Genomic DNA, 60,948 nt, shown 5'->3' with positions numbered 1-60,948 from the left:
TACATAACAATACTTTTAAATTGGGTGATGACTATAGAATTTAATTAATTATTAAAAATATTTATATCTTTTATCTTTTCGTTTGGAGTGCATTGGGTATAACCCAACAAGAGGTACAAATGTAGTTGAAGACACAATGGACCATTAAGCAAACTCATAGATTGTCTTATGAGCATAGATATTGATTCATGATAAAAATTGTGATTCATAGATTATTTTATGAGCATAGGTTAATTTTTTTTTTTAAAAAAAATTGTGATGCATCTGCACTTACCTAGAAAGCGAATCAGGGGAGAAGACCACTCTTTCCCAGAGCTAGTCGGGCAAATCCCAAAATCTAGATCATTAAAAAAAAAAAATTAATCACTGATCATGTTCTACAACAACCCACCCATGTGGAAAGGTTGAGAAACAAACAATAATTATGTCACTACATTATGATTTGTATCATTTTTCTTACTTTAATATATAAATTGTATACTTTGAAGTCACTCGTCCCTTAACAAGACTACAAGATTAAAGTATTAATGAAACCCACCCACAATCCCAAATTTGCAAAAAAAAAAAAAAAAACAAAATATGTTTCCAAACCCGCCATTCGTTATCACGAAATACCACTTTTAAGTGGTTGGTAAAAGCATTCATCAGTGCCTTTATCTATGTTTTTTGGGATACATTGGGGACCAAGCCCAATAAGGTGGACTGATGAAAGGAGGCCTCAATGGACCACAAATTGTCATCCACAAGCCTTCCAAGAAGACCCATCATTCAATCTTTGAATTTTTTGGTCCCAATTTCTAGTTTTGGTACAAGAATGCTATGCCATTAAGATCATAGGAACTTCTTAAGAATCATCATACTTGGCCTTAGTCTAATAAGGTGGCCAATTAAAGGGGTGTTCTAAACCTTTTTAGGGGTGATTGAGCAAGGACTTTGAATTTTAGTTTTTTTTTTTTTTTGGGTACCTAAAAGATCACGAGCTTCTTAGAAATCGTCATACTTAGTTTAACAAGAATATTTATTAAAGAGGTGTTCTAAACCTTTTTAGGAGGACTTCAAATTTTAGTATTTTCACGTAAAAGATCATAGGAGATTCCTATAAATAATCATACTTAGTCTAATAAGAATATCAATTAAAGGGGTGTTCTAAACCTTTTTAGGGGTGGTTGGGAACATGGTTGTTAAACTCTCGATTTTACGGGTATGATTTTATGATTTTTTGCACCGAAAACCCTTACGATTTTACGATTTTAAAGTTGAATTGCACTCTATTTTACGATTTTACATGTTGAAAACTCTCTTACGATTTTACGATTTTAACAACCTTGGTTGGAAAGAGACTTCGAATTTTAATTTTTTTTATGTAAAAGTATATAAGGAATGACATTTGGTTACTTGTTTTCGATCAATTTTGAAAAAAATTTTAGGGCTCGTTTTAGTTTGTTTTTATATTTCGCTTGTTTGTTTTGAATATCAAAATTTTGAATTTTTTGTGGTTTTCATCTATTAATTCTTTTGCTATATATATTTTTTTTCATTTTTACATGGAATTGGTTTTCCTTTCAAGTTTTGACTTTGCTTCGCAACTCTGCCTTAGAGTTTCCTTGAAACTGAAGTCTATTTTTTAATTAGCGATTTGAGAAATTATGTTAGATAACATTTGTTAAAATGAATAAAATAAAATTGTATTCCTTGTTAAGGAACTTATAAGAATTGGACAAACATGCCTAACTAGCTTTATACCTTGTCAAGGCCCTATTTTTAGTGTTATAAATTTTGTCGCCCACTTCATTTTACACATTGAATGGTGTGAACCTCTCACACGTTAGTAGGTCAAGCAAATCGAATCCATAACCTTAACTTTACATGACAATACTTTTAAATCGGGTGATGACTATAGAATTCAATTCATAGTTAAAAGTATTTATATCTTTTATCTTCCCGTTTGAAGTACATTGGGTATAACTAAACAAGAGCTATAAATGTAGTTGAAGGCACAATGTACCATTACCTTAAACTTGAAGGCAAGCTACTAACTACTAAATTTGAAAGAAGCATTGAAGGAGACCACAAAGTGTTGAATTGGTGGCCTCCAAGATCAACTATCATTTGATTTGTATCATGTATATGGTCCCAATTTCTAGGTTTAGTGAAGGAATACCTACCTATGATGAAATGTAGTTGCTTCAATTACTATAGAGTTGTTATCGACGTTATTACCTTTGAATTTATGAATTATATAGTAGGTGACTGCCTAAACAATCTTTGGACTCTAAATTCAAACTTGAGATCTCAAATTCTCGTTTGGGAGTAGTATTGACAGAACTACCGCCTTAGGTGACAAAATAATAATAATAATTATTATTTTTTGTAACATAAGATATCCAAATTTTTGACTCAATTAATTCTCATCCGTTTGTGCAAAACTGTTATGTCCAAATGAAACAGACATAACTCCAACACAAAGCAGACGAAGCCTCATAATAATCACAAGAGAGATAAAGTGTCTGCACATACCCCACCACACAAAATGGTGAATGAAGTGTCGCATCAACCACATGCGACACACAAGGTCACATAGACCCAACCATTCATCTATTTAGTTATAAAATGTCTTTTCCTCGCAACCAAAGTAGTCAAGTTTTGTTGATTCTATTAGCAGTAATAGCAAGGAGTAGTAAAAATAAAAAATGGAAATTCTACAAACATTTTCTTTGTGTTGTTTTCATTTTTTTAAAAATTTTAAAAAGCGCACTACCTTTATATTTTGTTTTCAAAGTAATAACATTAAAAAGTGAAAATGATAGCCTTCACATGGCCTTAATTTGTTTGAACCATTCAATAATTGGTGTTGGGCTCTGCTAATCAGCCTAACCCATCAAGATTAGTTCGAGCCTTAGTGCTCTCAGAGCAGGCCCAACCCACAGTGACAAAGCCTTGGTTAGGTGAGTTCATGGGCACTTGAAAATAAAGTTTACTTGTTTTCATGGAAAATCTTTTATCTAAGTTATAGAAAGTTGCTGAATTTACTCTGTGTTTAATTTCAATTTTTTTAATTGTCTAATAAACTTTATATTTAATTCCAATTTTTTAAATAATACTTTGGGTAAATTGCCCTAGATCTTGTAGTTTAAAAGTAACTTTAGATGTCAATGATTTTAGGTTTTTTTTTTGGCTCGAACATTTGATCCGTCAAAAATGTCATTACTCAAACAGTAATTATGTTAAATTTAACTAAATAAAAATAAAAATATAATCCTAAGTAGAAACCATTATTTCTGGTAATTGAAATAATTATTTTCAAATAAAGAAATCAATCATTTTTTATAACCTAAGTTCATTCCCCAAGTTAATTCGACTTTTTTTTGGTGGGCCGAGCCAAGTTAGGCCCCTTGTTTTCGAAATACGTTTTGTCAACCCGACCCTTATTACAAAAGGTAGGTGCGACACGACCCCAAGCCCTTAATGAAAAGACCTTGTTGTGTTTGTTGTGGGGTAATGGGTCGTGCTAACCTTGGTCCTAATAGACAAAGATTTGGGAATGAGTCGACTCATGTCAAATTAAAAAATATATATACTTTTTTCGGGAATGTCACCAACCCCTGAGAATTAGTCAAGTGAAGCTCGGACACCCTAGGATAATCAATAAATATATATATACTTTTTTAAAAAAATATTTTACAAGTATTTTAAAATATAAATAAAAATATTTCAAACATATTTTTATTTGTTTACAAAAATTTAAATAAACTTCCAACATTTTAGTAGTTCATATTTTTTAGTTTTAAAATTTAAATTGTAATCTCAAAATTATTTTTTTATTTTGTTTATAACAATTTTTACTTACAATTAATTGCCACATTTATTAATTTTGCATGGTCCAACTTCTATAACATCTCTAATACTAAAAGTGTTTACAAATCACATGAAAGAAAAATAAACCAATTCGCAATCTCTTTCCAATGCTAAAAGTGTCTAAAAAGAATTGGCCTCAAGGTTGCCTCTAGCGCACTTCGATACTCAAGTTAGTATAAGTTCAATATATATATATATATATATAATTTAAGTGGAGAGAATGATAAATCATTAAATGATATAAAATAAAAATAAATTGATGCTTAAGTGATGTTCAATCTTCTCCAAATACTAAAAGTACCTACAAAAAATTGTCCTAGAGATTATCCCCAAAGGTACTTTGATGCTTGAGTTACTATAGTTTGACAAGGAAATAATAATTTAAGTGAAAACTGACAATTGACTACTAAAATATATAAAATAAATTCAAACAGATCGTTAAAAAGTGTTCGACCTCCCTCCAAGATTGAAAGATGACTATTTTATAGATGGTCATCTAGCATCTTTATGTTTGGACTCGCTAGATTCATCAATCACTTCTATCCCCTAATGATAGAATTCGGCATGTAGCTAATTCTTAAACTATATGCACATTTATAGGATTGGATGTGATAACATATATTTCTTTGAGTTCAACATCCTGTTTTCTATAGAAAAAATAAACTTGATGGCGCTGTAGATATCAGATATCCCTTAATGATCGAGTAAAATAGGATATGCATCTTTGTTTTGACACTAACGTGACAAAATATCAAAACTATTAAGAATTTCATTGAAAAAAAAAACTCCTATTTAAATAGAATTCATGTTCATTAAATTTGCTTAGATGTCTATGGTGTGTCATTTGGTTTCTTAGATTTCAAGTATTTAGATTACACCCACTTTAATAATCCCTTAGACTTTCCTTTTGAAGAAAAAATCATTCACGAAGATAATACTCATATAGATTATACATATAAAATATTAAATTCTGAATCTTTATTTTTATTTTTGTGTGTTAATCCTCATAGTTGCTTCATAAAACTTCAAAATATATATTCTACCCCTTTCCCACTTTTGCATGGGATGCAATACAACTGTCTTAAGATATAACATCAGAATATCAATACAATATTTTCTAAATTTTATTTTCATTGGGGTTATAAATTGTTCATACATCTTTATGCCCTATATTTTGTAAAATAATTGATAATTGAAAATATTTAATGAATAAAAATATGTGTTGTAGAATATTTTGAGCAAAAAATATTTTCGTTCCACTATAAAATCTTCCTAACATATGCATAATAATATCAACTTGTTCCCAATCACGATCTTGTACGTGTCATGTATCTAAGGTCTTCCTAATCCATAATAGCGACTTGTTATCATAAGGTGTTATTTTTTGTAATAATAAAAATGTGGTGTTCGACCTAGTTTGAACATTTATCAAAAATCGTCTATTAGGTAGGTCAAATGCACGCACAAACTTAAGATTGGCATACACATCTATTATTAAAATAATTGTCTACCTAAAATTAGTAGAAGATTGCATTTTAAATGCTCAATACCAGAACCATTGTTATTAGCACTGTTAATTAAACAATATTCACTACAAGAAAAAAAAATTGATTTTAGAGATGGATTTTTTTTTTTTTTTTGTCTTTAACATTTGAGACGAAATACCAAAATCAGCCAAAAAAAACTTTTAGAGGTGGATTTAGAGACAGATCTATTCTCTCTCTAAATCAGAGATGAAAAAATTTCATCTCTAATTTTAGAGATGGAAATAATCCATCTCCGATACTTTTTTTCATCATGAAAATGGAAAAATATAGATTTAGAGATGGAAAAATTCTTGTCTCTATTTTTAATTTCCTTCTTTGAGTCAAAAAATTTTCCATCTCTATATTCAAAGACATAAATGTTTCCGTCTTTGTTCTTAATTTCTTCACAGAGATATATAGAATTTTTCCATCTTTGATCCAATGTTCATTTTCGTCAAAGACGAAAAAATTCATCTATGATTTAAATTTAAATAGAGATGGAAGAAATTTTGTTTCTAAGCTTGATATTTATTCTGATTCGAGGGGGTTATCGTACGTGGACCCCTATCTCTCTCAGGTTTACCTTTGTCATAGAAGCTCCTCCTTGCTGCCCGGTTGCTCGGTGCTCAATGCTGTCGTCGATTGACAGCAATTCGATTGCTTGATGCTGTTGTTTCCGTGCTTGATGCAGCATAAGAACCCTAATTTAATTACTTGCCTTTTTTGCAGCTCTTTTCTTGTTGAATCGTATTGGTACATTCATTTTTTTTTTTCCCATTTAGCAACTATAGGTCATGTATAGACAATTAGTCAAGATTAGCTGTGACCTATCTTTCTAATAATCCATTTACAATTTGACACACTTATAGCTTCTCGAAACAATGGTAAATAACTGTGGTGATTATGTTCATTTTCAAATTGCTGAGAGGAACATTCTTCAGGAGATGGTCAAAATTGTGAAAAAGAAGGTAAGGTTCCCTTCTCTATTTGTTTAGGAAAATTAGCTAAATACAAGGTGTCTGGTGTTCTCAATTTGATTCACTTTTGGAAGGTTTAACTGCACACATGTCTATCTCTTCTTAAGAGTATTTCAAGATGCAGCGACGGTCAACAAGGCGGCGAAGATAAGGCGAGGGTAGCAAGGCAATGGGGGCGAGGCGGCGAGGTGCGATGGCGAGACGAGGGCGGCAACCATGGAAGGGAGACGAGCGAGCAGGGAGAGAGCAGCAGTGGCTCACTTTATAAATTTGCAAAGTGGACGGGAGCACAATCATCTTTTTGCCCCCTTTCGGTAGGGCGGTTAGTAAGCCCGTCAAGCTCTCTAGACTTTTCCTTGTTTTACTAAGCTCAAGTCAGCTGTATATATGTATAGCTTGAAGGCTTTCCATTATAAATACCAGTTACACTGTATTTTATGGGATTGATTATATATATGCACTTCATCTATCTGATGCTCTTTTCTTCATAGCTGTTTATTGCGCATGTAATCATTTGCAAATAGTGGAATTACTATGCTTGGAAATAAAATTTGAAAGATATATATAGTATTATGTGATTACTGTTTTATGTGCTCCGTGTTCAGGATCTTCAGTTAATTTATGGTTCTCATCTGAAGGTTTCATATCTTGTGATTAAGATGGATTATTCAATGAAAGTACAGGTGGGCTAAAGGATTCCCTACAAGGTTGCTGCAATTGTTTGAGGATTGTTTTTGATCTAGCTTTGAATTAATTTTATGTTTGATGAATTCATATATATATATATATATATTTTTTATTTTCTGTAAGTGAATTCATATATATTTGAAATATTTGTTCCACAGCTATATATTCCTGTGGAACAACCTGCCCTTATTTTTTCTTCTCCAATAATACATATTCCTGTGGAACAACCTGCCCTTATTCCTGTGGAACAATTTGTTCAACGTTAGTTAGGAAACATAAAGACTATTCCTATCTAGTAATTAGTATCCTCTTATCACGAAAACTCTAACATATGTCCAAAATTTCTGCATAAAGCATGCGTTCAATTGTGTAAAATGCAACTTGTCTTTGTTGAACCTTACACTGGACACCTTTTGAGGTTTGGCCACCTTTTCACCTCTCTCTCTCTCTCTCTCTCTGCTTCCAAAGTAAAAATAATAATATAAGAAAACTAAAATTGATCTTTTATTTAATAATTTAAAATTTAAAATCTTAGTTTTGAGGATCTTTATGCTCAACCAATTAAAGAAGAACAAAATAGAAAAATAAATCAATTAGAGAGATTAAGGCAAGGAGAATGAGCACGATTCATCTAGAGAGATTTATGGATCCATCTTAACATGATGAATTGTTTTTAAAATTAAATTTAAGCTTGTTTTGTGATTTTGATCAAATTTAGATTAATGCTTGTGATATTATGAGATTATTGTCCAGATTAGATGATAAGAGCCGTTTGATTGAAGGTAGTTTGTTCAAAAATTGACAATAACCATAGATTGTGTGATGTAAGCCTTACAGATTTACTACACATGTCCTAAGAGAGCCCACAATCCTATATTAGAAGGTAGTACCAGTCACAGCCCCATTTAAGAATAGATTTCAAAGTGTGTTAAAAATTGATTTCCATTCCAAGCTAAAAGCACACTCATGCACTAAAAGCATGTTAAGAATGGATTTCAAAGCTATGAACTATGATAAGAAGTGGAAAAGAGAGTTAATTTACCCATCTGCATGATTATGTAAAGCCATCCCTGCCAAATTAGCTGCTTCCTCCAGTGCTTCTCTCCACCTTTTCAATTTCTCCATCCATTTCTTTGCTTCACACTTTCCTTCCTTGAATTGCGCTTCATGTCTCACGAATGCCTCTGCATAATCCCCTTTTTGTTTCCTAACCTCTGATGGATCCACGCCATAGAACACAGGCAAAACCATATGGTGAAAAATAAGCTGAAGGCATGGTAAAGTTACTAATTTCACTTCAACCAATAAATTTCTCTTAAAACTTAAAGAATGGTTTGTCAAGTTTTTGCACTTCAGAAACTGGAAATTGGATGAAGCATTTCCTGAGGTCAAGACAATTCTTGCTCAAGGAACCAAAAAAGCCATTCTCATGCACGAGATGAGGTCCTTTTTATACTTGGCCTTATCCTTATTTTGCAAAAAAACTGTTTTCACAACTCAAACCCATCAATGTTCAGTCGTAGAGAAGCAACCTCAATTTTGCTACCAAGGCTTGTCCTCAAATGCCTGCTCTAAGAACTGCTACTAAATATACTTAATTCATTTAGCATAAGCTTCATCTTCTCCTCAGTGAAACATTCCAAAGTTTTTTCATGTTTCACCTGGATGTACCTTAATCAAAGTAGATGGAAGTAACCATCCACAAGGCAATGAAACTCTTTCATCTTAGCTTTAAGGAACAAACACATGTTAAGTGCTGATTAGATGGCACATTAAGTTTTAAATACCAATATGATTCTGGTCTCTGTTATGCCTAGCACTAGTCAGTTCCGATTGTATTTTGTTTGTTCTTTCTTTTCTTTTGCCAAACCTGGAAATTCCAATTCCTTTTCAAGTACAAACCCATTAACAAGATCCTAACAAATATATATATATATATATATATCTTAACAAAAGCAACAGGAGTTATAACCAGGTGTATTCACCACAAACCAAAATATAATAATAACAATAATAACAACAACAACAACGCAAGGCCAAATTATACAACAAAATCAGAGACTCTTGCGCCTTTTGTCGAACACGACGCTTGCAAGGGAGTGTACTCATGACCAATCACGTACCAGTCAAAACAATTATGTGTAGATAGTTAAAGAAACTTCAAGAACCCGCATTCCCAAACTGGATAAAAAGGAATTTTTTGGTCTCCCGTTCCAATTCAAGTATTGGGATCGGCAATTCTTGGCATAATTGCAAAATCAGAGAAACGGGCTCGTTACAGAACCACTATTTTGCCAAACCCAGTAATGGAAAAACTATAGAAAGACAAATGAAAGAGCGAAGAGCGATAAAACCAGAGTAGTTCGGTTACCTTGTTGAATGCGGGATTTGGAGGGTTTGAGATTGAATTGATGGACAAGTTGAGGTGGGGAAACGAAGAAGACCATGAGAGGGAAGCGGGTTTCTGTGTGCGAGCTCGAATGAAGTCGGAGGAGAGAAGAAACGGGCGTGGAGAAGCAGATAAGGAGGCTGTCGCCATCTCTGCTATGTCGCGTAGATATAGAGAGTGCGGCCAATCTGCTCGACTCTCGATTGTGATGATTCTTCATTTTGCTTCCTTTTATTGTTTTGGCTGCAAAAGGTGAAATTTCTCGCCTTAAGCCTCGAATACTGTCTTATGCACGTAAGAGAGGTTAATTACAATATCAGAGAAGAGGTATAATGTATAGTACTCATAAGGAGTCACCCCCACATGAGAGTGAAACTCTCATACTGCGACTACCATAACTCGAATCTGCATCCTTGGATTTTACTTCCTTTTATTGTCTACGAAAGAGGGTGTTTTGCTTACCCTTTTTAAAAGCAACTTTTAAGTTGTTTTAGTTTTTAAGTTAGGTAAAGTTTAATAATTAGACAACGTTTAACCTGATAATATGTAATATATTTGGATAATTATACTTTAAGTATCAGTTATATAGTTATGTGTTTAATTTAAAACAGCTGATAAGCTATCAATACTTGATAAAAAGACAAAAATAGACATGTTAAATAATATAGATAAAAATACATACAAATATTAATTTTTAATAAAAATAAATTATAAATTAATGTTCAACTAATAAAATTTTACTATTAGATATTGATAAATTATATACAATTATTAAAAAATATATTAATATAATATTTTATTAAACCCAATATATATTATATGTGTTACATATATATTTATATGTATAATGTTATTAAAGCAATGAAGGAGACGGTGATGGGTGACAAAAGAGGCGACGGTGATGGGCGACAAATAGAGGTGACAATGAACGCTAGGCTAAAGGCGACGGTCGATTTGCTAACACAAAGCGATGGCCAATCTGCTAACAGAAGGCGGCGATGGATGCGACCAAAGTTGGAAATCTAATGACGGTGACGACACTGGGTTGGAGGCGACATTGCTGTAATGTTGACAATGGAGGAGGCAGAGAAGGAAATGGGAGAAAATAAGTGTGTAAGAGATAGAGAGTTGTAAATGTGTATAATATTTGAGAGTAAATTAGTAAATTCATTGGTTAGCGCAAAAAGCTACCGCGATCAAGGGAAGGAAAGCTTTTCTCAAACGCTACTGAATTAGCTTAAAAGTAATGTTACAAATTGCATCAAAAACTAAGCTACGTAATTTATAAACTATTCCAATAGATTATAAGCGGTCAAACTACTAAGCTAAACACCCTCTGATTATATTAAATCAATAATACATTAAACTCTATCCCCAAAAAATGAGAAAATAACAATTATATACCACTAGAAATAGAAATAACATTTCAAACCTTCTTCTAACTCAACAAACTCCATTCCTTTTTACAACTTCAAATACAATGTCTAATTTAACTTGGAGAAAACTCTACTTACAAAACATTTACACTAAAAAGTCTGTATGTACTAAGCAATTATAATATAATTTTTTTTTGTATTAAATGAAAGGGCATGTAGGCCTAACGAAGACAATAAAAAAGACTTATGAATCCCATTATGTTCGCTTCTTCCTAATCATTGCTCATTTACTCTCATTTCTTTGGAGATCGAACAAAACACACGAAATATATACCTCTAATTTTGTCTCGAAATAGTCTAGAATGGGCAATCTCTTGTTAGTGTTAAAATTATGCAAATAATGAGAGAAAGAGACGAAAAGAGATGGGGCATAAGAGTCAAAATGTTTTGCGAGGTTATTCATTTCTCACACATTTATATTTTTAACCTATTATTTGATTACATATTGCATAAAAATTACTTGGGTTTTAAGATATTTTTCTCAAATCATCTTAATCTCATTTTCTAACACAAGTAAGATAAGAAGATAAAATAAAATATCTCTCCTTTTATGAACATATATTCTAATTTTCTACATTGAAAATTAGTTTATACGGTTCTAATATTTGAACACCTTATCTACTTTTTTCTAGAAAATAAAAATTAGAGATTTTATAAAATAATTGAAAATAAAAAACTAAAAATTATTTTCCACAATTAAATAACCCCCTAATATTTCCTTGGTAATTTAGAAATTTGGAAAAAGCAAATTCTGAGAAAAAATTTCCATCTCTATCTCCATCTTTAATTTAAGTTAAATGAAAGAAAAATGTCTCTTTTCTTTTTAAACATATGTTCTTAATTTTCCGAATAGCAAATTAGTAAACACTTTGAAAATTTGAATGGGCTTTTTTAAATTTTCTATAAAAATTAAACAAGAGGTTATATAAAGAAATTAGATTTAGAACACTTGAAAAACATTTTCCACAATCAAACCCTAAATTACTAAAAAAGTGTTGAATTTTCAACTTAATTTCAATTTTGGAATAGAATTTCTAATTTTTCTCAAATTCACACAACAAACTATTTTTTTTTTGCTTCAATGTAGAATGCAATTACCACTCATTACTTTCTATTGCCAAAATGGTGAAGTGAAAAAGAAAAAGAGTAGACTAGATGATGAGGTAGCAACAAATTGTCACCTCATGATCATTTTCTTCTTATCCATCTTGCTATGTCACCTCATCACATTTCCACCTTTCTCCCCCCCCCCCCCCCCCCCCCCCCCCCCTCTCTCATAATACAAAAAAGCACAAGGTGCCAGTAGCTGATCATTGTCATGATCGAGTCACACAACTTTGTCTTCAACCCAACATATCTAATATGTTTATATGCTCTGAGAACAAGAAAATTCAAGGAGATGTTTTCAATTACTGACCCAAAAGCAAAATTGATGCTATTGAGAATTCGCACCAATAAATTTCTTTTGGTTACATGTTAATTAACATGTTTGTGGATGATTAACCAAGTTGAATTCTATCGCTAAAATATGAAAATCTTGCAAAACAATTGGTTAGGTCTACTTGGGGGTGTTCCCAAGAAAGTCCTTTGATACCCAAGTCAAGACGTATAGATGAAGACAGAGACGATGAGCTACATGATGTCCCAAAATCAAGATTCAAGAGTATGTATTATAGTATAAAAGAGTACGAAATGAATTTTACCTTTGCTACTAGGGAATTTATAATGGCTTTAACTTAGAGTCCATGTTGGCTACGCATCAATAGAGATACATCTTTCATCTTTGAGATTGTGGAGGAGGATATGGATTTCATTATCTATATCCATGATTTGGTAACAACTTCAATGTTGATCTTATCTTAAGTTGTGTTTATTTGTTTAGGTTAAATCTTGAGATATGCATTTCATGTGATTAATTAGAGATAAGATCATTGGAGTGATTAAGGGTGATTCTCATATTTGGGGGAATCAAATGTCTCCATGCATTAATGTGTGTTAGGATTTATTTGCAAAGAAAGCACACTTTCCTTGAAGGTGAAAAAGAGGGTGCAGAGTGCAACGTGTGAAATAGTTCGGGGTAAGGTTCCTTGCGGAAGTAGTTTTAGACTAGATCACGTTTGCTACCTTAACTCCCTCTTTGGCCCTGACTTACCAGAACCCCTATGCAAGTGATAATTCAACTCTAGAGTGTCCATGTTGATTCCCTTCAACTTGATAAAAGGTTACTTGGTCGTTGCGTCTTTATTATTTTTGTATATACGCTTTGATGGTCTATACTTTTTCGATTAACATCTTTTATCAAATTGGTGTATGATTATTCATGAACTTATTCTAAATTGTTAGGAGATTGTCCGTATCATAAACCATATTTATTTGAAATCACATTTTTTGTAATTTTTAAAAGAAATCTAACTCTTTCTAGATAATAATAGAGATTGAGATAATAATAGTTTGTGGTTAAGATAAGAAATAATTAGGTGGTTATCTATGTGACCTAAGTCTCCTCTATATGTATCATGTAGAGTTTATGATTGTTTCATTTTTTTTTAAATAGAGGAGAAACTTGGAGATCGTATCCTTTTTCGTTCTATCAAGTGTTTGTATCACTATAAAATCTTGTGTGGAGATTTTGCTAGTAAATATAAACAAATTCTCTAATCGCATTACATCAGCGTGTTATTTCATTCTTTTTATTTATCTCTTTTAGATAATTGTTGGTTACATATACACTCAACTCTCATAAACTTATCGCAGAGATAAGATAAGATAATAATTAACAATTCAATATTTTCAACTTCAAAAGTCAAAAAATATATATAGAATATTTCCACCCATATAGTTCCTAAGAATTCATTAATAAACAAAAACAAGAAGATCGATATTACAAATATCACTATATGTAAGACTGAAGATAGCAAAGTTGCAGTCATTCACGTAATTAAGTAGCAATCAACTACCCAATCATGAATACTAAAAGGCGTGCAAGATGAACAACCACAAATCTAATACTTGAAACACATTCGAGATGCAGCAATTAACACATATATATATGTCTGCAAGCAAACAAGCAAATGAATGTGATCTTCAAGGCTTTTGCTTTGACGAGGCAACGACAACAGGGTGAAAACCATGCCGAAGACTAGCTTCCCAAATTTTCTCAATGCTAAACATGGTGTTGCCACATTCATGTACATTCCACCCTTCCAACGCATGTAGTATCCCAGCAATTCGCCATGCACTCATCACCCTCCTTGGGAGCCAATTCTACTCCACAAAGACGAAATTTAGATAAAAGAAAGGATTGAAATACATAGATTCTAAACTATTATATACTACTTACCTCACAAGAGTCTATGTTCTCTAAGTTCTTAGGGGTCACCATTGCAGGTGTGTTGTGGTAAAAGCAGTCGCCCCGAATTTTTTGAGGAAGAAATTGAGTGAATGGAATGAACAATGTTCCCTTTGATGCCTTCATCTGTTCTTCTTTATTCAGTCCATCCCCCACTAGCCATGTCTACAACACAATGTTGATAATGCATGATCATCTCATTGTAAATGTAACAAAATCACAACTTTAACTAAGAAATAAAGCAAAAATTGGTTGGAAAATTTAAGCTTGCCTTTATATCACGGGCATAGCTCTTAGCAAGAACTATATTGGTTGCAGCCTCTGCACCAATAGCCAACTTGAGCTTGTTATACTCATTCTCATATAATGTCGCCACCTATTGGGACACAAAAAATGATTTGATCAATCTTATATTCCATAAACAATTGGGTTTATTGACAATTAGACACAATTTAGTGGGATTCATCAGGAGATCATATATATATCAAAAGTTGAAATACTTAACAACAACACAATAACATGTAACAAGTCTTTATTAGGGTCACATTGATTAGTACCTTGATGCCTCTTTGACATAGGGCAAAGGCCAAGGAATAGGCAACTTTGGAAGGGTTGCCTCGGATGAGCACTTGGGTGGTTCCTGTTGGAATGCTATGTAAGACAACAGCAACAGCTAAACTACTTCCATCCACCACCTTTACTTTGAGTTGTGGGTGCCTTCTAATATAGAGCTCACCACTCTTATTGAGCTCATCTTCCTGCAACAATATTATGTCAAAGATATATATATATATATAGAGAGAGAGAGAGAGAGAGAGGTCATCAACATCAGATTAGGGATCTACTATAATATAACTTCAATTAAGACCCATTTGTACTTATGTTTGGATATATTTTGTCTTATCTTATGGTTAATTTTCCATTCTATTGTAATTTTTTTTTATCTTTAACACAAAGATCGATCTACCATACGTCTTATCTCGAAAAGAAAGCTTAACAACAACATGCGTGCCTGATTTAAAAGGCCAAGGCTTAACACTTTGGCCCCTTTTCTCTCAGCTTCCAGTATGGCATCCTCAATCATATTATTGATAAACTCCCTTTCCCATTGAAGAAAGTACTGCAAAAGAGCAACCGATTGATCATTAATTAGCCATACTAATATTAATGATTCAAGAGAAAAATATGGTTAACTTCAAATTGTCATATACTTACTTGAATGCTATACTTTGGAATTGCCCATGTTTGTAGCTTCAGATTTTGTAACACATTTCTCTCCACAGTAAATGTACGACCATAAATCCAAGTAATCATCACGGACCAAAGTGTGACAGGCCACATTAGCCACAAGTACCACTCGTAAGTGTAAGGCTTAGAGGCAAACCTCGCGAAGCCAAGCCGGAGATGGTAAACGGATTCTGGTGTTGTTAGATGTGTCAAGTGAACTACACCTGGTGATTCTTCGGGTCGTTTGATCGACATTTCGTATAAAGTATCAGAGGACTTGTCCATGGTGCCATAGATGTAATCATAGAATGGCATGAAAAGGGCATAATTCGTTCGAAATTGAGTATGATGAAGAGAGTGAAACCTACCACACAACAAGGTGCAAGTTAGACCTTTTATGTTTTTGCCACATAGGTCAGGCAAGCATGGCACAAGCCATGTAGGCTAGCCCCTTTTTACTATGGTCACGACACAAAATGACACAACTTGGTAACTAATTGGATTGTTTTTGACACAACCCACATAATCCAAGATGAGACAATTCATTTGCTATATACTTGCATGCACTTTATTATCTTAAAGAGTCCAAGATTCACATTAATTAATTAGGGTATAGATCATCTATATAATAATTAATATAAATAAGATAAGAATCTTGTAGATTACAGTTCCCATTTAGTTAGAATTATTTATCAAAGATAAAGGGTGTATCATGGATAGATAATGATGAATTGAAGTTAGAAGGACTTACGAGGGTGTATAAATGGTGTACTTAAGAGGGGGAAAGGCAGAAAATAGCCATTTAGGAATGAACTCGAAGTTGCAATGCCCTAGATTGTTCATGAAGTCGATAAACGTAACATAGAACACAAAGGAAGTCACCGATGCTGTCTTTGTTAGTACTGTTGTCAACAGTGGAATTGCGAACAGAAAAAAGTAAGCAAGGTGCTCGGCAAATGGATGGATCACCGATGTGATGGGCTCAGTGACGATGGAGGAGTGGTGGTGCGAGTGGTAGCGAGAGTAGAGGAAGTGGTGGTGTAGCGCCCTATGTAGCCAGTAATAGATGAACTCCACCACACTGACGTGAAGCAAGATTGTTATTATCAAGCCATCCATCCGCCACAATGGAAGGTTTTTCGCCTTCTCTATTGTCGAGGCGCCTATGTAAAGTATTATCCCACTTAGCATAACTTGATCATCCCTGTAGGAGAATGAAAGAAAACTTGGTGAGAAAATTCTTAATCATTATACTAATCTCCCTAAATTGCATAAATTAGTCACTAAATTTTAATTTATAATTAAAATATCATTGAACTTCAATTTACAATATATAATTCCATAACTATGTCAATTGTCACTCTAAAAGAGGTTAACGGGATGTTGTCGACATGGCTAATAACGTGGACGATTAAACAACATGAATGGTCATTGAATTTTATATTAAAGTTAAAAAGATCATTGAATTTTGTATTAAAATATAAAAATATTAGCATTTCATTATTTTTTTTTACAACAATTGACTGTAATTATGGAATTGTATAATAAATTAAAATTTAGTGACCTTTTACCTATAAATTGAAGTTCAATTAATGATTTTTTTATATCTTAGTGCAAAATTTTGGAATCATTTATGCAATTTACCCTATTAATCTCTTGTCTAGTGGACAAAGTTAAGAAATCCACGTGGTTCTATGAAATCTTAGTGGTACCCTTTCTATCATAAATTTGATAAAAATGTACCCTACTACACTACTGTTTGAACAATAGTGTTATAATATAATTTCTAAAATATAAAGATTCTCAATCTATTTATATAAAAGAAAAGCTAACACACACACACATATATATATATATATTTAAAGCTTAAAATAGGAAAAAAATTAACATATATAAGTAAGGAATATGTTACTATTACTCATGATTTTAAAGGGGCAATGGTTATACTATAATAAATATATCTTATTTTTAAAAATAATATTAAGACTTATAACTGATGATGATATTATTAATTATATGATATCTTCTCATTAGAAAAGACTAAAAAAATTATGTATTATTATTTTTTCTATATATCATCTCATTCAATAAGAATGATACAGTCGTCAACAATCATAATTTTAAGTATTATTTTATTTTTAAATAATATATATTTATTGTACTGTCCATAAACGATCAGATAACCTAATTACTTAATAATGAGAAATGTATACTAAATTTAAAACTTTTAATCATTATCTGGATGTTGAAAAGATGGGGCACTTATTGCATTGTCCAAAGAGGAAAGCATTTCTATTTCATTTTGTCACATCATGATTTATTGTTTTGCAATTAATTTGTAATCATAAGTCACATAATTTAGCAATTAATGTCATAGTTATCTGTTGTCCCCTTTGGTCAACTTATGCAGGTACAGCACACTCCATGCAAATAAAAATAAATTATATAAAAAGCTTACCAAAATAAACTATATATAGAATTACAAAAAATATATCATTGTCACTAGTCATATATATAACTTACTGAACATAGCAGTCCCAAACATTATCCCAATTTTACTTATACAATTTTACGTTTTGAAGACTTCCAAACGATTCAAATCCCATGTAAAATCTTATTTGAGGTAAAATCTTATAAAATCTCGATTTTAAGTGTACAATTTTATAATTTTACACTTCAAACACCCCAAACGATTTTACGCTTCAAGTATAAATTATAACTTAAATTTAATAGAGAATATTAGAATCATCCTCTAAAGAATTTTAAGTTATATTTTACCTCTAAATTGTCTATACCAATTTGTTAGTTTTGAATTATATTTTGGAAACATCATCTTTTGAATTATAATAAGGAATACTCAAGTTATTAAATGATATTAATTTATTTTTTATAAAATTATGTTATTATAAACATATATTTATAAAAATTAAATGATATTTTTACTTATCTCTAAAATTTTACGAATTTACGATCCGATTTTATAAATCATTTTTCAATCCAACTTAAAATCTCAATTTTAACAATTTTGGTCTGAAGCACATTTTCCAGCCTCCCCTCTACTTCTTAGGGGGTCACGACTCTCTTGCAACAGCTTTTAATGCCCCATATTTGTAGGTGACCGATAATGTCAAATTACCAAGTTGTTATTAATAAAAATTTTACACTGTGACACCATTTTTTTTAATTGGAATAAAATCATAAAATTCACAAGAAAGGGATTAAAAAGAAAGGAGGAGAGAGCAATGGAAGGAAGGAAGGAAGGAAGGAAGGAATTACCAGTTGCTTTCTCGATCAACTTGATCAAACTCGATGCTCTTATCGACAATCCTGTTGGCTCCCTTTGCCGTCCGGTAGCGAGAGAGAGAGATCCATAGCTGGTCGTGAAGCATTCTTGTTAATAGAAATGGCAGTATCAGAATTCTGGTATAGTCCCTCTCTTCTTCTTCCCTTGCCACTATACTGTATACGCTGTGCACTGCAAAGGGAACCATAACCAGGTACTATTCCCCCCCCCAACCGACACAACCACCAACAAATTCATTGATTAGTTCATTACATAATCGCACCTTAATTACAATTAATTAAGTGTGTTTGGGGTGGAAACCCAAAAAGATCAGCTTTTAGTGACACAAAAAAGCGCCGGGAAATCAATGAAAAGTTGATGTTTCAACCACCATTTCTAGGGTTTGGCAGCAAGAACTCTTGGGTCAAAGATTGATAAACTAATATTTAATATCGACTCCATCTTTTCATTCAAGTTAAAAAGAAGAAGAAGAAGAAGAAGAAGAAGAAGAAGAAGAAGAAGAAGAAGAAACCCAAAAAGAGAACCACGCATTGCCCCGACAAAAAGAGAATCACCACTGTCCATGAAAGGAATATAATATGTAATATAATATAGTTTTGAAGAAATAATGTACGTGTGTGTGTGTATGAAGATGTTGATGATGAAGAGAAGAGGAGGCGGAATACCTTGTAGCTTCCAAGGCGCTGCCATGGCCACTCTGTGAGGATGCCTGGTTGAGAAGCCATTAATTCTCGGTCCTAAGCTTGAGCTCTTCTCGAGTAATTCTTTCTACGTACCCACCTGTCTTCTTCCTATTTCTCGACTCCATACATACACACACACACACACACACACACACACATATATATATATATAAAAGACAGAAAAAGTTTCACCTTAATTGATGGCCCTCTACTTTGACGTTTTCTTATTTAAATATTTTTTATTTTAATTATACCCTTAAATTATATAATTTAGAGAATCAATTTATGGGACATAATAAATTAAGCATAATTTAATAATATAATTAAAATAACAAAAAATTAAAAGTATAATTAACTTGAAATGTATATTCTAAATAAATATAATTAAAATAATAAAAATTTAAATGTATAAATGAAAAAAATATATTAAGCCTTAATTAATTAATGTTTACACTCGCCGATAACTACTAGTGACACACACCCACCTTCAAACCTCTCCCAACACCAAAACGGGAGTGAAATAAGGGGATTTGTTGGTAGGGATGACAATTGCAATTGAAATTGTGGGGAACCGAATCAAAATCAAACCGGTCAACACGGTTAAAAATCGTTTGACTGGATAAGGGCTTGGTTTGGGAAAAAATCGAACACTATTTCAATGGGTATGATTTGATTGTGGTTTTCACTAAAATCAAACCAAAACTCGAATCAAAACCGAACCGAATGATTGGTAATTGAACCAAACCAAACCGACTATATATATATAATATCTATATTATATACAACCCAACCTACCCTAGCCCACCCCAGCCCAATTGACTTGCTTGTAAACCCTTCTCCCATTCTCTTCTCCTTCCCCTTTTCTTCTCCTTCATAAGTTGATGGGTGTTGCTCCAGTGTTAGATCCTAAGTATAAGATAATTTTTCTTGACTTTTACTCTCCTAAGGTCTATCCTTATGACTGATGAACAAATTAGCAGCATCAAGTACCTTTGTTAAGATTTGATAGAGGAATATCACATTAAAAAGAACAAAGTGAATGATGTGAATAACCAATAATATACATTGGATGGGAGTGTCACTCCAACTCCAAGAGAAAATTTCATTTCTTTTGATGATGAATATCAATCTTTTCTTAAAAAGAGGAAAACTACTAAAGTTGCTAGTTTCAGAACTGAATTGGACCTTTACTTAGATGAAGATGTTATAGTTGATAATGGTCAGTTTGATATTTTACTTTGCTGGAAAGTGAATGAGGTGAAATATCTTATCTTACAAACTATTGCAAGAGATATATTAGCCATTTCTATATCTACTGTTGCTTCGGAGTCGTCATTCAGTTCTAGTAGGAGACTAATGAGTCCTCATCGTAATCGACTTCATCCAAAGACAATAGAAGCATTGATGTGTGCCCAAAATTGATTATCAAATGAAGTGGAAAAAGTTGAATTTATTTCATTTACTAGTTATTTTTTATTGTTAAGACTACATTTTCATATTAATTTATTTTTTATACTTATAATTTTGTTAGATGGAGTTGGCTCATTCATTTCAGATGAATATACATCAATTTACGAAGAAGATATTAATGTTGTTGATGAAGGTATTAACTTTCGTAGCTAATTTTTTTTAGTTTAAATTACAATATAATTATGCAAATATTAATTTATTGATCTTAACAATTGTAGGTTTGGAGATGCGATTTTATATCCAAGAAGTTTTGTAACTTTATGCAAGAATAAGATAACTTTATTAGAATTTATCTTCGTTTGTTGTGAAATTATCAAAAAAAATTATGAATGCTATTTGTCTTTGTTTGTTAGTATGGATTAAACTAAAAAAATCATGATTAAACCGAAATCGAATGGTTTGGTTATGATTTTAAATTTTTAAAATCAAATGGGTAATGATTTGATTTTGATTTTAATAATTTAAGTTTAATTTAATTATAATTTTGATAAAAATTAAAACTAAATCGATATATTAGGAACTCTATTTGCTGGAGATAGCCTTAGTACACCATCTCTCTCGCTATATAATTAATGGGGTTTAAATGGGGGAAATAGAGACATGTCAAGATGGCAGTTGGGGGTTTATTGGGAACGACCACCGCTGCGTCACGAGATTGACAAGACGAAATTGAAGAAAAAATTGCATGATTTTGCAAATTATTTAAGAGCCTCAACTCTCAGCTGTCTAGAGATGGTTCATTGAATAGAAGAGTGCCTGTTGAGGGACGCATCCTCTATGTGTCTGTCATGTCTCCATTTAAGCCAAAATTGGGGCTGCAAATCTGGGAAAGGGCAATGGGATCAATTCAAAAAACATTTGATTTGGATCAGATTATGAACTTAATTAAAGTAATATATTTGAATTAGGAATTCTCCTGTCTTCTGCATGGCACAGGAAATTAATATACATATTTATAGTAAATATGTTATTATTAATATATATATATATATACATGAATTTGGGGAGGTTGGCAGGGAGTTAAATTGATGTTAGCCCTCCCTGAGATCCGACCCTGACTCTAACCCTGATTGCCAATAAGGTTATGAAAAATTCTATCCACAACCTGTAAAATTGTTCTTCGCAGTCCACCCCATGCAAAATGCTTCACCAGTTTTAAAATTCCAATTTTAACCCTAGCTGTAGCAGAGATAAGAGAGAGAGAGTGGGTCGACTGCCATGGCCGACCCCCTCCCACACACACATATATATATATATATATACATACTCACTCACACTCACACATATATATATACACATACATGATTCGGCCATGGTAGCTACACAGAGAAAAAGAAAGAAAGAGAGAGAGAATGGATCAGCCATGGTTGACCCCCACACACATACACACATATATATGGCCGACCCACACACACATATATATATATACATATATATATATACACGCGGGCGCATGGCCGTGGCCATGGCAGTCGCGGCCATGGAACCTAGCCATGGCAATAGTAGGGGAATCTAGCGTTCCTCGACTCGGGGCGATGGTGGCGGTATCATGGCTGACGAAGGCATCGATGCTGCCATTATTGCCGGGGTGGGGAGGGGTCGGGACAGAGGTTTCTGATGGTCGCGTCCATGCTTTTATGTGTGTGTGTATATATATATATGTGTGTGTGTGTGTTGGGCTGGGTTCCATGGCCGCGGCCATGCTGTGTGTGTGTATATATATGTGTGTTTGTGTGTAAGTGTGAGTGTGTGAATATATGTGTGTGTGTGGGAGGGTTGGCCATGGCCAACCTATTCTCTCTCTCTCTTTCTTTCTGTGTGGCTGTCATGGCCAAATCGTGTGTGTGTGTGTGAGAAAGTGTGTGTATATATATATATATATGTGTGTGTGTGTGGGTCGGTCATGGCAGTCGACTCACTTTTTCTCTTCTATCTGCTACAACTGGGGTTAAAATTGGAATTTTAAAATTAGTATAGCATTTTGTATGGGGTGGGCTGTGAAGAGCAATTTCACATGTTGCGGATAGAATTTCCCTAAGGTTCCTCATTTGTTTTGTCAATCATCACCTAACTAATTCAATCTTACATCATAATGTTAAGTATAGTTCTAACAAGAATAATAAAGAAACACTAGATAATAATTATCTATTATTAAATACTTAAATAATATTTGTTAATCAATATATAAATCAAAAAATATAAAGTATGAAAATATTTTAAACTTTTATCATTTTTAATGTATTTGTTAAATTCATCTGACAACTATTAAAAAATAAGTCACGTGACTTTTTATCTGACATTTTCTATATATGTTTGGACTTTATAGATAAGAAAAAATGGCATATATGTCTTCTAATGTAGTCTAAAAAATTTAACAAACAGTTTGATAAAAATCTTGGAATATTTCATAGTCTTATTTTGCTCATTTCATATTTTGGTTCGTAAAGCATTCAAACATTACCTTACTCATTTTAACGAACGTTATCTTAAGAAATTTTAAATCCTAAACACTAAAGTAACGTTTGTTAAAATGAGCAAAATAATATAGTATCAAAATAAGGTTGAAATATTTTTTGGATTAAAATACAGAATAATCAAGATAAAGTTGTGAGCTATTTCAAGATTTCTATAATTTTTTCTTTTTATATGTTTGTTAAAATACATATGATAAGTACTGAGATAAGAATTTTTTATTAAAATATCCCTCAAATTGTCAACAAATGAGAGGGTTTTATAAAATGAGTGGGCATATAAGTTTCTTCTTATTACCTATAGGGGGCGTTTGGTACGGGAGAAGTTTTTAAATTCTTGGAATTGATCATAATTATTGAGAATGTTCTTGGAAATCTTTGATTCCCAGAATTTATGCAATTCTATATTTGGTTAGATTTAAATATTCTCAGAAATGTTGAATATTCTTTTCTGAGAATCTAACATTCTTATGTTTGGTTTAAACGTAACATTTTTGGGAATTTATATTTTTTTTCAAAATTATCCTTATTTAATTTTTTATTGAAAAATGATAAATTTTTTCTACTATATAAAATATTGGAACCCACAATATCTTTAGAAAGTCAAAAAAATGTCATTTTTTTTACACATTATGTATATATATGCATGTGTATATATATATAATATATATGTTTGTATGAAGATCTAATTTAATATATATAATATTTTATAATAAATAATATAAATATATTATAATATATTTGTATATTTAATATAAATATATTACATATATATAATATGTTTGTATAGGGTTATAAAAGGGTAAGAGGTGTTTTAGTCTTTTTATTTGTTAAAAACATTCCCAAGTCCACGGGAAATTTGGGTTCCCAACCTTCCGATGGAAATCTTTTTGTAGGAAAATTGCTTAAAAATTATTCTCAAGAATCCTATTTGCTAGAATTCTTTTTATAAAAAAATTATATCAAACATGGGAATACAGATTCCCAATCTAACATTTCTAGGAATCTTGAAATTTCTCCTGTACCAAATGCCTCCATAAAATCTCATATAAATTTATCTGGAGAGAGATATATTTGTTTATCTAATTTTTTACACATAAAAAGTTACGTGATTTTTTTTTAATTAATTACTAAATAAATTTAATAAATACAATAAAAATGACATTTATCTAAAATATTTTTTATATTTTATTTTTTCGATATACATCTTGATTAACAAATGCTCATTAATTAAATAATATGAATTTGTTGTATTTTACTAATTAATTAATACCATAACCATTGTTCTTGAAAATCGTAATTAAATAATATGGAGAGTGGAATAAATTGGTAGCCGTAGCTAGTTGCATGGAAATCTCCCCAGTTGTACACAGTCGGGCAGCCAGTTAATGTGTTACTAAATTAAAATAAAATTATATTAAAATAAAATTAAAATATTTTTTAAATTAAGATATAGAGTAACTAATATTAAAAAATATTTTGAAATTTTTATTATAATATTTTTTATTTTTTTTAAAATTGATGTGGCATTACCTAAAACTATCAGAATGCCCCTACGCGCTAATAGTCTTGCTCGCCACGTGAATTACCCGAAAGGCTGACACGTGGCAAGTCAACAATCTTGTGCGGAATCCGAAAGATCCAGGCCGGTCCTTATCAGGTATAAAAAGTTCTACAGCTCTTATATTTATTACGATTTACATTTATTCTACTGATTTGAGCGTCCGAGTCCACCTCGGGGGACCTAGCCCCGTCACTCCGTTGTCTTGTAGATCCTATCATCGAGGTCTGACATCGCCAAGTCCAAGGTCCGATTCCCGAGATCCATTCACAGAGATGACACGTGATGGTCGGTTTCAAAAACCGTCATAAAAAATGTATTAAGAATCATACTTTTATGAAATGAGAAACATATAAATCATTTTTTTTATTAGTAAAATCTTATATAAATTTATCTGAAAAGAAAGAGAGATATTTTTTAATATTTAATAATAATTAATTTAACATATAATATTTATTATATATATATAAATCATTAATTATTATTATTATATATATATATATTAGCCCATCAAGGACAATTATTTAAATTTAAAAATAAAATATATCTATTAGATGTTAAGATAAAAGATAAGGTGTAGTTCAACTAAAATATTTTGACGATGTTTTAGAGTTGATCGTCACCAAATCCGAAGGAAATGTGCTCTTGATTAGATTTCTTGAACTCCGGCCGAACTCGATCATGAGCTTATCGAAAACTTTCTTGATCTGTAATAGAAAGACAAGACTTTGTATGTCCTCTAACGATTAAGTTAATTTTTTTTTTTTTGGGGGGGGGGGGAATCAATCTAAATAGATTCATGATTTTCTTAGAAAAAAAAGAATAGAATATAACCAAATTATTCCATACTGTTACATAAATAATTTAAATAAAAAGAACAGACTTATACCAAATGCCGAATGGGGTGGTGATGCTGTGCGTTGGCCTGAAGAAATGACACTTGATATTGGCCTAACTGGCGCCTGCATTCAGGGCATGCCTGTTGCTTGTTGCGTGTTAGGTTCTGAGCAGTTAATTTGGAAACAAACATATAAATGAAAGTTTTACTCAGGAGTTTGGCATGGGGACATTAAAAAATATAATATTGGTCTCTTAAAAAACAAAAAAACGACAAAAGCAACTTATCTTCTTCTTCTTTCGTTTTTTTTGAGATTATTGTTCTCGCACGATTTTTTATCGCTCGTATCCTCAATTTTGGTAAAGAAAGTAAATCGCAGGTGAAAACTTTATCTTACTATGCAGAACAAAGAATCGAATACATGATCTGCTGGTGCGAATCTTAACTTATCATGAGCCAACCACATGATACGCAAGACAAAAAAATGACACTTGATATTAGCCTAATGACGTTATTAGACAATTTTGGTCAATTCGGTCATTTCACATCCTATCTATAAGCGATAATTTTAATTAGATTATGTTTAATTTATTTTTTTAGGTATAAAATTACACATCACAAATTTTGGAATGGGTTGAAATTTTTTTTGACTGAATTATTAATAAAATTTATTATTTTTTACATTAAAAAATTAATTTTTATATTAAAAAATATTTTTAATTGTGCATGCATCCGCCCCTACGAGTGAGTTTGGCATGCCTATCTCTATCTCTATCTCATAATTAAATTAAATTTTATGCAAAGAACAATTATCATAGATGAATTTGAGCAACGACCTATATGTGGGTGCCACGTGGTATCAATTGGTTCAAACTATAGAAACGTACCGACTATAAACACTCATTGGTTCAACTCATCTATGACTATCTTTTCATGTGTAGTAGTCAGTCCCCTTTGATCCATCCCTTGCACATGGTCTACCACTTGGACCACAAAATTCAAGTAAATGATGCGACAATTCTAATTAGACCAGCTGGATGGTTGACGCACCAAAGCATCAAATGGGCATAGGCATAGCATTGATTTGATCTAAGGCAGGGGCAGATTGCAGGACTGCTTCGTCCCCCTTATTGTACAGCTAAGTGCGAGGTGCAATTACTATTCTGAGAGTGTTAGTGATTAAATTATAATAAATTAAAATTAATATCAATAAATTATAGATTTGATTTCTTGTTCTTTACAATGAGACAAAATTTTTACATGTAATTTATCTCATTTGTTGAAATTAAGGATACGAGGGACGAAAAATCACGCAAAGACGATAATCTCAAAAGAGAGGTACATATAATAGTAATGATAATAATTTATCCAAATAATATATTTATCCGTTTAAGTATGTGAAATTAAAAATGAACATTTCTAAGTTGGGTGCAAAACAAATATAAATATCAAAATAGGATCAAATATTCTCAAAGTATATACCTATGCAGTGGTGTTACTCAGACTTCTTTTCGTGTTTGGAACGAAGATTTTTTTATTTTTCTTTTAAAACATTGATTAAACTATATGAAACATTTTCATCCTCATTTTTATATTCTTATCTTTTTCGTTTTATATAAGAAAGAAATGCTTTAATCTAATTTTAAACATTCAAATCGACGAGCAATGCAAGAGTTGTGGTGAACTAACTATTTTTGGTTCATTTCTAAATGACTTCTAAATAAGTTTTTCATATGGTTTTATTTGTCTCGCATACAATGATTATTTTGATCACTTTTCTCGTCTCTAATTGTGTGCTAGTTTCAAGTTAGTTCTTGATAGGCCCGACCTTTAAATTTCTCTTATTGCTTATTTTGTCTAATCGTACCCTCTTGTTTAATTACTTTGTTCTTTTGATACGCGTTTAAGCCTTTTTTAGTCATTTCTATTGGCCTCCAAACTTATCTCCAATATTAAAAAAAAAAAAAAATTACACTAACCGGATTATATGGGGTTTTTCAAAACACACACACACACTAAGCTTTAGTCTATTTATAAAATTATTGCTAAAATAAACCCAAGTTAAGGTCTATAATAATAATAATAACAACGATAACATTTACTAAATCGTTTTAAATCTTTACCCAACTTTCTTAATATTATTAGTTATTTTGAATATAATTCAACTCAGATTCGATTATTTTGGTTAATTTCAATTAAATCAATTAATTTTTTTAAATTTTAAATTTAATTTTATTGAATATAAATTCAATAAAATTGACCCAAAACACTTTCCAGCACGAAGAAAGAAGACAGAAGACAATAAGTGATGTCTGCACTCCAATCCGTATTCCAACTACCTAGTGGTCTCCCTCCTTTGCTACGTTACGTTCATATATTTATTTCTTCATTTGATAATGCATTAATTTAACTCTTCTAAACTTGTACTGATAATTGCTTAGTTTAAATGGCATATATAGTTGCCACCTAAACCGATTAATATAAGGTTTAAGTCCCCTTCATTTTTATGAGGGGTTTTACTTTGGGCTTTTAGTTTCTAATAATATGCATGTACAGATTAAGTGAATATGCGAAATGGTACCCTGCTACATATTAGGTGTAGACAGACTGGGACTATCACAATATGAGGTGGATATGGTCTCAGTACAGAAATCGTTTCTGTATCCTAACCTTACATCGAATAACGGGCATGTATTTATTTATATATTTAATTGTTGAATATGCGTGCTGCTTAAATATCCAATATATGTATGGAGTGTATATTATATTTTAATGCATGTATTTGATACACGATAAAAAATTTATTTTTGCGTGTACCACCGTACTAGTGATTCCTTTTAGTGGCATCAGAACCTCAACTTGGTATTTAATGGATATATATGGATGTATGTGTTAAATATTGCATTTAATTGACGTGCCAGTTCTAGAAGCCAGGCAACATGTTCTAGTTAATTGCTTCGTTGTTATGGTTATGCGGTAATTCATATTATAAATTAACATGGGGATTTAGATATAATTGTTTAAATGTCAGATTGTATTATTTGACATATGTAGGATAAATGTTTTTAAAACTTGTTTTGAAATAGTGGAAACGAATGTATGTACATGATGAGACTGGACTTGATATGTATGAATGAATAAATGTTATATGGTTTCGTTTGATTTAATTCAAATTTGTAATAATTAATTCATTCGAACATGTATTGAGACATAAGCTTCAAGTATCTTCTTTTAATATTTATTTTACAAGAAATATAAATTGAAGACGGCGTCAATAGTTGATCGTAACAGAAGTAGTGAAGCAACAGTCCATCAAGGAGTTGATGTGTGGCATAGTTTAAACTCTAAAGGCTTGATTTTGTTCTATGAATAAGCCCATGGTTATCCTGGTTAATTTATCATTTATTATTCATTTTATTATGTAATGGCCGTGTGATGGAATGAATAGTAGAATCTGATGAGACCTTAAAATAAGAAACCCAAAAGATTAATATTAGATCTAAACTGTAAATCTAATTTATCATGGTTTTCCACTACCGTAGGGGTTTATCAATCTAATTGGTTGTATCCAAAAAACTGTAAATATGAGGGTATATTTCATAAAGGATTATTTGATTTCTCTTATTTAACCATTAGATGGGACATTGTTCAATGGGTCTCCCCTAACCAAGTAACTAAAATGTGAGAGAGGGTGATGTACTTAGCTAGACAGTGGGTGAGATCTAACTAATCCATTAGGTTAAAAAACTGTAAATGTGAGGTTTATGATACGTTGGAAGCCGAAGGTCGAGTTTTATACATGATGTGCTGGCAAGTGTTGCCTACTCAATTATAAGACTACTTTAAGTAATTAAAATGTGAGGGGTATTCTTATAAAAGAGAATTCAATCATTCGTTATTGGATTTTGTTTAAAAATAACATTTTATGTCTAAAAAGTGCAGGATTCGAAAAAATATTGGGAGTACCCATTTAATAAAAAATCCTTAATTAAATAGAGTTTTACAAATATGTAAACTAATATATTTATTTATTTTTTACAGATAAAAATGATAAGTTTAAATCATTTAACTCGTGTTCTAAAAACCAATAGACTCACTGGCCCTAATTTTTATGATTGATTTTGAAGTCTTAAAAATTGTGCTCAATATAGAAAAAATAGATGCAATTTGTCCTATATACCACCTATTGATATTCCATTAACTTCAATTGAGGAGGAGATTATCACTTGAGAGATTTTGAAAGAACATGATATAAGAGCCCGTAACTATATTCTCACATTGATGTCTAATTATTTGTAGCATCAGCTTGAGCACTTCATGAGTGCTGTAAGCAACTTAAAATATTACTTTGGGCTTTTAGTTTTCTTTTTTTTTTGTCTTTTAATAAATTTTTACCTATAACACATCAGTTATCATTTAAAAGACATCCTCTTAGTCATCTTTCTTTATGTTGAGTTCATCCATCAAGTCATCATTTAATGATAAAAGGTTAATTGTTTTTAACAAGATTCCAAAATTACAAAAAATTGAAAATTTCAATTAGTTAATCGTTAAGATTCGTAGATTGTCTTATGAATATAGAAAATTGAGATATTGAATCACAATAAATTCTTTTAATATTTTTTAAAAAAATTGTGATGTAAACAATTAATACGAGAACTCTCTCCCAACTAGAGAGAGGACTCATAGATTGTCTTATGAGGATAGATTGTGATTCATGATAAAAATTGTGATTCATAGATTGTCATATTAGCATAGGTTAATTTTTTTTTAAAAAAATATTGTAATGCAAACAATTAAAAAATTGTGATGCAAAAAATTACGATGCATCTGCATTTACCTATAAAGCGAATCAAGGAGGAAGACCATTCTCTTCCAAAACTAGTCGAGTGAAGCCTGAAACCTAAATCATCAAAATATATATATATATATAAATATATTAGCAACTAATCATATTATACAAAACCCCACCCATGTGGAGAGGTCGAAATAAACAATAATTATGTTACTACATTATGATTTCTATCGTTTTTCTCACTTTAATGTATAAATTGTATACTTCAAAGTCACTCGTCCCTTAACAAGATTAAAGTATTAATGAAACCCACCCACAATCCCAAATTTGCTAAAAAAATATGTTTCCAAACCCACCCTTCTTATCATGAAATACCACTTTTAAGTGGTTGGTAAAAGCATTCATCAGTGCCTTTATCTATGTTTTTTGGGTTACATTGGGGACCAAGCCCAATAAGGCGGACAGATGTGAGAAGGCCACAATGGACCACAAATTGTCATCCACAAGCCTTCCAAGAAGACCATCATTCAATCTTTGAATTTTTTGGTCCCAATTTCTAGTTTTGGTGCAAGAATGCTATGCCATTAAGATCATAAGAACTTCCTAAGAATCATCATACTTGCTCCTGGTCTAATAAGGCGGTCAATTAATCTTTGTGAAAATTCATATTTTGAAAAGTTACTAAAAGTAGTAAGTCAAAAATGAAAAAACTAAAACCATAATTTTTCCTTTTTGGGGAATGAGTTCATTTTTTCCTAAATACAAATGAATATAAAACCTACAAATAATAAGGAAATCCAACAAATTCTAAGGGCCCGTTTGGTTGTAGAAAATATTTTTTAAGTTCTAACTCAAATTAACCACTAAACGTTTTCAACATTTTTGTGTTTTAAAAAAATAATAACATGTATTTTTATAGAGTTTAGAAAACATATATTTTTGGTATTTTGTAATTCATAATATAAAGTTGGAAAATTAAAAAAAATGAATTTTTAACGTTACACGATCAACCATTCAATAGAAATTAAAGTTAAAAATTAAAAAAAAAATCTATAACCAAACAAGCCCTAAAATTTTTAAAGAAAAGATAAGAAAAAATGAAATAAATAACTAAAAATTGTAAACATGTTAGGGTTTTCATTTTCCAAATCAGAACAACAAACTAAATACACACACACAAAATAAGACTAAAAATTGAAAAAAAACAAAACTTAAACCAATTAGTTTTTTGTTTTAATTTTTCATATTTTTTTCTTCTTTTTGTGTGCGCTTATTTTTATTTTCATTTAAAATATAAAAATTTTAACCTATTTGGTTGTCCACTTGAGAATTTTAGTTCGTTTTTCAATTTTATCTCTAATATTTTTCATGCGATAACATATATCTCTTTGAGTTTGATGCCCTGTTTTCTATAGAAAAAGTAAACTTCGATGGCACTATGGATAAATTAAGATTCACACCAGTAAGTCATGGATTCGATTCCTTGTCTTGCGTAGTGAGACAAAGTCTCCACCTGCAATTTACCTTTCCTGTCGAAATCGAGGATACGAGAGACAGAAGACCGCGCAAGTACAATAATTCCAAGAGAGAAGTATATTTAATAGTAATGATAATAATTTATCCACATAATATATTTGTCCGTTTAAGTATGTGAAATTAAAAATGAACACTTCTAAGTTGGGTGCAAAACAAATATAAATATCAAAACATGATCAAATACTTTGTGAAGGAGGCCACAAAGTGTTGCATTGGTGGCCTCCTTCATTTGAAGTACGATAATTCCAAGAGAGAAGTATATTTAATAGTAATGATAATAATTTATCCACATAATATATTTGTCCGTTTAAGTATGTGAAATTAAAAATGAACACTTCTAAGTTGGGTGCAAAACAAATATAAATATCAAAACAGGATCAAATACTTTGTGAAGGAGGCCACAAAGTGTTGCATTGGTGGCCTCCTTCATTTGATTTGTATCATGCATGTGGTCCCAATTTCTAGGTTAGTGAAGGAATACCTACCTATGATGACACGTAGTTATCAACGTTATTACCTTCAAATTTATGAATTATATAGTAGGTGACTACCTAAATAATCTTTGAACTCTAAATTCATTCAAATTTATGAATTATATAGTAGGTGACTACCTAAATAATCTTTGAACTCTAAATTCAAACTTGAGATCTCAAATTCTCGTTTGGGGTAGTATTGATAGAACTATCACTTTAGATAACAAAGTAATTATTATTATTATTATTATTATTATTATTATTATTATTATTATTATTATTATTTTGTAACACAAAATATCTAAATTTTCAACTCAATTAATTCTCATCCGTCTATGTAAAATGCTATGTTTATATGAAATACACATAACTTCAACATATGGCAGATAGAGCCTTGTTATAATCATAAGAGAGATAAAGTGTCTGCACCACACAACGTGGTGAATGAAGCGTCGCATCAACCACATGTGACATGCAAGGTCACATAGATCCAACCATTCATTTATTTAGTTATAAAAAGTCTTTTCCTAACAATTAAAGTAGTCAAATTTTGTTGATTCTAATAGCAATAATAGCAAGTAGTAGTAAAAATAAAAAATGGAAATTCTACAAACATTTTCTTTGTGTTGTTCTCATTTTTTAAAATATTTAAAAGAGCACAATACCTTTTTATTTTGTTTTAAAGTAATAACATTAAAAAGGGAAAATGATAGCCTTCACATGGCCTTAATTTTTTTGAACCATTCAATCATTGGTGTTGGGCTCTGCTAATCAGACTACCCCATCAAGATTAGTTCGAGCCTTAGTGCTCTCAGAGCAGGCCCAACCCACAGTGATAAAGCCTTGGTTAGGTGAGTTCATGGGCACTTGAAAATAAAGTTTACTTGTTTTCATGGAAAATCTTTTATCTAAGTTATAGAAAGTTGCTGAATTTACTCTGTGTTTAATTTCAATTTTTTCAATTGTCTAATAAACTTTATATTTAATTCCAAATTTTTTGAATAATACTTTGGGTAAATTGCCCTAGATCTTGTAGTTTAAAAATAACTTCAGATGTCAATGCGTTTTAAGTTTGTTTTTTTTTCGAACATTTGATCCGTCAAAAATGTCATTACTTAAACAATAATTAAGTTAAATTTAATTAAATTTAACTAAATAAAAAATAAAAATGTAATCCTGAGTAGAAACCATTGTTTCTGGTAATTGAAATAATTAGTTTCAAATAAAGAAATCAATCATTTTTTATGACCTAAGTTTATTCCCCAAGTTAATTCGACTTTTTTTTGGTGGCCCGAGCCAGGTTAGGCCCCCTTTTTTTTAAATGCGTTTTGTCAACCCGACACCCTTATTACAAAAGGCAGGTGTAAGCACCCCCGTCCGGATATCCCCGACCACCCGGACTACCCGAACGGGAGCCCCTACGGGAGGAGAAAGAATGAACCACAAGACAAAAACCACCCTGACATGCATACACAAAAATAAGAACAGCGAAAAACAAAGCTAAACACATGCATGCACTACGGGAACACCGCTAGCACAGCAGTCATAAGATCAATAAATAAAACAGACTCCTGCCAACATACACGAGACTCGAGGGATGACCTGGCACAATCGAAAATAATAAAGTAAATCCTACTGAACTATTAGAGTTGACCGGGACTGCCTGTACACCATACCGATTCTGCTGCCAAAAGCTGACTCCTTTGCCATGGCCCACGCTGCCTCTACCTGGAATGATGGAAAGTAAGGTGAGTCGAGAGACTCAGCAAGTGTAAGGAAAGAAAGGCTGAAAGCTACACAAAACCAAAAATCGAAATCTCTCCCCAGAATAAACCCCCAGGCACACACAAGCCATAAGATGCTACAACACAATAGTATAGCAAAATAAAAACACATACCAATCCTTGGGGCCCACACAAGATACCTGGCACCCAAGTCTCATACTAACCTACCGCTGCCCTGAAAGGCAACATGTATCTCCAACAAATCTGCGCACGCTATCCCGGGTCGGTACTCCCGTCACCCGTCTATGTCGGTACTCTCGACACCCGAGCCAAAGGCTCCCTTGGAACGATACTCCCGTCCGGGAACTAAATACTATCAGTAACCATGCAATGCATATAGAAATGCAATGGCGTAGTGAGCATCAACGTGATACACCAGCGCCCATACATCCAGGCATCAGGCCATGCTCTGCCCACATAATAAACCACATGCGATGCATATGCCCGTGCTGGATGCAACCTAACCAAGCTAGCATGTCCGTGTCCAAGCATACTCAATAAATGAATATCCCAATATGCAATCCGTACCCATGTGCATATCAAATCATGGACAGCAATATAATAAATCTGAACATGCAGTAAATCACATACTGGCAGAACTAGTCAGCAGTGCCCGGCATCAGTCAACGGCCAGTGACTAGGAGTGTCCACCCGACGGTCCACTTTAGGGCCGTACAATAGTCTACCCCAATGTCACCAACAACCGACCCCTGCCCTACTGCTCAATAGCTCTAGCCGAACTATAAATAAATCCGAGAAAACTGTAAATAAACCCGATAAAATTGTAAATAAACCTGATAAAATCGTAAATAAACCCGTACGTCTAGGAACCTAGTTCCCAGGTTGGTCCAGTATCATTCCCAAAAGGAGTGGGGGCGATACAAACCCCCCATAGGCTCACAACGAATAATATTATAGAAGCCTCGGATTTAATTTACATTAACACAAATGGATAATAATCTAACAAATAAGGCTATGCGCTGAATTAGAGTAAGGAAGATGATAAAATACAAGAAATCACGGGGTCTTTCACGGGAATTAAAGATTATGAGGAGAGGGTTAGGAACTTGCCTTTATGCAGCCGTTTCCTCTTTTCCTTGCACTCCCGCTGCAAAGTAAAACGTTTAATAACTATTAAAAAAACCCGGCTCACATTAATTAAATCTAACTATGTAATATAAATAATTTAACGGTCTAAAATCCCACGTAGACACATCGTAAATAAAATCCCAACGAGTCTCATATTTAATTTAAATTAAATCACGCTAATAATATCCTTATTTCGAATAATTAATACGCGAAACCGAAACGAATTAAGGGAAGACGAGGGGATCATAAAATGGAAAGAAATTGTAAGGGTAGATGAGAACTTACCTGAATCTAGTTGTTTACGGCGTTTCCCTGCTTAAACACCACCAAATTAATACACGCTGCAATAGATTAAACTCCCAAAATTAACAAAACATAACCCAAAATAAAATTCTAATCGCGTAAAATTTATAATTTAAACATATCACGTTTCTACTAATTTTTACCCACGTACCTGATCACTTCTCATGCCGAAAAATCTAAAAATTCTTTTATTTTTTTTCCTTATTTTATTTTATTTTCTTTTCTTCTTCTTCTTCTCTTCTTCTTTCCTTTCTTCATCTTCTTCTTCTTCTTCTTCCCCGTGGCCAAACTAGCACCGCTGCGGCCTCCACCAACGGTCGCGTAAACCACCCCGAGCTTCCTCCCGCGCACGACAGCTTCAACGCGTCCGCCATGGCCGATCGGCCAAGCCCCTGGCCGCCTTGCCGCGGCCGCCCACTGGCTCGCCGAACGCCTCTCGACACTGCTGCTCTGCCCTACATCGCTGCCACTGCTGGTTGCTTGCTCGGCTGCCATGGCCAAGCTCTCGGCCAGCTTCCCTGCAACTCATCACTCTCTCATTCTATCTCTCTCCCTCTCTCTCGCATGAGCTCTCAGCCTTAAGCTCTCTCCCGAGCTCTCCCTCTCCAACTCTCACTCTCGTTTCTCTCTTCTGGTTTCTCCATTCGGCCAGAAGCTTCCATGAGACCAAAAAAAAAATATCAAATTTTGGCCACTTTGCTTACTCTCTAAGCACACGCGCACTGCCTCTCAATTTAATTAGTTTAAATTAATTTAATTTAATTTAATTTAAACTTTTATTATTTTTGGGATATTACAGCAGGTGCGACACGACCCCAAGCCCTTAATAAAAAGACCTTGTTGTGTTTGACGTGGGGCAATGAGTCGTGCTAATCTCAGTCCTAATAGACTAAGATTTGGGAATGAGTCAACTCATGTCAAATTAAAAATATATATATACTTTTTTCGAAAAGGTCATCAATCCTTGAGAATTAGTCAAGCGAAGCTCAGAGACTCCAAGATAATCAAAATATATATATATATATATACTTTTAAAAAAAAATATTTTACAAGTATTTTAAAATATAAATAAAAATATTTCAAACATATTTTTATTTGTTTACAAAAATTTAAATAAACTTCCAACATTTTAGTAGTTCATATTTTTTAGTTATAAAATTTAAATTGTAATCTCAAAATTATTTTTTTATAACAAATTTTACTCACAATTAATTGCCACATTTATTAATTTTGCATGGTCCAACTTCTCTAACATCTCTAATACTAGAAGTGTTTACAAATCACATAAAAAAAAAATAAACCAATTCGCAATCTCTTTCCAATGCTAAAAGTATCTACAAAGAATTGGCCTCAAGGTTGCCTCCAGCGCACTTCGATACTCAAGTTAGTATAAGTTCAATATATATATATATATAATTTAAGTGGAGAGAATGATAAATTATTAAATGATATAAAAGAAAAATAAATCGATGCTTAAGTGATGTTCAATCTTCTCCAAATACTAAAAGTACGTACCTACAAAAAATTATCCTAAAGATTATCCCCAAAGGTACTTTGATGCTTGAGTTATTATAGTTTGACAAGGAAATAATAATCTAAGTGAAAACTGACAATTGACTACTAAAATACATAAAATAAATACAAATAGATTGTTGAAAAATGTTCGACTTCCCCTCCAAAATTGAAAGTTGACTATTCTATAGATGGTCATCTATCATCTTTATGTTTTGACTCACTAGATTCATCAATCACTTCTATCCCTTAATGATCGAATTTGACATGTAGTTAATTCTTAAACTATATGCACATTTATAGGATTGGATGTGATAACATATATTTCTTTGAGTTCAACACCTTGTTTCCTATAGAAAAAGTAAACTTGATGGCAATCCACAGATGTCCCTTAATGATCGAGTAAAATAGGATATGCATCTTTGTTTTGACACTAACATGCCAAAATATCAAAACTATTAAGTATTTCATTGAAAAAAAAAAATTTCTCCCATTTAAATAGAATTCGAGTTCATTAAATTTGTTAGATGTCTAAAGGTGTGTCCTTTGGTTTCTTAGATTTCAAGTATTTAGATCACACCCACTTTAATAATCTCTTAGACTTTTCTTTTGAAGAAAAAATCCTTCATGAAGATACGACTCATATAAATTATACATATCAAAAATTAAATTTTTAATTTTTATTTTTATTTTTATTTTTATGTGTTAATCCTCATAGTTGCTTCATAAAACTTCAAAAAATATATTCTACCCCTTTCCCACTTTTGCATGGAATGCAATACAACTGTCTTAAGATATAACATTAGAATATCAATACAATATTTTCTAAATTTTATTTTCATTGGGGTTATAAATTGTTCATACATCTTTATGCCCTATATTTTGTAAAATAATTGATAATTAAAAATATTTAATGAATAAAAATATGTGTTGTAGGATATTTAGAGCAAAAAATATTTTCGTTGCACTATAAAATCTTCCTAATATATGCATAATAATATCAACTTGTTCCCAATCACGATCTTGCATGTGTCATTCCAAGTTCTTCCTATTCCATAATAGCGACTTGTTATCCATAAGGTGCTATTTTTTATAATAATAAAATGGTGGTGTTCAACCTAGTTTGAATATTTGTCAGAAATCATCTATTAGGTAGGTCAAATGCACACACAAACTTAAGATTGGCATGCACATCTATTATTAAAATAATTTTCTGCCTAAAATTAGTAGAAGATTGCATTTTAAATGCTCAATGCCAAAACCATTCTTATTAGCATTGTCAAACAATATTCACTACAAAACAAAAAAAAAAAAAGATTTTAGAGATGATTTTTTTTTTTTTTTTGTATTTAACGGAGACGAATTTTTAGACGAAATACCAAAATCAGCCAAAAAAAACTTTTAGAGGTGGATTTAGAGACAGATCTATTCCGTTTTTGAATCAGAGATGAAAAAATTTCATTTCTAATTTTAGAGATGGAAATAATCCATCTCCAATATTTTTTTTCATCACGGAAATGAAAAAATCTAGATTTAGAGATGAAAAAATTTCTATCTCTATTTTTAATTTCCTTCACTGAGACAAAAATTTTTCTATCTCTATATTCAAAGACGAAAATGTTTATGCCTTTGTTCTTAATTTCTTCACAGAGATAGAATTTCTTCCATCTTCAATCCTGTTAGGATTTTCAGCGATAAATCCTAATTAGTCTTTAAGATTATTTCTTATTCCTAATATTGGATCTTTTGTTTCTCATCTTATTTTTTTCCCTTCAACAACTGGTATCAAAGATTTGGTTATCGGTCGCTCAGTATGCAAAAGATATACCAAGCATGATGAAGTTTGATTTTGAAAAGTTTGATGGGAAGATCAATTTTGGCTTGTGGCAAATACAAGTCAAGGATATCTTGATCCAATGCGGGTTACAAAAGTGTTGAAAGGTAAACCAACTCCTGAAAGCCCTAAAAAATCTGGTAGAGCAAGTCTGGCAAATGGATCCAAAGATTGTGACGATGGAAGTTCGTCTCTCAATTTTGTGGGAGATGAAGATGTTCTCTAAAGAGATGAATACATCCTTATGGCATGTCACTAGACCACCAAAATTGCCATGAAGGAGGATGTGATACTTCTAGTGAGTCCAAAAAGTTTGCACACAAACATTGGCTTGGTAGTGATGCAAGATGTATGGTGAAAAAGATATCGATGGTTGAGGAGCTCCCAAGAAAACCAAGCAAGGGGTTGCACTATAGTTTTTCAGCAAAGTACTCTTCGAGATCCTTTCCACCACACACCTTGCATCACTACTAAGCCAATGCCTGTGTGCAAACTTTGTGGATTCGCTAGAAGTATCACATCCTCTTTTATGGCAACTTTGGTGGTGTAAGGGCTCACTCTCGAATATTCCCGCTAGCATAGGATATTCGAAAAGAGGTCATCACAGAGATGATATAGAACAAACCATAATAAAACAAACAACTCAATTCATTACTAGCAGCGGAAACTAAATTAAGATTCACTTACACTTCCAATATCTCAAGAGTTCAGGCTCAATGGTCATACAAAATAGATAAGAGACTCTAATATTAACTAACAAAATAAGAGTCATTTCATCTCAAGTCTCACCAAAATGCTAAACAAGATATTCAAGTTAGGACGCGTCTCCGTACACCACTATCCCTGGGCCTTAGTCCCACTGAACTCGCCCCCGAAAACGGCTTTCCCTTTACCTGGAATGGCAAGGAAGATCAAGTGAGCCACAAGGCTCAGCAAGTTCGAGAAGCAATGAATAGGGAACAAGAATCGAGAATATGGTGACACCAAAAATAGTAATCAAGAATTCGACAGTTTCATACGAGATTCGTAATTTATGACTTTATCAGTTTCAATTTAAATGTGTCATATCACCATATATTACTATGCAAGTGTACATATAACATTAAATATCAATATCAAATCCCGTAGGGTCGCAAGCCATTAAACAACATATGCTAAAATGCATCAAGAGAATAAAAATTCACATTCAATATGGAGTCAACCTGCCGGGCTATGGCCACCTCGTCCCGTGCCAGGTGCTCTAGGGTACCTTTTCCCTCCGCGCAAAATATTAAGTGCGCAAAGATAAATAATAATGTAACACATAATATGATCATATTGAATGTGTGTGAAACATGCCACGCATTCACTTCCACATATATATATATATATATAAACATCATGAATTTCATCTCGCAAGCTATTGACATACCTATATATATATCTTATGTCCATCTCACAATACTAGATAGTTTTTCTACTCATATCAAATATGCACACGAAATATAATAATTTACTCAAGAATTAGATTAGTCAATTTATTAATGAATTCTTTACAATTTATTTGTATGCATACCAAGCATTTATATATGTATATTTCTTTACATATAGATTGAATTATTCATTTAAGACATCAAAATCAGATAGAATGTATTCTAATGTATATGTATATAATTAAATATAATTAAGGAAAAAATCAGAAAAATAAACTTCTGTAAAAAAAATCCATTTTTCAAAGATGATTATGAGAGGGAATTATTGTATATATATATATATATATTTACATATATTATTTGAGTGGAACTTCAAATTACAGTGGTGCGTGGGTGCTCAACATGTGTTTATATATATATATTATTTACTTGGGTGCTTTTAACTTACATGAGTGTTAAACATATATACAGATGGGCTTTGAATATATATATAATTAAATGGGCTTGCAATAGTTTAAATGGGAGTGGGCTTTGGATATATATATATATATAATTAAATGGGCTTGCAATAGTTTAAATGAGAGTGGGCTTTGGATATATATATATATATAATTAAATGGGCTTGCACTATTTTATATGGGCATGGGCTTTTAATATATATACATATAATTAAATGGGCTTGCAATAGTTTATATGGGCATGCGTATGTATATGTATATATATATATTTATAGTGATGCCAGAAAGCATATATATACATGCGTGAGGGACCCAAATCTGGTAGGGGGTATATATATATATATATATGTGTGTGTGTGTGTGTATATAGGTAGGCCATTAAAACATCCAAGTATACATTGGCAATCCAATTTAATAGGAGGTTACACATACAGATGTGTGTGTACATACATATATATATAAGTATAAGTGGGTGGTTGACTGGAACAGGGCATTCAAATAACTTGGGGTGCATATATATATATATATATATCTGTGTAAGTGGGTGATTCACTGCTATGTGCATATTCATATATATATGGGTTATTTGCATAGAATGAGAGTCACGCAGATGGAGTAAATTTATATATATGCCAAGCTTGAACACAACGTATATATATATATATACACAAAGGCCATTTGATCACACAGTGAGAAAGAAAATTTGATCAAACAGGGGAGGCTTCCTAAAAAAATGACAGCAATTAAGAGCCCCCCAGCAACAGCCTCTCTGGTCACAAATACCATATAAATATATATGTATATGCGTGTGAGTATATAAATGGGTTGCTTGACTGGAACCAGGGCATGGCTGTGAGTGTGTGTTTATATATATATAAGTGGTGATTCGCATGAGGGAATATATCTATACAGCTATCTACTGAAACAAGGGTAGCCATTCTCAAAAAATAAGAAGTAAATGATGCTATAGCAAGAGGAAGAAGGAGAAGAAGTCACTCAAGAGACAGGGGTATGGATATATACATATGTGTGTGTATACATTTACTAAGGCAATGAGCAATCACCCCAAAAGAGCTGAAATACACAGAAATTAAAGAACGTGAGTGAGAAGACAGAAGAAACTTGCCTGAGGTTGGATGAGTCTTCTCCTTATTGGGCTTCAATGGCAGATACCACAAGAAGGAGAAGATGAAGTATAAGAACACGGGAGATGAGGAATGAAAGTGATGGCAATTGGAACAGGAGACAGAATCAAGCACCAAATCATTAAAATAGTACAAAATCAGTGCGCAAAAGAGTAGAGGATCAAAAGGGAGAGAGAGAAAGAGTTGCAGGCGCCTGCTTCATCAAGCAGACAGCTTGCTACTTTCTATTTTTGTTTTGCTTTGATTTCTTTTTTTTTTTTTTTTACATAATAAGGTTTAAATCCTATTACCTTTGGGCCTAAGCCCAAACCAGAATTCACCTAGCCCACCTGATAGGCCCAAGGACTCATTAACTAATTTAATTGTAGTCTATTACATTATTTTTAAATTTCTTAAAAATTTATACCCATAAACTTATTTTCCGATCACATAAACCATAAAATAAAATTATACAATCTAAAACTATTTTTATGCCCTCAAAGAAATTTATCATTAAATATTAAAACACTTAAACCCACATTTAAAATGCCATTAAACTAATGTTAAATGTTAAAACATCTAGACCCACTTTCGGGTCGTTACAGATGGTCTAGCGACATCCCAATGTTTATTTTTGTCAGAGACGAAAAAATTCATCTATGATTTAAATTTAAATAGAGACAAAAGAAATTCTGTCTCTAAGGTTGATATTTATTCTGATTCAAGGGGATACCCTATGTGGACCCCTATCTATCTCAAGTTTAATTACCTTTAATTTGTCACAAAAGTTCCCCCTTGCTTCCCAGTTGCTTGGTGCTCAGTGTTCAGTGTCGCCGTCGATTGACAGCTCCGATTGTTCGGTGCTGCTATTTCTGTGCTTAATGCAGCATAAGAACCCTAATTCAACTACCTGCCTTTTTTGTAGCTCTTTTCTTGTTGTATCGTATTGGTACATTCATTTTTTTTTTCCCGTTTAGCAACTGTATATAGGTCATGTATAGACAATTAGTCAAGATTAGCTGTGACCTATCTTTCTAATAATCCATTTACAATTTGACACACTTATAGCTTCTCGAAGCAATGGTAAATAACTGTGGTGATTATGTTCATTTTCAAATTGCTGAGAGGAACATTCTTCAGGAGATGGTCAAAATTGTGAAAAAGAAGGTAAGGTTCCCTTCTCTATTTGTTTAGGAAAATTAGCTAAATACAAGGTGTCTGGTGTTGTTCCTTTTGGTGCCACTACATAATTAATAATTAGTCACTTCTTATAAAAAAGAAATAGTCGGTTGATTTATGTGATTTTTTGCTTACTTTTATTTTATTTATTTGGTTAAGCCAATCTGATTTTACCTGCTATTTTGGTATGCTTGTGTACTAATTAAGAGCTGGGAGTGATTCTTCAATGCATGTCAATACACTAATCTCTCCTATAGTTCATGCTTATATATAAATATATATATATATGTCTTCTAATTTTATTTAAATAGTCTTGTTTCTCTAAATAATAAAATTTACACGTTCAAGAGACATTGTTTACTAAGCTCAAGTCAGCTGTATATATGTATAGCTTGAAGGCTTTCCATTATAAATACCAGTTACACTGTATTTTATGGGATTGATTATATATATGCACTTCATCTATCTGATGCTCTTTTCTTCATAGCTGTTTATTGCGCATGTAATCATTTGCAAATAGTGGAATTACTATGCTTGGAAATAAAATTTGACAGATATATATATAGTATTATGTGATTACTGTTTTATGTGCTCCGTGTTCAGGATCTTCAGTTAATTTATGGTTCTCATCTGAAGGTTTCATATCTTGTGATTAAGATGGATTATTCAATGAAAGTACAGGTGGGCTAAAGGATTCCCTACAAGGTTGCTGCAATTGTTTGAGGATTGTTTTTGATCTAGCTTTGAATTAATTTTATGTTTGATGAATTCATATATATTTGAAATCTCACATAAGGTATGTTATTTAGCATAAGGTCTTCCTAATCCATAATAGCGACTTGTTATCATAAGGTGTTATTTTTTGTAATAATAAAAATGTGGTGTTCGACCTAGTTTGAACATTTATCAAAAATCGTCTATTAGGTAGGTCAAATGCACGTACAAACTTAAGATTGGCATACACATCTATTATTAAAATAATTGTCTACCTAAAATTAGTAGAAGATTGCATTTTAAATGCTCAATACCAGAACCATTGTTATTAGCACTGTTAATTAAACAATATTCACTACAAGAAAAAAAAATTGATTTTAGAGATGGATTTTTTTTTTTTTGTCTTTAACATTTGAGACGAAATACCAAAATCAGCCAAAAAAAACTTTTAGAGGTGGATTTAGAGATAGATCTATTCTCTCTCTAAATCAGAGATGAAAAAATTTCATCTCTAATTTTAGAGATGGAAATAATCCATCTCCGATACTTTTTTTCATCATGAAAATGGAAAAATATAGATTTAGAGATGGAAAAATTCTTGTCTCTATTTTTAATTTCCTTCTTTGAGTCAAAAAATTTTCCATCTCTATATTCAAAGACATAAATGTTTCCGTCTTTGTTCTTAATTTCTTCACAGAGATATATAGAATTTTTCCATCTTTGATCCAATGTTCATTTTCGTCAAAGACGAAAAAATTCATCTATGATTTAAATTTAAATAGAGATGGAAGAAATTTTGTTTCTAAGCTTGATATTTATTCTGATTCGAGGGGGTTATCGTACGTGGACCCCTATCTCTCTCAGGTTTACCTTTGTCATAGAAGCTCCTCCTTGCTGCCCGGTTGCTCGGTGCTCAATGCTGTCGTCGATTGACAGCAATTCAATTGCTTGATGCTGTTGTTTCCGTGCTTGATGCAGCATAAGAACCCTAATTTAATTACTTGCCTTTTTTGCAGCTCTTTTCCTGTTGAATCGTATTGGTACATTCATTTTTTTTTTTTTCCCATTTAGCAACTATAGGTCATGTATAGACAATTAGTCAAGATTAGCTGTGACCTATCTTTCTAATAATCCATTTACAATTTGACACACTTATAGCTTCTCGAAACAATGGTAAATAACTGTGGTGATTATGTTCATTTTCAAATTGCTGAGAGGAACATTCTTCAGGAGATGGTCAAAATTGTGAAAAATGAGGTAAGGTTCCCTTGTCTATTTGTTTAGGAAAATTAGCTAAATACAAGGTGTCTGGTGTTCTCAATTTGATTCACTTTTGGAAGGTTTAACTGCACACATGTCTATCTCTTCTTAGGAGTATTTCAAGATGCAACGACGGTCAACAAGGCGGCGAAGATGAGGCGAGGGTAGCAAGGCAATGGGGGCGAGGTGCGATGGCGAGACGAGGGCGGCAACCATGGAAGGGAGACGAGCGAGCAGGGAGAGAGCAGCAGTGGCTCACTTTATAAATTTGCAAAGTGGACGGGAGCACAATCATCTTTTTGCCCCCTTTCGGTAGGGCGGTTAGTAAGCCCGTCAGGCTCTCTAGACTTTTCCTTGTTTTACTAAGCTCAAGTCAGCTGTATATATGTAGCTTGAAGGCTTTCCATTATAAATACCAGTTACACTGTATTTTATGGGATTGATTATATATATGCACTTCATCTATCTGATGCTCTTTTCTTCATAGCTGTTTATTGCGCATGTAATCATTTGCAAATAGTGGAATTACTATGCTTGGAAATAAAATTTGACAGATATATATATAGTATTATGTGATTACTGTTTTATGTGCTCCGTGTTCAGGATCTTCAGTTAATTTATGGTTCTCATCTGAAGGTTTCATATCTTGTGATTAAGATGGATTATTCAATGAAAGTACAGGTGGGCTAAAGGATTCCCTACAAGGTTGCTGCAATTGTTTGAGGATTGTTTTTGATCTAGCTTTGAATTAATTTTATGTTTGATGAATTCATATATATTTGAAATCTCACATAAGGTATGTTATTTAGCATAAGGTCTTCCTAATCCATAATAGCGACTTGTTATCATAAGGTGTTATTTTTTGTAATAATAAAAATGTGGTGTTCGACCTAGTTTGAACATTTATCAAAAATCGTCTATTAGGTAGGTCAAATGCACGTACAAACTTAAGATTGGCATACACATCTATTATTAAAATAATTGTCTACCTAAAATTAGTAGAAGATTGCATTTTAAATGCTCAATACCAGAACCATTGTTATTAGCACTGTTAATTAAACAATATTCACTACAAGAAAAAAAAATTGATTTTAGAGATGGATTTTTTTTTTTTTGTCTTTAACATTTGAGACGAAATACCAAAATCAGCCAAAAAAAACTTTTAGAGGTGGATTTAGAGATAGATCTATTCTCTCTCTAAATCAGAGATGAAAAAATTTCATCTCTAATTTTAGAGATGGAAATAATCCATCTCCGATACTTTTTTTCATCATGAAAATGGAAAAATATAGATTTAGAGATGGAAAAATTCTTGTCTCTATTTTTAATTTCCTTCTTTGAGTCAAAAAATTTTCCATCTCTATATTCAAAGACATAAATGTTTCCGTCTTTGTTCTTAATTTCTTCACAGAGATATATAGAATTTTTCCATCTTTGATCCAATGTTCATTTTCGTCAAAGACGAAAAAATTCATCTATGATTTAAATTTAAATAGAGATGGAAGAAATTTTGTTTCTAAGCTTGATATTTATTCTGATTCGAGGGGGTTATCGTACGTGGACCCCTATCTCTCTCAGGTTTACCTTTGTCATAGAAGCTCCTCCTTGCTGCCCGGTTGCTCGGTGCTCAATGCTGTCGTCGATTGACAGCAATTCAATTGCTTGATGCTGTTGTTTCCGTGCTTGATGCAGCATAAGAACCCTAATTTAATTACTTGCCTTTTTTGCAGCTCTTTTCCTGTTGAATCGTATTGGTACATTCATTTTTTTTTTTTTCCCATTTAGCAACTATAGGTCATGTATAGACAATTAGTCAAGATTAGCTGTGACCTATCTTTCTAATAATCCATTTACAATTTGACACACTTATAGCTTCTCGAAACAATGGTAAATAACTGTGGTGATTATGTTCATTTTCAAATTGCTGAGAGGAACATTCTTCAGGAGATGGTCAAAATTGTGAAAAATGAGGTAAGGTTCCCTTGTCTATTTGTTTAGGAAAATTAGCTAAATACAAGGTGTCTGGTGTTCTCAATTTGATTCACTTTTGGAAGGTTTAACTGCACACATGTCTATCTCTTCTTAGGAGTATTTCAAGATGCAACGACGGTCAACAAGGCGGCGAAGATGAGGCGAGGGTAGCAAGGCAATGGGGGCGAGGTGCGATGGCGAGACGAGGGCGGCAACCATGGAAGGGAGACGAGCGAGCAGGGAGAGAGCAGCAGTGGCTCACTTTATAAATTTGCAAAGTGGACGGGAGCACAATCATCTTTTTGCCCCCTTTCGGTAGGGCGGTTAGTAAGCCCGTCAGGCTCTCTAGACTTTTCCTTGTTTTACTAAGCTCAAGTCAGCTGTATATATGTAGCTTGAAGGCTTTCCATTATAAATACCAGTTACACTGTATTTTATGGGATTGATTATATATATGCACTTCATCTATCTGATGCTCTTTTCTTCATAGCTGTTTATTGCGCATGTAATCATTTGCAAATAGTGGAATTACTATGCTTGGAAATAAAATTTGACAGATATATATATAGTATTATGTGATTACTGTTTTATGTGCTCCGTGTTCAGGATCTTCAGTTAATTTATGGTTCTCATCTGAAGGTTTCATATCTTGTGATTAAGATGGATTATTCAATGAAAGTACAGGTGGGCTAAAGGATTCCCTACAAGGTTGCTGCAATTGTTTGAGGATTGTTTTTGATCTAGCTTTGAATTAATTTTATGTTTGATGAATTCATATATATATATATATATTTTTTTTTTTTCTGTAAGTGAATTCATATATATTTGAAATATTTGTTTCACAGCTATATATTCCTGTGGAACAACCTGCCCTTATTTTTTCTTCTCCAATAATACATATTTCTTAAATGTTTTCCACTACAGAAAAAGTTTAAAAGTTTCAACAAATCTCTTAGTTACCTTTTGTTAAGCCATCTCCAACGCAGAGCGAGCATCCTCCCTAAGTCAAAATTTGGAGAACATTTCTTCAAATTTTTGCTCCAACGCTGCTCCTTACTTGTCAAATCACTCAAATTTTTGTGGAGCTTAAAATGACTCCCTACAGTTGAGGAGTCATATTTTGCTCCCTATATTTCTCAACGGCTCTATTTGCTTCTGAAATTTGAAGCTCAATACTCTGTTTTCAATCTCATATTCGAAGAAGAACAGCAGCAGCGGAGAAAAGATTCAGCAACAAGAGCTGCGGCGGCAACGCGCGAAGAAGAAGCAACGACAATGTGTAGAAAAGAAGGAGCCGGCGACGGCGTGCGGAGAAGAAGCCGCAGCAATGGTGCTCAGAAAAGATAGAGCAGCGGCGGCACCAGTTCCCTCCTCTAGCAGCGACGAGAGCTTCTTCTTCCTTCTGGGTTTTCTTTCTGGGTTTGCGCCATCTGTAATGCACATATAGTAAGTTTTGTATGTTACGCACACAGTGAGATTTGGTTTCTTCCTTTTGGGTTTACACACACGGTGAGATTTGGTTTATTGAAATTTATTCTATTTTGAGATTTGGTTTGATTTTGTTTACTTTCTATAATATTAAGAAGTTGTTAATATTATATTGAACTTCATCTGCAACGCACACATTGAGATTTTGTTTGTATTAAATTGAATTTTTTAATAAATAATCAATTTTGAGTTATTTAAATTGAATTATTTACACGGTAATTATAATTTTATCCACTGTTTTGTTTTATTTGTTTGCTTTCTAATATTAAGAAGTTCTTTATTATTTAAGATTTTGTTTGATTATTAATTATTTATCTTGTGTGTATTTTATTATTTATTTTGTATGTATATTTAATTATTAATTATGTAAACATGTATCGCATTATTTTAATGTATTGTTTTGAAACTAATCCTAAAAATGGATGTTAAAGTTACTCAATTAAATTATTTAATGTAATATTTAAAATAATAGTTTATTGTATCACAAAGAGAATATTTATTTTTGTGATTTTTTTACGCAATTTGACCAATTAGCTTTTGTTTACCATGGAGAGAGATAATGAACCATACTACACAAATTTGTTGAACGACAACCTGAATCTTTATGACGAGTATGTGAATATCGCTGCCACTCCATCCCAACCTAATACATCCAAACTCAATACTCAAAGAAAGTCACAAACAAGAAATTTCTCAACGCAAGAGAATTTAATACTCATGTCAGCATGGCTAAATATTAGTATGGATGCTACACACGGTAATGATCAAACAAAACAAATGTATTGGGAAACGATTCAAGCTTTTTTCAATCAAAATAAAGAGTTTGAATCTGATCGAAATCCCAATTCGTTGATGCATCATTGGTCTACAATTCAATTTGCTGTGAGCAAATTCTCTGGATATTATAATCAAATAGATGACAGAAATCAAAGTGGAACAACAGAACAAAATAAGGTAACATCTATCGTTATTTGATGTTTGATAATTATTAATATCATGTTGATAGTTATTATTTTAGGGCATGAATCAACAAATCTATTAGATATTTAAATAGAACTTTTGATAGATGTATTTTATATACTATATATGTAAGTGTATGTATATCACTACAAGAAAAATGTATTTTAGCGATGGAATCTAATGGTGGAATTATTCCGTACCTAATTAGCAATGGAATTTTCATCAATAATTTTTTTAAATGTTTTATAAATTTAGCGACGAAATTGACAATGGAAACCCGTCCCTAAATTTAGCGACGAAAACCCCGTCACTAAAAACAAAAAAATATTAAAAAATTAAAATTTAGCGACGAGCTAAAACCCGTCGTAAAAAAATAAAAAATTAAATAAAAAAAATTAAAATTTAGCGACGGGCTCAACCTGTCGCTAAAAAATAAATAAAATAAATAAATAAATAAAATTAAATAAAAAATTTAAATTTAGCGACGGGCTCAACCCCGTCGCTAAAAAATAAAAAAATAATTCAAATTTAGTGATGGGGGGTCAACCTGTTGCTAAAAAATAAAAAAAATTAAATTAAAAAAATTAAAATTTAGCGACACGGTTGGCCCCGTCGCTAAAAATTAAAAAAAAATAAATCAAAATCAAAATCTAGAAAAAATAATTTAAATAAAAATAAAAAAACTAAATAAAAAATAAAATTTAGCGACGGGCTCAACCTCGTCGCTAAAAAATAAAAAACTAAATTAAAAAAATTAAAATTTAGCGACGAGGCATATCCCGTCACTAAAAATTAAAAAAATTAAATAAAAATTAAAATTTAGATAAAAAGAATTTAAATAAAGTTAAATAAAAAATTAAATAAAAGAATAAAATTTAGCGACGGGGTTTGCCCCGTCGCTAAAAAATAAAAAAAATTAAATAAAAAATTAAAATTTAGCAACGGGCAAAACCCTCTCGCTAAAAAATTTTAAAAAAAATTAATTAATTAAAATTTAGCGACGAGCAAAACCCTGTCGCTAAAAAATTAAAAAAATAAATAAATAATTCAAATTTAGTGACGGGTCAACCCGTCACTAAAAAATAAAAAAAAATTAAATAAAAAAATTAAAATTTAGTGACGGGTGCTCCCGTCGCTAAAAAATAAAAATAAATAAATAAATAATCAAAATATAGCGACAGGTAGGGGTGTTCAAAAAAATCGGTGCATCGCGAAAATCGGCCAAACTGAACCAAACCGATAGGTTTTCTTTTTGGCGGTCGAAAACAGTTTGGATTCTGTTCAAACCGCACGGTTTGCAGTTTAGACAGTTGGCGGTTCGGTTTTAAACCGAACTGCCCAAGAAAATAATAAAAAAAATATTATTATAAAAATCTAATAATTGGCAGCCCCATCTTATTTATTTTTTACACTATTTTGTTTTTATTTTTTGCTCCTATTTATTTACATTTAATTGTCTTTATTTACCAATATTTGTGTCTTTATTTACCATTTTTAAATATCTTTTTTAATGATTTTAAGTAGCATTTCAAACCGCGATAAACCGCACCAAACCAGACCGCAAATGCAGTCTGGTTTGGTGCGGTTTGGCCGAACCTAAACCAGAGGTCTGGTTTAATTGAAAAACCGCACTAGTGGTTTGGCGTGCTGAAAATGATTCAGACCTGCCAAACCGTACCGCGAACACCCCTAGCGACGGGGTCACCCCGTGCTAAAAAATAAAAAAAATTAAGTAAAAAATCAAAAATTTTACATTTAAACATATCATAATTATTTTTACTAACATTAATATTAGTAAAAATTAAATTAATAATTTTTAAATATATTACAAATTAAAGTCAAAATAAAAACATAATTTTTCACTGCTAATATAATAATTAATAAAGTTTTATTTGAATTAATAATGAAATAAAATTAAAATTAATATTCATTTCCCTTTACTAACATTAATATTAAAATTAATATTATTAAAATAAGTTTTGAGAAATTTTGGTGTATAAATATAATTCTGAAATATTTGGAAGAGAATACTATAAATATATTTTATGTATAACAATAAATAAGAAGACTTTCAAATCATTTGGCTCGCGCGTGAAACTTGGTCATGAGAGGGTTAGGGGTTCGAATCCGGTAGAAAGCTTGAGAATAATAGCTGAGGGAGTAATATTCCAACGTTACCACGTGGCGAGCAGAGGCGCAGCCACGTGGCGCACATGAGGGGAGGCCAGGGCCTAGCGTACGTTGAATTTTAAATTTTGGGGTTGAATTTAAAAAATATAAAAATTAAATAAAAAATTAAAATTTAGCGACGGGTTTAACGACAGGGTTAACCCCATCACTAAAAAATACCCGTCATTAATCCCGTCGCTAAAATTCAGCGACGCCCTTTTTAGCGATGAAAATGTACTCGTCACTAAGTCCGTCGCTAAAAAATTTAGCGACGAATTTTGATGTTTTAGCAACGGAATTTTCGGTCGCTAGAACGCTGGTATATGAGAATGATGTTTGCTGTTATGCATGGTTCATAATTAAGCAACAAGGATCAATGACATAAGGAATGATTTGTGGAGTTTTGTTGTAAATATTGAGCTTTCTATTTAATTTGTTTCCCTTATAAGTACATTCTACCCTGGCTTTGATTGCTATCTTTCAATTTACACAGTTGTTGCATGCACCTACAAATAAACAAAGTTTTCTTCCTGGGGTGATATCCTCTTTTTAGTGCCCAATCAGAATGCCAAACCCTCTCTGCACCCCTGTATGTGTGTGTGTGTGTGTGTATATATATATATATATATAAGCCAAGCAGCTGCTTTCATGTTTGCTTTAACAAAACCAATTAGGATCTTCCGGAACAAGTTCATATTTATAACCAAATATAAATATGTTCACTCAGATTATGCATGCAGCAACCTCCCTGGGATACCGAAATATCGGGAACAAGTTCATCATCTTTTCCGGCATTAGTGACCATTCTCGGCTGTTTAGGCTTGAGCATGGTGAGGAACAAAACCACTACAGCCACTAGAAAGGCGATCGAGAGAATCGCAGGCACGCACGCTGTAGCGTATTTTCAGGGCCCTTCTGGGCTTCTTGGCATCCCCCATGCTTTTTGGACAGCCGAGGATTCGAGAATTTGAAGATTGAGAGAGGTAATTTCAGGTCTAGAAGAGTAGAAAAAGGCCAACATGAAGATGGTATCAAGGTGGTTCGATTATGTAAAGATTTTTGTTTAATTTGTTGTTTTCTACAGATGACAGCAATGGAAATTAAAATTTCCATTTTATTCATTTCCATTTTGTTGATTTCTGTTGTTTTGTAAAGAGTTTCTATCTTTTATTTTTTTTTATTATAGAACAATTTTTTCCGTCTCTAAAAGCAAAAATTTCGTTTCTAAAAACAAAATTTGACTGAATTTGTTACTGATTTTATCAAAATTTAGAGATGGGTTTTTTAATTTTTGACATGAAAAAAAATCCGTCTCTAATAGTAACAAAAAAAAAAAATTCCATCACTAAAATTGTTAGTGATGTCCATTGTAGGGAAGGACTAAAATTCGTCGTTAATTGATTAGCTAGGCTTATGTTTCGAGGTTGATGGCTTTTTAGTTAATAGGGTTCGACAAGTGATGGTTGCTTATTTAGTAAGAGTGGGGCTACAACTATAAAGTCAAGGGGTTTTTTTTCCTTCAAGGATATGATGAGATGAGAGTTATCAAGCAAACTTTGTTGAATTGGTTTGTAACGACCTATTAGTAGGTCTAGGAGTTTATTAATATTTTATTTGTGAGAATTACAAATTTTGCCTTATTAAATTAAGTGTGAGAAATATTTTATGTGGCAAAATGTATGTAAGTAAATTATGTGTTTAATTTAATAGATTGGGTTACTCATTTGGGCCTAAACCCATGTATTAGTAGATTGTGTTTTTAATTAAATGAGAATTATTTTGATTAGGGTTTGTGATGGAAATGGGGCACTTTGAGTTGGGTTAGTGAAATGGGCTTTGGGCCCATGTGTATGGAATGATATGTATTAATAAGTAAAAGGAAAATAGGAAAATAAAAGGAAAAATGAGGCAAATGACCAAAAGGGGCATAGATATTTAGTGGAGTGTGTGTTGTGTGGAGGGGCAAAATGGGAAGAGAAAAGTTGGGAAGTAGTTGGAGGTGGCGTGAAAGCCACTTCTCTCCCATTCCTCAATTCTTCTTCTTCTTCTTATATTTTTTTTCCTCAATTCTTCTTAATTGGAGCTTCAAGAGGTCAGGGTTTAAGCTTCTAGTGGATTGCTTATTCTCCCAAGCATCTTCAAATGCAAGTTCTCTTGCATTCTATCTTTTTAACGATTTGTGCAAGTCCTCTTCTTTTGGCAAGCTCATTCCTTGTTTTCCTCTTTGATGTAAAAACTTAAATCTTTTTGTTGAAATTAATTTGGAGTGGTCTTCCAAACTTTTAGAGTTATTTTCTTGAAATAAGTAAGTTTTGTTTATATTCTTAAAAAAATTTATGGGTTTTCATTTTATTGTCATTGGGTGTCTTGAAAATGATTTTGTTGGGGTTTGTTCACCTCATTTTTCTTTTATGGAATGACATTTGTGGGTTAGGAAGATAGATTAAAATTTTAGGGTGTTTGGTGTCCATTTCGTGTGTTTTGGATGTGTCGAGTCGACTCGTTTTGGGTTAAGTTGACTCGGCAAAGGTTAGTTTTTGGCCGTTTTGCCTAGTTCTTTGTCAACTCGACTTATTTTGTGAAAAGTCGACTTATTTTCCCTAAAGTCAACTTAACGTTTTTTTTTTTTTTTTTTTATAACGTTGTGCATACTTCGCTATTTTAGTCATAACTTTTGGTATAGAAGTCGGAATTGAGATTTGTTTGAAGCATTATAATCTAGACATCGAGGGATTTGATTTGATATATAATAATATATACTTTGGTTATGATTTGAGTTGGTTAAGACTTTTCTCAATCCAAATTAAGTATGATTGTTAAGATAAATTGTTATTAAATGCTTCCTTTGATATCACTCAATCATCTAAAATGATAGGATGTGGTTGAAGGTGCACATATGTATATACATGGGATTCATGAGATAAAAATGTAATTGAGTTGCATGAGGAAGCATGATAATCACATTTGGGAAGTTGTTGAAAAATGTTCTTAGTTGGTATGTCCACGGCATCTCATGTATAATGCATTGCTATCATTGTATAAATAATTACCTTTAATTGATGTGATGGAACCTATTTAAAGGTTGAATTGGGCGAAATAACCAAGAACCTTAATGGGCAAAAATTAAGGGTGTGTGAATATTACTCGTTATAACTGTGATTGTGGTTGCGTTGCATTGCATTGTGTTTCTATATTGTTTCACATTATGATGTTGGGTCATGGGTTGCATTCATTAGGGGCTCATGCTTTGTATGTGTTGGGAGCATGAGCATTGGCATAGCACGGTTGGCTTGTGAGTACTAACTTGTGTATGTTAGGCGAGTATATGCATTAAAGCATTCATGTGTGTGAATTCATACGTGGACGTAGCATGGCCTGATGCTTGGCTTATGGGGGCCTTGTCATCATGTTAGTGTTGCAAAAGTCATTGCATTCCTTATATGTTGCATTGCATGGTTGTAATGGTGGTGAAAATTGGCTTGTGATTGTGATGTGTAAGACTGTGGGTGAAGGCCTATAGTAGTTGGATCTTGTGATACGTAAGACTATAGGTGGAGGCCCACAACAGTTAGATCTTGTGATGCGTAAGACTCTAGATAGAGGTCCACAACAACTGGATCTTGTGTTGCATAAGATTGTGAGTAGAGGCCCACAACAGCTTGAGACCTTGATGAGATTGTAGGTGTTATGGCACATGATGACGACGGTGATGGACATGATATCTATGGATGTGGTATGAGAGCCTTGGGCTTATGTGGTTGATTTGGTAGCCTGTCATTAGCTGTTGGCAGGTTTGTATATCGGTTTTGGGGTACCAGTGTCTGCATTTTATGTGGGCCCTAAGAACACTATGTACGCATCTATGCATTTATGTTATGACTGGGTATCGTGTTATATAACTTCATGACATGGATTGTATATCATTTATGTATATGAGATTAGAGTGTGTTCCCTATATAGGATGATGTACATGATGTTCAAGGAAAGTCTGATCATACTGATTTTTCTAGTGTTTTTATACACTTGTCAAGCCTTATGGCTCACCTTGAAAAATGTGTTTTGAAAAAAAAAAGTAAGAAATAGTAATTCTATGAGGTTATTGTTATTAAGTGTAGAAGGTATGAACTCAGTTGATGTCTATATGTCGGGTGATGATTTTCCTTTAGCTCTGAGTTAATCATGCCTTCATATATCGATTTATTGATCATTCCCTTTGTTATATACGTGCTGAGCCTTGTGACTCACTTTGTTTCTTTTGTCATTTCAAGAAAGTGGAAGATAGATATTTGGGGCAAGTTCTGGTTAGATGTGTATAGAGATGTCCTAGCCTCAAGATCCATGGGTGTGAATTTTGAGGGCATGAGTAGAGGGTTTCATTTTGTTCTCAAAGTCTTAGTGCCTTTTTTTTTTTTTTTTTAAATGTACGGGTGGTAAGCCCGAGATAATGATGTATAGAATGTTGTATATTTATTTTGGCTCCTAATAATAGTGAACAAATATAGAAATGAAAGGAAATTTTTAGAAATTTTGAATGATGTTTTGTATCTATATCCATCTTAAATTGACCTTCTTTCGGACTTTCTATACTAGCGAAAAAATTCGAGAGTGGGCCCTAACATTCTTAGTCTTTGTGATTCTAGCAATTGTGTTTTTTATTAAGTGAACTTGAGTGATGGGTCCGTCCACCTCTATTCGGTCTCACTTAAGTCATTAAAAAATCATAGGGGAGTAGAAATAGGGGTTAAGGGGGTTGGGAATTTGGACATGATGTATTGGCTGAGGGGTGTCTATGGAAGGTGCATCTTAGTTGTAGAAAGTATTTTCATGGGAGGTATGGTGTGGACAAAGATTAGACATGATGTCGAATAAATTTTTTGTAAGGAAGGTATGTTAGTCAAATAATTAAAAGTTTTACACTTGAGAATAAGAAGAAATATAAATAATATATGGCAATTAAAATAATAAAAGATATGAAAACACAAGAGCACAAAGTTATAAATAGAGCAGATAGCAATAGAATGATATAAAGAGAGAGATAACAATTTATTAAATTAAATGAATTGAGACCCTTTGTATAACCGCTTGAAATTTGAACATTCAAACTTTAAACGAATTATGGTGCATTTGTAATTTTGCAAGAATTAAAAGAAATGATTGAGATTGATATATATATATATGTGTGTGTGTGTGTATAAGGGTTTGCTCCCATGTCTTATTATTATTTTTTATATATTATGATTTTAGTATTAACTTTTTGTATGCACCATATCATTCATCAATTATTTTATTTTTTATTTTATTTTATTTTTTTTAATTTGTATGTGATCTATCATCCATGCGTGTTAGAAGGTGCAAGTGAGTCGGTGTAGCTTACTTTAGTGAACCACGTGTTAGAATAGTAACAAAAATCTGTATATGTATATAGTTCGTGTTAGAGTTATATATATGTGATCTAACATGTTACAAACACCAAAATAGCATTTAAATCAATGCAAAAAAATTAAACGGAAGTTACCTCCAGCCATTGCGGTTTTCTTCTATTCTAATATTGGCTCTTCCAAGCTCTCAAACACCCCAAGTGATGGTGTATGATGAAGAGAAGGGATGATGAGCTTAGGGACCAAAACCATAAATTTATATTACATTCTTCCATCAAGAATATATATACGTTTGCCACTTTACAACTCAATCAATAAGTATGATTATGGAAACATAATCATGAGAGCATAATATGGGCCAAAAAAATGTAAATAATTCATTTACAACCCACAACCATAATAATGAAAAAACATATGGGCCACTTAAGGAACTTTACATTCTCTCACTTGGTCCAAATGTTTAATCTAAGGCCTTAACGTAATCTTATTGATTGTCGCTTCTTAAGAAATAAATGCATGAATCATGACGGTAAGTCCTCTAACAATGAGTATTACCTTCCATGTATTACAATATATTCAGTTTATCAAGAATTATACTTCATGTGGCAACATTACTTAATGAATAAACCTTATGTTCATTCTTGGTCCTATATAGATGTGTTTTCTCAAATAAATTAAGGTGCACATGAATATGAGAAAATATCACAATAAATAAGAGTTTCATCCATATACCAAATGTATACAATTACATAGTGGAACCAAGTCCCATCTTGTCAACATGACCCTTGAATTTCAATGGTGGCATGCCTTTAGTGAAAGGATCAGCAATCATCAACTCAGTACTGACGTGTTCAATGATCACTTTCTTTTCTTTAACACGTTCTCTTATGGCTAAGTACTTAATGTCGATGTGTTTACTTCAACTTCCACTTTTGTTATTCTTAACCATAAAGATAGCAGCTGAATTGTCACAGAAAACTCTTAATGGCTTAGAAATGGAATCCATAATCTTAAGCCCAGATATGAAACTCTTAATCCATACACCGTGCGAAGTAGCCTCAAAACAAGAGACGAACTCGGCTTCCATAGTGGAAGTAGCAGTCAAGGTTTGCTTGGCACTCCTCCATGATATAGCTCCACCGGCCATCATAAAATGTATCCTGATGTTGATTTACGAGAATCAACGCAGCCAGCAAAGTCGGAATCTGAGTAGCCAATCACTTCCAAATTATCTGTCCGTCTATACATAAGCATGTAGTCATTGGTCCCTTGAAGGTACCTCAGTACTTTCTTTGCAGCTCTCCAGTGGTCCATACTTGGATTACTCTGATATCGTCCTAACATTCCCACAACAAATGCAATGTCAAGCCTTGTACAGACTTGAGCATACATCAGGCTTCCAACAACAGAAGCATATGGAATGTTCTTCATTTGTTCCCTTTCAAAATCGTTTTTCGGGCATTGGTTCAAATTGAACCTATCACCCTTCACGATGGGAGCTACACTTGGTGAGCAATCCTTCATCCGAAATCTCTCTAAAACTTTATTGATATAGGTTTCCTGAGACAAACCCAAGATGCCTTGAAATCTATCTCTATGGATCTTGATGCCAATGACATAAGATGCCTCACCCATATCCTTCATATCAAAATTTTCAGAGAGGAATTGTTTTACCTCATGTAGCAAACCCTTATCATTAGTTACAAGCAAAATATCATCCACGTATAAAACAAGAAAATAGATCTTACTCCCACTGACCTTTTGGTATATACATTGATTCATGGGATTTTCAACAAATTCGAATGAAGAAATTACCTTATGGAATTTAAAATACCATTGACGGGACGCTTGTTTTAGGCCGTATATGGATTTCTTGAGCTTGTAAATTAAATGCTCACCATCACTAGAGTGGAATCCTTTAGGTTGTTTCACATAAACCTCCTTCTCCAGATCTCCATTGAGAAAAGCCATTTTCACATCCATTTGTTGCAACTCAATGTCAAAATGAGCTACTAATGCCAAAATAATGTGCAAGGAATCTTTCTTAGATACAGGAGAAAAAGTCTCTGTGTAATCAATTCATTCCTTCTGAGTGAATCCCTTAGCAACGAGTCTAGCCTTGTATCTCTCAATGTTGCCTAATGAGTCATTCTTAGTCTTAAAGACCCATTTACAGCCAATGGCTTTTGCATCATGAGGCAACTCAACAAGATCCCAGACTCCGTTACTCTTCATAGAACTCATCTCTTCCTTCATGGCATTATACCATAATTCTGACTCTTTGCAACTCATGGCCTGTAAAAATAACTCAGGATCATTTTCGATTTCAATGCTGTAGTCAGATTCTTGTAGGTACACTATATAATCACTAGGTATCGCTGGCCTTTTAGTTCTAGTAGATCTCCTTAATGTTGTATCAACATCTTCTTGAGAAGCTTGTGATTCAAGTGGCTGTTTAGGAGATGCTGGTAATTCCTGAACTACTTGATCCACTGGAATGTTGTTAGCAACTTGTGGAACTTCATTGATTGGTTGTTTAATACCAGTTGGAACTTGAGGGGCGTTGTGAACTATAACCAATCTATCATTTGAGGTGGAAGGTTGAAGTTCTGAATGATCATGTTCAGGAATATCATTCCTAATATGATTGCTCTCACTGATCAAGTCACTCTCAAGAAACTTAGCATTTCTTGATTCCACAATCCTAGTGCTATGAGATGGACAATAAAATATGTATCCTTTAGACCTTTCGGCATATCCAATGAAAATCCCACTAATGGTCCTCGGGTCCAACTTTTTCTCTTGTGGATTATAAATTCTCACTTCAGACAGGCATCCCCAAACGCCCATATGTCGCAAACTCGGTTTCCAACATTTCCATAATTCAAAGAGTGTTTTTGGAACAGCCTTGGTTGGAACCCGATTTAATATATACACAGCCGTATTTAGTGCTTCAGTCCACAAAGATTTAGGAAGATTGGAGCTACTAAGCATACTTCGCACCATGTCCAATAATGTTCGATTTCTTCTTTCTGCCACACCATTCTAGTTTGGTGAACCAGGCATGGTGTATTGAGCAACTATTCCATACTCTTGAAGAAATTTAGCGAACGGACCAAGTACTTGTCCATCATTAGTGTATCTACCATAATATTCTCCACCCCTATCTGAGCTCATGATTTTTATTTGTTTCCCACATTATTTCTCTACTTCAACTTTAAAGATCTTAAATGCATCTAATGCTTCGCTTTTGTTTTGAAGCAAATAGAGATACATATTTCATGAGTAATCATCAATAAAGGTGATGAAATATTTCTAACCATGTGAGTCCATGTCTGGACTACATATATCAGTATGTATGATTTCTAATATGTCTGAACTCCTATTGGCACCTTTCTTGGACTTATTGGTCTGCTTTCCCTTAATGCAGTCCACACATGTTTCAAAATCAGTAAAATCTAGAGTACTAAGTACCCCATCTTTTATTAACCTCTTAATTCTCTCTATGGAGATATGTCCTAATCTTCAGTGCCATAATATAGATGAGTCCTCGTTAATAATACACCTTTTAGTACCAGTATGAACATGCATTGAACTATAAGTGGTATTGTCTTGTAAATTAATACGATAAAGACCATCAGACAAAATACCATTCCCAACACAATTAGAGTTACAAAACAAACTGAATGATGTATTTGAAAATTTTAAGGAATATCCGAAAGGCACAATTCTGGAA

General features: G+C 32.6%; 2 protein-coding genes across 6 annotated transcripts; both read right to left on the bottom strand.

Moving 5' to 3' along the window:
- Positions 1 to 300: 300 nt before the first annotated feature.
- Positions 301 to 9,690, bottom strand: LOC127786679 (uncharacterized). 5 transcript variants are annotated; one of them, XM_052314239.1, is made up of 4 exons: positions 9,417 to 9,690; positions 8,088 to 8,259; positions 7,447 to 7,501; positions 7,265 to 7,285 (listed from the first exon to the last, which is right to left on the bottom strand). In XM_052314239.1, the coding sequence occupies exons 1-4, from the start codon at positions 9,652 to 9,654 to the stop codon at positions 7,280 to 7,282; spliced, it is 471 nt and encodes a 156-aa protein (XP_052170199.1). In that variant the 5' UTR covers positions 9,655 to 9,690; the 3' UTR covers positions 7,265 to 7,279. The 5 variants fall into 5 exon arrangements, with proteins under 5 accessions (XP_052170200.1, XP_052170197.1, XP_052170199.1 ...); XM_052314240.1 differs by lacking the exons at positions 7,265 to 7,285; positions 7,447 to 7,501 and adding an exon at positions 301 to 337; XM_052314237.1 differs by lacking the exon at positions 7,447 to 7,501 and having other exon boundaries at positions 7,164 to 7,285.
- Positions 9,691 to 13,685: 3,995 nt separating this feature from the next.
- LOC127786678 (very-long-chain aldehyde decarbonylase CER1-like) lies at positions 13,686 to 19,566 on the bottom strand. The gene is made up of 9 exons (XM_052314234.1): positions 19,416 to 19,566; positions 18,723 to 18,946; positions 16,198 to 16,650; positions 15,435 to 15,810; positions 15,232 to 15,339; positions 14,777 to 14,977; positions 14,491 to 14,595; positions 14,211 to 14,384; positions 13,686 to 14,134 (listed from the first exon to the last, which is right to left on the bottom strand). The coding sequence occupies exons 1-9, from the start codon at positions 19,473 to 19,475 to the stop codon at positions 13,955 to 13,957; spliced, it is 1,881 nt and encodes a 626-aa protein (XP_052170194.1). The 5' UTR covers positions 19,476 to 19,566; the 3' UTR covers positions 13,686 to 13,954.
- Positions 19,567 to 60,948: the final 41,382 nt, after the last annotated feature.

Source organism: Diospyros lotus, chromosome 12 (genome assembly GCF_014633365.1).
Source record: "Diospyros lotus cultivar Yz01 chromosome 12, ASM1463336v1, whole genome shotgun sequence".
Classification (NCBI taxonomy): Eukaryota; Viridiplantae; Streptophyta; class Magnoliopsida; order Ericales; family Ebenaceae; genus Diospyros; species Diospyros lotus.
The sequence above is the reverse complement of the archived record's forward strand: the minus strand, read 5'-3'. Positions and strand labels throughout refer to the sequence as shown.

Coding starts and splice junctions, on each gene's coding strand:
- LOC127786679 (XM_052314235.1), bottom strand. CDS start 9,654: ATGAAGAATCATCACAATCGAGAGTCGAGCAGATTGGCCGCACTCTCT. Junction 8,260..9,416: donor CAAATCCCGCATTCAACAAG/GTAACCGAACTA, acceptor TGGATCCATCAG/AGGTTAGGAAACAAAAAGGG. Junction 7,502..8,087: donor TTACATAATCATGCAGATGG/GTAAATTAACTC, acceptor CTTTGGAAGCAG/AGAGAGAGAGAGAGAGAGAG.
- LOC127786678 (XM_052314234.1), bottom strand. CDS start 19,475: ATGGCTTCTCAACCAGGCATCCTCACAGAGTGGCCATGGCAGCGCCTT. Junction 16,651..18,722: donor GTTGATCGAGAAAGCAACTG/GTAATTCCTTCC, acceptor ATTCTCCTACAG/GGATGATCAAGTTATGCTAA. Junction 14,135..14,210: donor AGAACATAGACTCTTGTGAG/GTAAGTAGTATA, acceptor TTTGTGGAGTAG/AATTGGCTCCCAAGGAGGGT.